Source organism: Ovis aries, chromosome 5 (genome assembly GCF_016772045.2).
Source record: "Ovis aries strain OAR_USU_Benz2616 breed Rambouillet chromosome 5, ARS-UI_Ramb_v3.0, whole genome shotgun sequence".
NCBI lineage: Eukaryota > Metazoa > Chordata > Mammalia > Artiodactyla > Bovidae > Ovis > Ovis aries.
In genome coordinates this window covers 11,634,861-11,706,949 of record NC_056058.1, presented here as the reverse complement: position 1 = coordinate 11,706,949, position 72,089 = coordinate 11,634,861, and the positions used below count along the sequence as shown (strand labels likewise).

Genomic DNA, 72,089 nt, shown 5'->3' with positions numbered 1-72,089 from the left:
TTTGCTAGTTTATGCCCACAAACATGGAATCATCTTGAATTAGAGCAGGGATAAGAGTTAATGTTTTATTCCTCTTTTTAAAAAAAAATTTTTAGCCATGCCATGTAGCATGTGGGAAGTTCTCCAACCAGGATTCAAACTCATACCCTCTGCATTGGAAGTGCAGAATCTTAACCATTGGACCACCAGAAAAGTCCAAGGATAGAGTTAAAATGAAGAATGGGAGTTAGGTGCCAGTGACTTTAATGAGTCAAGTCTGTTTGGTGCTAATTCAGGTGAGAAGACAGTAAAGTGCCTCAGAGGAGATGGAATTTTTTTTTTTTTTTGATATGGGATTTTTGATAAGTGATGGGTAATGTGGTTTGGTAATGATAAGGTGAAGGATGGGCTTCTCAGGTGGCTCAGTAGTAAAGAATCCTGCCGAGCAGGAGATGCCAGTTCAATTCCTAGGTCAGGAAGATCCCCTGGAGAAGGAAATGGCAACGCACTCCAGCGTTCTTGCCTGGGGAATCCCAGGGATGGAGGAGCCTGGTAGGCTGCCGTCTATGGGGTCGCACAGAGTCGGACATGACTGAAGCGACTTAGCAGCAGCAGCAGCCAGTATTCTTGCCTAGAAATCCCATGGACGGGGAAGTCTGGTGGGCAACAGTCCATGGGGTCACGAAGAGTGGGACACAACTTAGGTAGTGACTAAACAACGTGAAGGATGTATGTTGGCGATGGGAGAGACCAAGGGCAGCCCTCATATTGCTTTGAGGTGATGCATGTCATGCAGAACAAAGACCCAGGATCAAAGAGGGCTTGAGTCTGAAAGGAGCACGTACAGAATGAACAATGATCAAACTGTCCTCAGTGCAAAGGAGAAACAGAAAACTTGTTAATTCTTTTGTTAATATTTCTTTATTCCAGAGCCCTGCCTGGAGTGGATCATAGAAGCAGTAAGAGGAGCTTCCAGGTTCTCCTGGTTGCTATCTGACTATCTGAGCATACTTTCGACTCACAGACTTACAAAATGGCAGCCCCACATCTGTCCACTATATTTGGTAAGTCCCTAGGGTAGATTCAATTCACCAGGATTAAGTGGGCTCAGCACCTTAGAGTCGGCTCAAAATAAAGGAGTTGAGGAGTCACAGGGGACTGGAAGAAGGGCTGCAATGAAAGGAGGTAGGTATGGAGCTCTTTGAACCCTTGGAGCCCCAGAATTGTTCATGTCAGATTCAGTGCCCTTTGGGATTTTAGAGGAAGGACATATATGCCTGGTGGGGAGAGGGAAGAAAATTTAAGTGTGGTACTTCTTTATTTCATCGATTTGTTTTATGAAGCTGGGAAAGATAACAACTCAACCTTTGTGAATTTCAGTTTCCTTGTTAAGAAAATTGAGAAGTTAAACCCATTTCTCATGTGTATCAAAGCACCCTATTCTCTTTTTTTAATCAAAGTATAGTTGATTTACAGTGTTGTATTAATTGTATTCAGTTCAGTTCAGTTCAGTCGCTCAGTCCAACTTTTTGCGACCCCATGAATCGCAGCACGCCAGGCCTCCCTGTCCATCACCAACTCCCGGAGTTCACTCAAACTCATGTCCATCGAGTCGGTGATGCCATCCAACCATCTTATCCTCTGTCGTCCCCTTCTCCTCCTGCCCCCAATCCCTCCCAGCATCAGAGTCTTTCCCAATGAGTCAACTCTTTGCATGAGGTGGCCAAAGTACTGGAGTTTCAGCTTTAGCATCAGTCCTTCCAAAGAACACCCAGGGCTGATCTCCTTCAGAATGGACTAGTTGGATCTCCCTGCAGTCCAAGGGACTCTCAAGAGTCTTCTCCAACACCACAGTTCAAAAGCACCAATTCTTCATCGCTTAGCTTTCTTCACAGTCCAACTCTCACATCCATACATCACCACAGGAAAAACCATAGCCTTGACTAGACAAACCTTTGTTGGCAAAGTAATGTCTCTGCTTTTCAATATGCTATCTAGGTTGGTCATAACTTTTCTTCCAAGGAGTAAGCGTCTTTTAATTTCATGGCTGTAGTCACCATCTGCAGTGATTTTGGAGCCCCCCAAAATAAAGTCTGACACTGTTTCCACTGTTTCCCCATCTATTTGCCATGAAATGATGGGATCGGATGCCATGATCTTAGTTTTCTGAATGTTGAGCTTTAAGCCAACTTTTTCACTTTCCTCTTTCACTTTCATCAAGAAGCTTTTTAGTTCCTCTTCGTTTTCTGCCATAAGGGTGGTGTCATCTGCATATCTGAGGTTATTGATATTTTGCCATATGCTTTTTCATTATGCTGTGCTTAAAGTAGGACCTTGTTTGTTGTTTAGTTACTTTATATATAGTGGTTTGTATCTTTTAATCCTAGACTCCTAATTTATCCCTCCCCAACTCCCTTTCCCCTTTGGTAATCATAAGTTTGTTTTCTATATCTAGAAGTCTGCTTTTGTTTCATAAATAAGGTTGTGTCATATTTTAGATTCCACATGTAAATTACATCATATGATATTTGTCTTTTTGTTTCTGACTTACTTTACTTAATATGATCTCTAGGCTCATCCATGTTGCTGCAAATGGCATTATTTCATTCTTTTTCATGGCTGAGTAGTATTCCATTGTATATACTACCACATCTTTATCCATTCGTCTGTCAATGGATATTTAGGTTGCTTCCATGTCTTGGCTGTTGTGAGTAGAAAGCATCTATTTTCTGACTCTGGTGGAGCTAGTGTGTGTGTCTGTGTGTGTGTGTGTGTGTGACTCAAGTGATGTCAGACAACTTCTACACTTGAAAACACTGTGATAATATATATGCCTGCATGCTCATGTTATCCTCTCCTCTCATTCTGCCTGTTCTAGACCCTTGCTTTGCCCATGAAAGGATCACAGAGATGGGAAACTTCCCCTCTTGGTTACAGGTGAGTCAAGAGTTATTTTCTTTCTCCTAAAATGCATTCCTGTCCCTTGGGGTGAATGCATCTCTTTCAGTACTCTGGAGCCTCACAACTCAACCTGCATTTTGGAACTTCTGATAGTGGTTCAAGAACTTCTAAAAAAATTATTCTATCCCACTACTTACACAGTTTTTTTTTCAGGCATCTCTTCTGCTTAGTGCTGTTAGTAAAAGAAGTAAAAAGTAAAGGAAAATAAAAATAAGAAAAAAAAAGAAAAAGCTAGAAAATTTTTAAATAAAAATAAAAATATAATAGTGTCTTAGTCTCAAAAAAATGATTCTTTGAAATGTGGCGCTGGAAAAGATTCTTGAGAGTCCCTTGGACTGCAAGAAGATCAAACCAGTCAATCCTAAAGGAAATCAGTCCTGAACATTCATTGAAAGTGAAAGTCACTCAGTCGTGTCTGACTCTTTATGACCCCATGGACCGTACAGCCTATGGAGTTCTCCAGGCCAGAATACTAGAGTGTGTAGCCTTTCCCTTCTCCAGGGGATCTTCCCAACCCAGGGATGGAACTCAGGTCTCCTGCATTGCAGGCGGATTCTTTACCAGCTGAGCCACAAGGGAAGCCCCATTCGTTGAAGGAACTGATGCTAAAACTGAAGCTCCCATACTTTGGCTGCCTTATATGAAGAGCCGAGTCACTGGAAAAGACTCTGATGCTGAGGAAGATTGAAGGCAGAAGAGGGCGACAGAGGATGAGAAGGTTAGATAGCATCATCAGCTCAATGGAGATGAACCTGAGAAAATTCCAGGAGGTAGTGAAGGACAGGGAAGCCTGGTACCATAGCGCATGGGTATTGCAAAGAGTTGGTCACAGCTTAGCAATTGAAAAACAAGAGCATCAAAAATAATAATAATTTTGAAAAATAATTTTTTTTCATTTAGGAAATATTTCTTTCATTCTTGCAATGTGTTCAGGTCTCTATTTGACACTGAAGATAGAAGAGAATAAGATTGTGGAAGTTCTCAGGCTAGAAGTAGAGAGATACATTTCATCATAAATTCCTGAGATTCCTTAAGGAGTGAGCATGAATAGAGAAGGGAAGATTCCGAGAACTGAGTCCTGAGGTTTTGTTTTGTTTTAGCCATGCTGTGCCACATGTGGGACCCTAGTTCTTCAACTAGGTATTGAACCCATGCCCCCTGAATTGGGAGTGGGGATTCTTAAACATTAGACCGCAAAGGAAGTCCTTGAATCCTGGATTAAATGAAGAGTCCTCAGAATCTAGACTTATTAAATTAAAGTAAAGACCATGAAGTTAACAGGTCTTTCATCTCCAGTGCTGTTACCCATGATCCTCTTCCCCGGAACACTGTGGGATTGGTGACTGGTTGACACAAGATGTGTTGTTATTTTAGAACTCAATCACCTTTGAGGATGTGGCCATAAACTTCACCCAGAAGGAGTGGGCATTGCTGAATTCATCTCAGAGAATGCTGTACAAAGATGTGATGCTGGAGAACTATAGAAACTTGGCTTCACTGGGTAAGGCTGACACAATCCCTTGATTTATTTTATTGAGTTTGAGCATGGGTTTCTTGGGTGATTAAGACTTGTGATACAGATACAGGCTTTTAAAAAATTAATTCATTCATGTATTTATGACTGTGCTGGGTCTTTGCTGTGCGTGGGCTTTTCTCTAGTTGGGGCAAACAGGGGCAACTCTTCATTCCCCTAGTGCAGAGCACAGTTCTGGGTGCAAGGGCTCAGTAGTTACGGCACTTGGGCTTAGCTGCTCCAAGGTATACGGGATCTTCCTGGACCAGGGTTGAACCTGTGTTCCCTGCATTGGCAGATGAATTCCAACCACTAGACCACCAGGGAAGTCCCTGTAGGTTTTTATTTTTAAGAAAAACAGCCATATTGAGGTATAATTCACATACCATAATTCATTCACTTAAAATGTACAAAACTAAGCTATTTAAAGTGTTGTGTTTTTTTTTAGAGTTGTGCAACCATCACCACTGTCTAATTCCAGAACATTTTCATTAACCTGCCTACAGGGCATTTCATTCCTTTATGCCTTCAGTCCCTGACAACTCACCTACTTTCGTTTTCTATAGATTTCCCTATTCAGCATTTCATGTTAATGGAATCATACCATGCGTTGTATTTTGTGACTTTTTTTCACTTAGCATAATGTTCTCAGGGTTCATCCATGTTGTAGTATATGTCAGTACTTGTAGCCTATTCATTGCTGAATAATATTCTCTTGCAAAGATTTACCATGTTTTGTTTATCCATCAGTTGATGGACATTTGGATTTTTAACACTTGTTATTATGAATAATGGGCTTCCCAGGTGGCTCAATGGTAAAGAATCCTCCCATTAGTGCAGGAGACACGAGAGACATGGGTTCAATCCCTGAGTCCAGAAGATTCTCTGGAGAAGGGAAGAGCAAACCACTCCAGTATTCTTACCTGAAGAATTCCATGGACAGAGGAGCCTGATGGGCTACAGTCTCAGTCAGACACAACTTAACAACAAAACAACAACCATATTATGAATAATGCTATTACAGACATTCATATACAAGTTTTTGTGTGGATAGATTTTGTCATTTATCTTGGGTATATGCCCAAGAGTAAAATTGCTGAGTTATTTGGTAACTTCATACTTTACATTTTTAGACGCTGCCAAACTGTTTTCCAAACTGGCTGTGTCATCTTACATTCCCTCCAGTAATATATGTTGATTACAAATTCTCCATATTTTCTTACCAACATTTACTTCCTGTTTTTTTTATTATAGTCATCCTAGTAGTTGTGAAATGGAATTTCATTGTGCTTTAGATTTGTATTTCCCCAATGATTAGTAATGTTGAGCCCACATCCTCTGCATTGGAAGGTGGATTCTTAACCACTGGACCACCAGGGAAATCCCAGCTTTCCCAATTCTTTGCTTGATCTCCTGACACCAGATTATGGTGAAGAAAAATACAGCATTTGTTGCAGGGTGCCAAGCAAGAGAGTGGGAGAAAAGCCTCAGATCCACTCCAAATTGGTCTTTGAATTAGGGTTTTTTTTTTTTTTAAGAGAAATAAAAAGAGACTGGGATTAATTAATCATTATCTTGTGACATTTCTCTGACTTTTCTTAATCATAGTTTTGGGAGTCAGGATGTCTCTGGTTTAAGATTCTGTGGCCAGGTGGCCCATGAGTTCAGGATCAGTTAGTTCATCTTGCTCTGGAGGAAAAAAACCTGAGTTTGTACACTAATGATGATATCCATAATAGCAGTTTTAGTACATTAATGATGCTACCAAAAATAGCAGTTTGAGTCCTCTGACTGGTTACTGTTCAGTTAGCATAGGATTGAGGTCAGAGGGGATAAAAGAACAGGAATAAAGTTTTGGATAGCATGATTAATCATAAACTTGGTAAGGGAACTCAGTTTTAGGGAAGTTCGGTTTCATTGCTGCCTTTTATTATTTTCTTGTTGGTGCTTTAGTGACTTTACTAGATGAACTCCACAGATTCTGTATTCTCTGCAGTGTGCAGCCACAGTTTTCTCATAGTTTTTTTTTTTTTTTAAGTACTTAATTTTTAAAAGCCTGGCTTTGGGGAAGTCACTAACTAGTCATTATATTTAGTAGTCCACCAATGATTGGTAAAAAGATTTTCTTAAGTGCCTTGCCTGTATCTTTTATTTTCATTTGTTTTGTTTTTAAAATATGTATTAATTTACTGGCTATGGTGGGTCTTTGTTGCTATATGTGTGCTTTCTCTAGTTGTGGTGAGCGGGGCCAATTTTTCTTGTATGTGGATTTCTCAGTATGGTGGCTTCTCTTGTTGTAGAGCACAGGCTCTTGAGCACTCTGGTTTCGTTAGTTGGAGCACGTGGACTCAGTAGTTGCTTGCGGCTCACTGGCTCAGAGCACTCAGGCTTAGTTATTCTGCGGCATGTGGTATCTTCCCAAATCAGGGATTGAACCAGTGTCCCCTGCATTGCAAGGTGGATTCTTAACCACTGGACCACCAGGGAAGTCCCTTGCCTTTATCTCTTCCACCTCTTGCCAAGGGGACCTATGGGAGAAGTCACAGCTGTAAGCTGCAGGCACCTTATAAGACAGGCTTAGCTTTTGCTTCCTGCTTAGACTTGGTCACGGTCTTAAAGTCCACCAAAGGACTTGGGACTTAATCTTTCCTAGATATTTCCTGAGCCTGTGCATAGCCTTGCTCATACACACGGCCTTTTAGATCATCAGGAACTTGTTGGGAGCTTTTCAAATTTCCCTGTGGTTGTCTAGTTCTTAACTCTTCTTGAAAACTCCCAGCCCATCTTCCATTCTCCCCAAGTGAAATCAGAGCCTTAAGTATCTGGGGATGTAACTAGCAGGTTGCAAGTATTTGAATAATGCCTTGGGGTTAAGGACTTTTTTTTAGTCTGTTCATCTCGGCTCTGAGTAAATCAAATAACCACACAACCCTGAGTATGGAGATTTTCTAAGGAGCTGCAAGTTTAGAAAACAAAAATATTGATTGTGTTCTATGGTTCTTTTAACAGAGCTCCCAAAGAGGTCAGACCACCTCTCTGTTGATTGCAGAGCTTCTGGCATTGGCCACTATGCCACTGAGTTAGGGCGAGTGAAGGGATGAAATAATTCTTTTTAAAGTTTTATTTATTTATTTGGCTGCATTGGGTCTTAGTTGCAGCACGAGGGATCTTTTGTTGCATCTCACAGACTCTGTAGTTGCAGTGTACAGGCTTAGGTACTCTGCAGCATGTGGAATCTTAGTTCCCTGACTAGGGATCAAACCGCACCTCCTGTATTGCAAGGTAAATTCTTAACCACTGGACCCCAGGGAAGTTCCCAGTGGGGCTTCTTAAAATAGCCTTAAATTGTCACATATCCTGTTCTCTTACCAAGGCTCAATAATTTCTCTAGACAATTTTCCATTTGTGGAAAGCTGATCTCCCAAATGCTTTACTTTTGCTTTCTCTGTTAGAAGTTTATCATCATTTTGCTGTCTGTAATGTCACAATTGTCAATCTTCAGAACCTCAAAGACCAAGTTCTTGCCACAGATTGATGACAGTTTTTGTCATATACTTCATGGCCCTCTCATATGTATCATCCCCAATTACAGGACATCAACTCTGCAAACCTCCTCTCATCACCCATCTGGAGCAGGAAGATGAAATGAAGATAGTAGAGCGAAGAATTCATCAAGATACCTGTTCATGTGAGCACCAGGCATATATGAATGTCTTGCCTACAAGATCTGTTTGGGGTGAAGGAAAGGTTGCATTATGAAATGTCAATCAGGAGACTTTAAAAAAAAAAAAAACCCTTTTATTTAGGGAGAAAGCAGAGACCCTTTGGTGTGAGCTTCCTTATGTAGTTTCAGCTTTCCCTAATCTTTCACTTTTTGCCTTTCATCTCATACTTTCCTGTGCTCTGAAAGATCTGTCTTGATTTTTAATATTTACATTTTGAGTCATTGTCTGATTCTTCCCATTTTGCATAGGTAATAATGGCTTGTCAACAACATGACTTTCAATCAAGACAGAATGATTCCCTAGTAAATTACGTGAAATCCTAAACCATGTAAATGTCCTCAGTTTCACCATAAATGGATTTTTCTTTCATATTGTCTTCCTAAGTCTAGGATCAATATTTGAAGAGAAATCCACATGGGGCTTACTATTTTGGTCATCATCCCACAATTTTATTTAATTAATTTTTGTTGGTATAGTAGTTAATTTACAGTGCTATGTTAGTTTCTGCTGTACAGCAAAGTCAGTCAGTTACAGATATATCTATTTGCATACAGGTCATCAGAGAGTACTGAATAGAGCTCCCTGCGCTATACATTCCACCATTTTATATAGGAACATGAGGTTACGTTTCCCATTTGTTTCAGATTGGGGTTGGGTATCACCTGTTTTTGTTAATATGTGGTCACCATGTCTTTTCCAAAACCCTTCCCTACTTTGTTCAGATGAGATAATTCTCCTTAAAACCGAACGACCACAGCAAGAACAAGATATTTTGGAGAAATATACACTCAGTGGCAAGAAGGTAAGATTCACATGGGATAATTTCTTGTCCTCACCTTAGAAGTCCAGAATTCTATAAGATAAAAAAGAACTAGAGCAAGCTTCCCCAATCCCTGGGCCATGGACTGCTACCAGTCTGCACAGCAGGAGGTAAGTGATGGATGACCTCATTGCTCATGTTGCCTCCTGAACTCTGCCCCCTGTCAGATCAGTGGCAGCATAATAAATATAATGCACTTGAAACATCCCAAAACCATCCCCACCCTCATCCATAGAAAAATTGTCTTCCACAAAAACCAGTTTCTGGTGCCAAAAAGGTTGGGGACTGCTAGACTACAGGGTAATCCAAGTGATATCACACTTATTTCACCAATAGAAAGCAGAAGCTACTGTTAAGTTTTCATTGGAAGGAAACTTATAACTTCACTCCAAAAATGGTTTCAGAGAATCCTTAATATAAATATAATGGAATTAGATATTAAATGTTTAAGATATCATTCACCCTAAGGCAATTTTATCTTAAATCTGTTGGAGAAACTTTAGTGGGATCTATCTGGTATAGCAATCTGCCTATTCAAGCTAATAAATTCAGTCAGAAACTGTGCATATTCACTGAGAAAATATGAAACTCTCATGCTAATAAAGTGCTTGTTAGACATGTCAGAATTTATGCCGGGGGAGAGTCTCAGTCATGAACATGATAAATCTCATGATCATAATTCGTATTTTAATCATTAGGAACAAACTCTTGGAGGCAATACCATTCAATGCAGAGAAATTGTTGAAACCTTGAGTGTGAAATCTAGCATTATTCAGAATAAGAGAATTTACCCAGGCAAGAAACTCCATCAATACCCTGACTCTGCAGAAGCCCTTGGTGAATCTTCACATCTTAAGTCACATGAGAGAATTCTTCCTCAGAAGAAATCATACAACTGTGAAACAGATGAAAATTCCTTCATCAGGAGCTCTAACTTAGCGAGCCACAAGAGAAAACATACAGGAGAGGGATCCTATGAATGCAGTAACTGCGGGAAAGTCTTAAATTCAATCTCACATCTTAAGAAGCATGAGAAAACTCACATTAGAGAGAAACCTTTTGAGTGTAGTCAGTGTGGTAAAGTATTACAGAGCCATGGGTCCATTAAGTTGCACATGAGAACCCACACTGGAGAAAAACCATTCAAGTGTGATCAGTGCGGGAAATCTTTCAGCTCAAGCTCTTACCTTGCGCGTCATAAGAGAATTCATACTGGAGAGAAGCCCTATGAGTGCCATGACTGTGGAAAAACCTTCCGAGATAGCTCACTTCTCAGACAGCATGCAAGGACTCATTCAGGAGAAAAACCCTACCAATGTAATCAATGCAACAAAACCTTCAGTAGAAACGCTAGGCTTACTATACACCAGATAACACATACTGGAGAGAAACCCTATAAGTGCAATGATTGTGGAAGAACCTTTAGTGTTCTCCTATACTTTAAAAAACATAAGAGAATCCACACTGGAGAGATAGTCACTGAATGTAGCGTCTGTGGTAAAGCCCTAAAGAGTGAGGCATCTCTTAAGACACACATGAGAATACATACTGGAGAGAAACCTTACAAGTGTAATCAATGTGGGAAAGCTTTCAGGCTAAGCTCCAACCTTGCCACACATAAGAAAATTCATACTGGAGAGAAACCCTGTAAGTGCAATGACTGTGGGAAAGCCTTCAGGGATCGCTCATGCCTTAAAGATCATGCGAGCATTCACACTGGAGAAAAACCCTTTACATGTAATCAGTGTGGAAGAGCCTTCAGAGTGAAATCTTTCCTCATGTTACATAAGAAAATTCACATGAAAATGAAGTATGAATGTACGGAATGTGGGAAAACCTTCCGTGGTCTCTTATCTCATGGAAGGCATATGAAAATCCATACCAGGGGCAAGAAACCTTTTAACTGCAGTGAATGTGGAAAAGCTTTTAGCAGGCATGTTTCCCTTACAGTACACATGAGAACTCACACAGGGGAGAAACCCTATGAGTGTAATCAATGTGGAAAATCCTTCAGTGTAAAGTGTAATCTCACTGTGCACAAAAGAATACATACTGGAGAAAAACCCTATACTTGCAAGATCTGTGGGCTCAGTTTCAGTAAACTCTTATCCTTTCAGCGTCATGAGAGAACTCATGCTCAGTGAATCCCTTTTGATGACATCCATGTAAAGCAGCTTTCAGGGAACTCTCAATCTTTAAGACATACAACAAAATGCTAAGTGGAAAGAACTGGTTTTGAATAATGTGAGAAAGCCTCTGAATAATGCATATATGGGAGAAGCCTAAGTTATGTAATGACTGTGAGGAATTTTTTATTCATTCATTATCCCTTAGAAGAATGTAGTAATGCTGAAAGAAAATGTTTTAATATCTTCAAGACTTGTTACTTGAGAAAAATAAAAGCCTAATGTTTTAAGCCACCATGTTTTCTGTGTATTTGTTCTTTTATTTTCTCTCTCTCTCTCTCTCTCTCTGTGTGTGTGTGTGTGTGTGTGTGTGTGTGTGTGTGGTAGTGATGGTAGTGGTGGTGGTGATGTGTGCTAGGTTACTTCAGTCATGTCCAACTCTTTGCAACCCTATGGACTCTATGGTAGTGGTGGTGGTAGGGAGTTTTGTTTTGTTTTGTTTTGTTTTTCTTTCTCCCAGTTGGCTGTAATCGCTAACCAATATAGTCCACAGATGGTCAGTTTTTAAAAATAACTTTTACATATGGTTCGGTTCAGTTCAGTCGCTCAGTCGTGTCTGACTCTTTGCGACCCCATGAATTGCAGCACGCCAGGCCTCCCTGTCCATCACCAACTCCCGGAGGTCACTCAAACTCATGTCCATCGAGTCGGTGATGCCATCCAGCCATCTCATCCTCTGTCATCCCCTTCCTGCCCCCAATCCCTCCCAGCATCAGAGTCTTTTCCAATGAGTCAACTCTTCACATGAGGTGGCCAAAGTACTGGAGTTTCAGCTTTAGCATCATCCCTTCCAAAGAACACCCAGGGCTGATCTCCTTTAGAATGGACTGGTTGGATCTCCTTGCAGTCCAAGGGACTCTCAAGAGTCTTCTCCAACACCACAGTTCAAAAGCATCAATTCTTCAGTCCTCAGCTTTCTTCACAGTCCAACTCTCACATCCATACATGACCACTGGAAAAACCATAGCCTTGACTACGGACCTTTGTTGGCAAAGTAATGTCTCTGCTTTTGAATATGCTATCTAGGTTGGTCATAACTTTTCTTCCAAGGAGTAAGCGTCTTTTAATTTCATGGCTGCAGTCACCATCTGCAGTATAACAAAATTGAAAAACTATTTATATGGGGATATAGGTTTGATAGATATTTGCATTCATGCTTAGTCACTCAGTTATGTCCAACTCTTTGCAAAGCCATGGACTGTAGTCCACCAGGCTCCTCTTTCCGTGAGATTCTCCAGGCAAGAATACTAGAATAGTAGCCATTCTCTTCTCTAGGGGATCTTCCCAACCCAGGGATCGAACCTAGGTCTCCAAGATTGCAGGTGGATTATTTACCATATGAATCACTGAGGAAACCCCTTAATAGATGTTTGCCTATTAGATAAAGGTCTTAAGTTGTGCTTACAAATCACCTGTGTACCTCTACATTTCTTGTCTCCTATCACGTCCTGCACAAGGTCTGTAGTGAGTCTTCCCTTGAAGACTGCAGGTGGTTCAATTCTCCTTGGAATTATGAACTTTTCACAACACATTTTGTTTATACATTTAACATATATGAGAATGAACAAATGCATGAATCTTTACAAGGTAAAACACATCTGGGATAGGGAAGCCTGGCATCCTGGTGTGCTGCAGTCCATGGCGTCACAGAGTCAGACACAGCTTAGTGACTGAACAACAGCAGAATACCTCAGTATTAACTATTGTAAGCTCTGATCAAGATACAGAATATTATGGGCACTACTAATCATTCTGATTCCTGCCATCAGAATGTAGGTACTCTATGGAATCATGTATTTTTAATTCTTTTTTAAAATTGAAGTACAGTTGATTTACAGTGTTGTTTCGGGTGTTCAGCAAAGTGACTCAGTATTACATATATGTATGTTGTTGTTCAGTTGCTTAGTCACATCTGACTCTTTGCATGTCTGACTGTAGCCCACCAGGCTCCTCTGTCCATGGGCTTTCCCAAGCAAGAATACTGGAGTGGGTTGGCATTTCCTTCTCCAGGGAATCTTCCCAACCAAGGGACTGAACCCGAGTCTCCTGCATTGGCAGGTGGATTCTTTAATACTGATCCAACAAGGAAGCCTATATATATATATGTATATATATATACACATACATATATATATATACACACACACACACACATATATATACACATACATACATATATTTATATACATATACATATTCTTTTTCATATTCCTTTCCATTATGGTTTATTCAGTTCAATCACTCAGTCATGTCTGACTCTTTGCGACCCCATGAACTGCAGCACGCCAGGCCTCCCTGTCCATTGCCAACTCCTGGAGTCCACCCAAACCCATGTCCATTGAGTCAGTGATACCATCCAACCATCTCATCCTCTGTCATCCCCTTCTCCTGCCCTCAATCTTTCTCAACATCAAGGTCTTTTCCAGTGAGTTTATTACAGCATAATGAATATTAAATATAGTTCCCTGTACTATACAGTAAGACCTTATTGTTTATTTTATATAACCTCAGATGTGCAGATGACACCACCCTTATGGCAGAAAGTGAAGAGGAACGAAAAAGCCTCTTGATGAAAGTGAAAGAGGAGAGTGAAAAAGTTGGCTTAAACCTCAACATTCAGAAAACAAAGATCATGGCATCTGGTCCCATCACTTCATGGGCAATAGATGGGGAAACAGTGGAAACAGTGTCAGACTTTATTTTTGGGGGGCTCCAAAATCACTGCAGATGGTGACTGCAGCCATGAAATTAAAAGACGCTTACTCCTTGGAAGAAAAGTTATGACCAACCTAGATAGCATATTCAAAAGCAGAGACATTACTTTGCCGACTAAGGTCTGTAGTCAAGGCTATGGTTTTTCCTGTGGTCATGTATGGAGAGTTGGACTGTAAAGAAGGCTGAGCACCGAAGAATTGATGCTTTTGAACTGTGGTGTTGGAGAAGACTCTTGAGAGTCCCTTGGACTGCAAGGAGATCCAACCAGTCCATTCTGAAGGAAATCAGCCCTGGGATTTCTTTGGAAGGAATGATGCTAAAGCTGAAACTCCAGTACTTTGGCCACCTCATGCGAAGAGTTGACTCATTGGAAAAGACTCTGATGCTGGGAGGGATTGGGGGCAGGAGGAGAAGGGGACGACCGAGAATGAGATGGCTGGATGGCATCACTGACTCGATGGACGTGAGTCTGAGTGAACTCCGGGAGTTGGTGATGGACAGGGAGGCCTGGCGTGCTGCGATTCATGGGGTTGCAAAGAGTCAGACACGACTGAGCGACTGAACTGAACTGAACTGATTCATTCCTTCCCCACCCCCTTTTCCCATTCGGTAGCCATGCGTTTGTTTTCTATGTCTGAGTCTGTGTATGTTTTCTAAGTAAGTTCATTTGTGTCTTTTTTTTTTTTTTTTTTTGGCTGCACTGTGCAGCTTGCAGGAGTTCTTTGACCATAGATCAAAACCAGGCCCTGAAAACAGAACAAGAAACCAGGCCCTGGCAGTGAAGATAGAGTCCTAATCACTGGATGGCCAGGGAATCCCCTAGAAACATGTATTTTAAAAACAACTTTGTTGAGATATAATTCATGTACCAAAAATTTCACTTATTCAAAGTGTACAATTAATTGACTTAAGTTACATGTACTCTTGTGCCTGATATCACATGTTGTCATTTGTGCCTGGCTTCTGCTCAGCATTACATTTTTGAGATACATTTTTGCTGTTGTAGCTAGCCAGAGTTTATTTTCACTGTTGCATAGTTTTCCATAGAATGAATTTGTACACTGTATCGTTCAACTGTTTTGGACATTTTATCTGTTTATAGCTGGGATATTTTACAAATAGTTGTCTTTTGATTCACAACTACATTTTTGTGGGTATGTATTAAGTATTAGGTATGGCAAGGAGTTGGACGCAACTGAGCGAACTGAACTGAACTGATGGTAATATTTATTTCACAACTACCGTGCAGTTTACCAAAATAGCTGCACCAAATTTCATTCCTGCTCTCTTGCCAATATTTCACATTGTCTCTTTTGTTTGGACCATTTTGATGAGTATGTAGGGCCATATTTTGGTTTTTCTTAATTTTAAAAACTTTTATATTGAACTACTTTTACACTTAGAGAAGGACTTCCCAGATGATGCAATGGTAAAGAATCCACCTGCCAATGCAGGAGATGCAAGAGACTTGGGTTCAACCCCTGGGTCAGGAAGATCCCCTGGAGAAGGAAATGGCAACCCACTCTAGCATTATTGCCTGGAGAATCCTGTGGACAGAGGAGCCTGGTGGGCTCCTGTCTGTGGGGTCGCACAGAGTCGGACCCGACTGAAGCGACTTAGCAGCAGCAGAAGCCAGTATTTTTGCCTGGAGAATTCCATGGACAGAGGAGCCTCATGGGCTACAGTATGGGGTCACAAAGAGTCAGACACAACTGAGCAACTAACACATATATCCCTCAGTTCAGTTCAGTCACTCAGTCATGTCCGACTCTGCAACTCCATGGACTGCAGCCAGCCAGGCTTTCCTGTCCATCACCAACTCCTGGAGATTGCTCAAATTCATGTCCATTGAATTGGTGATGCCATCCAACCATCTCATCCTCTGTCATCCTCTTCTCCTCCTGCCTTCAATATTTCCCAGCAGGAGGGTCTTTTCCAATGAGCAGTTCTTCTCATCAGGTGGCCACAGTATTGGAACTTCAGCTGTAGGATCAGTCCTTCCAATGAATATTCAGGACTGATTTTCTTCAGGATTCATTGGTGTGATCTCCTTGCTATGCAAGGGACCCTCAAGAGTCTTCTCCAGTACCACAGTTCAAAAGCATCAATTCTTTGGTGCTCAGCTTTCTTTATAGTCCAGCTCTCACATCCATACATGACTACTGGAAAAACCGTAGCTTTGACTAGATGGACCTTTGTTGGCAAATTAACGTCTCTGCTTTTATTAATGCTGTCTAGGTTGGTCATAGCTCTTCTTCCAAGTAGCAAGTGTCTTTTAATTTCTTGGCTGCAGTCACCATCTGCAGTGATTTTGGAGCCCCACAAAATAAAGTCTATCACTGTTTCCATCATTTCCCCATCTGTTTGCCATGAAGTGATGGGATCAGATGCCATGATCTTAGTTTTTTGAATGTTGAGTTTTAAGTCAACTCATTCACACTCCTCTTTGACCTTCATCAGGAGGCTTTTTAGTTCCTCTTTGCTTTCTGCCATAAGGGTGGTGTCATCTTCGTATCGGAGGTTATTGATATTTCTCCCAGCAATCTTGATTCCAACTCGTGCTTCATCCAGTTCAGCATTTCACATGATGTACTCTGCATATAAGTTAAAATAAATAGGGTGACAATATACAGCCTTGATGTACTCCTTTCCCAACTTGGAACCAGTCCATTGTTCCAGATAATGTTCTAACTGTTGCTTCTTGACCTGCATACAGATTTCTCAGCAGGCAGGTTAGCTGGTCTGGTATTCCCATCACTTGAAGTATTTTCCACAGTTTGTTGTGATCCACACAGTCAAAGTCTTTAGTGTAGTCAATGAAGCAGAAGTAGTTTTTCTAGAATTCTCTTGCTTTTTCTATGATCCAGCAGATGTTGGCAATTTGATCTCTGGTTCCTCTACTTTTTCTACATCCAGCTTGACCATCTGGAAGTTCTCAGTTCACATACTGTTGAAATCTGGCTTGGAGAATTTTGAGCCTTGCTTTGCTAGCATGTGAGATGACTGCAATTGTGTGGTAGTTTGAGCATTCTTTGGCATTGCCTTTCTTTGGGGTTGGAGTGAAAACTGACCTTTTTTTTTTAATTTTTATTTTTACTTTATTTTACTTTACAATACTGTATTGGTTTCACCATACATTGACATGAATCCACCACGGGTGTACATGCGATCCCAAACATGAACCCCCCTCCCACCTCCCTCCCCACAACATCCCTCTGGGTCATCCCCATGCACCAGCCCCAAGCATGCTGTATCCTGCATCAGACATAGACTGGTGATTCAATTCTTACATGATAGTATACATGTTTCAATGCCATTCTCCCAAATCATCCCACCCTCTCCCTCTCCCTCTGAGTCCAGTCCTGTAGCCACTGCTGAGTTTTCCAAATTTGCTGGCATATTGAGTGCAGCATTTTCACAGCATCATGTTATCCCTGACAGTTTCCCAATATTAATGCAGTCAGTTTATTGGTCACTTCCTTCACAATTAGTGCTTTTTCTTGTGATTTTTTTTTTGACCCTTCCTTGCAGCATGTGGATTCTTAGTTCCCTGAATAGGGATTGAACCCGAGCCCTCTGCATTGGAATCATGGAATGTTAACCACTGGACCACCAGGGAAGAGCCACTGTGATTTTTTTTAGGATTGTTGGCTTATGCCTATTTTTCAGGCAACCTTGAAAAGCCTGCTTAAATAACTAGTAAATTTGTTTCCTTGCTACTTTCTTTTGTCTTCATTGCTGTGTGTGGGCTTTCTCTAGTTGGAGCAAGCAGGGGCTACTCTTCATTGTGGAGTGCAGTCTCCTCACTATGGTGGCTTCTCTTATGGTGGAGCATGGACTCTAGGCGCACAGGCTTCAGTAGTTGCAGCACCTGGGCTCTAGAGTGCAGACTCAGTAGTTTTGGCTCATGGGCTTAGTTGCTCCATGGCATGTGGGATCTTCCCAGACCACGATTGAACTTATGTCCCCTGCGTTGACAGGTAGATTCTTAATCATTTGAACCAACCTTGCTACTTCTTTCATACAATGATACTAACCACATTATTGCAGAGACTTTAATTAAAAAAGCAGAAAATTTTCTTGTGACTTTGTAAAGATCCCATGACACATCTTACCTACAATGATACTAACCTCGTTCATGTAGGGACTTTAATTAAGAAAGCAGAAAATTTTCTTGTGACTTTGTAAAGATCCCATGACACATTCTCTCCATCACTGAGTCTCTGTCCCTGTGGGGACTAAGCCACTCTGGTTCTCTAGTCCTTTAGTGATTTTGGCTCAGAGAAGGCTGGGAATTAGTCTAAGGAGAAGCCCATCAGTTCCCTTCAGGTTAGACCCAAGATTCAAGAATGAGAAGCCCTGGAAGTGAGAGGAAATGTGTGGGGAAAATGACATATACCTGTCTGTCCTCTCAGGGTCAGGAAGTCAGCTATGCAGGAGTTCTCTCTTCTAAGATCTGTGCTCGTTAAGGATTTGAACTGCCTGAGGGAAGAAATGATGGTACACATTTGCCTAAGGAGGAGCTTTGAAAATTGAGCACCCCCCCCCCCATACTCCCCTGGGCCACAGAGACTGCAAACGATTCACCTGTGAACAGCACTACTCAGCTCAGGAAACAGCACACTTGAGTCTCTTTCTAGGATGATCCCTCTTGCCCTGGAGCCAGTTGCCTTACTTGGGCCATCTACCCTTTGTGGGGGCAGATCTTCTGTCTCCATCCTTCAATATCCAGAGGAAAGGTAGATGAGTACATTGATAGCTCCAAGGTAATCTGAAGTGCCCAATAAATGCAGTGGGAAATTGAAGAGGTTTTTTGTTTTGTTTTGTTTTGTTTTGTTTTAACAATTTTATTTATTTATTTTTGGCTGTGCTGGGTCAACAACACAAGAGAAGACTCTACACATGGACATCACCAGATGGTCAACACCAAAATCAGATTGATTATATTCTTTGCAGCCAAAGATGAAGAAGCTCTATACACTCAGCAAAAAAAAGACTGGGAGCTGACTGTGGCTCAGATCATGAACTCCATATTGCCAAATTCAGACTTAAATTGAAGAAAGTAGGGAAAACCACTAGACCATTCAGGTATGACCTAAATCAAATCCCTTATGATTATACAGTAGCAGTGAGAAATAGATTTAAGGGCCTAGATCTGATAGACAGAGTGCCTGATGAACTATGGAATGAGGTTCATGACACTGTACAGGAGACAGGGATCAAGACCATCCCCATGGAAAAGAAATGCAAAAAAGCAAAATGGCTCTCTGGGGAGGCCTTACAAATAGCTGTGAAAAGAAGAGAAGTGAAAAGCCAAGCAGAAAAGGAAAGATATAAGCATCTGAATGCAGAGTTCCAAAGAATATGAAGGAGAGATAAGAAAGCCTTCTTCAGCGATCAATGCAAAGAGACAGGAAAAGAACAGAATGGGAAAGACTAGAGATCTCTTCAAGAAAATTAGAGATACCAAGGAAACATTTCATGCAAAGATGGGCTTGATAAAGGACAGAAGTGGTATGGACCGAACAGAAGCAGAAGATATTAAGAAGAGGTGGCAAGAATACACAGAAGAACTGTACAGAAAAGATCTTCATGACCCAGATAATCACGATGGTGTGATCACTAATCTAGAGCCAGACATCTTGGAAAGTGAAGTCAAGTGGACCTTAGAAAGCATCACTATGAACAAAGCTAGTGGAGGTGATGGAATTCCAGTAGACCTATTTCAAATCCTGAAAGATGATGCTGTGAAAGTGCTGCACTCGATATGCCAGCAAATTTGGAAAACTCAGCAGGGCCACAGGACTGGAAAAGGTGAGTTTTCATTCCAACCCCCAAAAAAGGCAATGCCAAAGAATGCTCAAACTACTACACAACTGCACTCATCTCACTAGTAGAGTAATGCTCAAAAGTCCCAAGCCAGGCTTCAGCAACACATGAACCATGATTTTCCAGATGTTCAAGCTGGTTTTAGATAAGGCAGAGGAACCAGAGATCACATTGCCAACATCTGCTGGATCATGGAAAAAGCAAGAGAGTTCCAGAAAAACATCTATTTCTGCTTTATTGACTATGCCAAAGCCTTTGACTGTGTGGATCACAATCAACTGTGGAAAATTCTGAAAGAGATGGGAATATCAGACCACCTGACCTGCCTCTTAAGAAATCTGTATGCAGGTCAGGAAGCAACAGTTAGAACTGGACATGGAACAACAGACTGCTTCCAAATAGGAGAAGGAGTACATCAAGGCTGTATATTGTCACCCTGCTTATTTAACTTCTATGCAGAGTACATCATGAGAAACGCTGGGCTGGAAGAAGCACAAGCTGGAATCAAGATTGCGGGAAGAAATATCAATAACCTCAGATGTGCAGATGACACCACCCTTATGGCAGAAAGTGAAGAGGAACGAAAAAGCCTCTTGATGAAAGTGAAAGAGGACAGTGAAAAAGTTGGCTTAAAGCTCAACATTCAGAAAATGAAGATCATGGCATCTGGTCCCATCACTTCATGGCAAATAGATGGGAAAACAGTGGAAACAGTGTCAGACTTTATTTTTCGGGGCTCCAAAATCACTGCAAATGGTGATTGCAGCCATGAAATTAAAAGACGCTTACTCCTTGGAAGGAAAGTTAGAACCAACCTAGACAGCATATTCAAAAGCAGAGACATTATTTTGCCAACAAAGGTCTGTCTAGTCAAGGCTATTGTTTTTCCAGTAGTCATGTATGGATGTGAGAGTTGGACTGTGAAGAAAGCGGAGTGCTGAAGAATTGATACTTCTGAACTGTGGTGTTGGAAAGGACTCTTGAGAGTCCTTGGACTGCAAGGAGATCCAACCAGTCCATTCTAAAGGAGATCAGTCCTGGGTGTTCTTTGGAAGGACTGATGCTAAAGCTGAAACTCCAATACTTTGGCCACCTCATGCGAAGAGTTGACTCATTGGAAAAGACTCTGATGCTGGGAGGGATTGGGGGCAGGAGGAGAAGGGGACGATGAGATGACTTGATGGCATCACCTACTCGATGGATGTAAGTCTGAGTGAACTCTGGGAGATGGTGATGGACAGGGAGGCCTGGCGTGCTGCAATTCATGGGGTCGCAAAGAGTAGGACACAAATCAGCAACTGAACTGTGCTGGGTATTTGTTGCTGTGAGAGCTTTGCTCTAGTTCTTACAAGAGAGGGGGCTGTTCTCTAGTTTCAATGTTCTGGCTTCTCATTGTGGTGGCTTCTCTTGTTGCTGAGCATAGGCTCTATGGTGAGAAGGCTTCAATCGTCGTGACATGTAGGCACCAACAGTTGCAGCTCCTGGTCTCTAGAGTTGTGCCACGTGGGCTTAGTTGCTCTGCAGTGTGTGGGGTCTTCCCTGATCAGGGGTCAAACCCCTGTCTCCTACATCGACAAGTGGCTTCTTCACCACTGAACCACGAGGGGAGCCCGAGTTTATTTTTTTAACCAGTCTATCTGGAGGACATCCAAGAGGTAAGATAAGTAGTTCAAAGGAATTATAAGTAAGATGACAAGTTTTTGACATTGGTATATTTAACCTCCCACTTTCATCCAGTTTACCTTAAGCTTTCATCATTTCTGGCGCTGATCTCCTAAATCGCAGGGACCCACCTGAGCATGAATGATCCCCTTCAGAAATCTGGCACGTGTTCTATAATTCTCTACCATTTTTTTTTGGTAGTGAGTGGGCCTGGAGTGGGGTGAGTTCGGCTTTTTGATTTTCCCATTCCTTGTTCCAGATTTCATTCTTAGAGAATTCAAGTCTTGTCCTGATCTCCTACTGGTGAGAACTCTGGGCAAGGAGGTTGAGACCCACTGGTCTACTTTTCTATCCATTCTTTGAAAACCTCCAAGTGAAACATTACAAAATATTTTAAACCGTGAAAATAGCACAGTGAGCAGTAAAATAAACAGCCATGCCACCACCTTCCAGAATTAATGCAAACCTTTTGCCTTATTGGCTTCAGACACCTTTTAAAAATTGTGTCGAAGGCAGACATCATTACAGATCATGCTAGATTCTCAGAAGAAAACTGCCCAGACAGAAGCCGGAAGCTACGAGCTTTCAGAGCGAGCAGGGTCTCAGTGCAGTTTCAGGAAAACATACGTGTGTTAGAGCATGCGGATATATGAACCTGCCTTTTCAACTATAAATTGTAGGGAATCTAAATATAGATGAAATGAATCAGAGAGAAAAACAAATATCAGACATTAATGCATATATATGGAATCTGGAAAAATACCACCAATGAACCTTGTGCAGGGCAAGGATAGAGCCACAGATGAAGAGAAGGGACTTGTGGACACAGCAGAGGAAGGAGAGGGTGGGACACATTGAAAGAGTAGCATTGAAACTGTGTGTGAGTGTGTGTGTGTGTCAGTCTCTCAGTCATGTCTGACTCTTTGTGACCCCACAGACTGTAGCCTGCCAGGCTCTGCTGTCCATGCAATTATACAGGCAAGAATACTGGAGTGAATAAAAATTGGGGCAAAGAGCTAAACAGACATTTCTCCAAAGAAGACATACAGATGGCTAACAAACACATGAAGAGATGCTTACCATCACTCATTATCAGAGAAATGCAAATCAAAACCACAATGAGGCACCATCTCACGCCAGTCAGAATGGCTGCTATCAAAAAGTCTACAAACAATAAATGCTGGAGAGGGTGCGGAGAAAAGGGAACCCTATTACACTGTTGGTGGGAATGCCAACTAGTATAGCCACTATGGAGAACAGTGTGGAGATTCCTTAAAGATCTGGAAATAGAACCGCCTTATGACCTAGCAATCCCACTGCTGGGCATACACACCAGAATTGAAAGAGACACATGTACGCCAATGTTCATCACAGCACTGTTTACAATAGCCAGGACATGGAAGCAACCTAGGCGTCCATCAGCAGACGAATGGATAAGAAAGCTGTGGTGCATGTACACAATGGAATATTACTCAGCTATTAAAAAAGAACATATTTGAAGCAGTTCTAATGAGGTGGATGAAACTGTAGTCTATTTTACAGAGTGAAGTAAGTCAGAAAGAAAAACATCAATACAGTGTATTAAAGCATATATATGGAATTTATAAAGATGGTAACAATGACCCTGTATGTGAGACAGCAAAAGAGACACAGGTGTATAGAACAGACTTTTGGACTCTATGGGAGAAGGCGAGGATGGGATGATTTGAGAGAATAGCACTGAAACATATATATTACCATGTGTGAAATAGAACGCCAGTCCAGGTTCAATGCATGAGGTAGGATGTTCAAGGTCAGTGCACTAGGATGACCCTGAGGGATGGGATGGGGAGGGAGGTGGGAGAGGTTTCAGGATGGGGGACACATGTACACCCATGGCTAACTCATGTCAATGTATGGCAACAACCAATATTGTAATTAGCTTCCAATTAAAATAAATTAAAAAAAAAAAAAGAATACTGGAGTGGGTTGCCATTTCCTCCTCCAGGAGATCTTCCCGACCCAGGGATTGAACCCAGGTCTCCCCCATTGCAGGCAGAGTCACCAGGGAAGTCCTGAAGCATTCATTACCATATGTAAAATAAGTAGCCAGAAGAACGCTGCTGTATAACACAGGGAGCTCAGCTCAGTGCTATGTGATGACTTAGAGGGATGGGATGGGGGTTTGTGTCTATGAGGCTCAAGAGAGAGGGGATATATGTATATGTATGGCTGACTGGGGTTTCCCCGGTGGCTCAGCAGTAAAGAATCTGCCTTCAATGCAGAAGACACAGAAGACACTGGTTTGATCCCTGGGTTGTGAAGATTCCTTGGAGGTGGGCCTGGCAACCCACTCCAGTATTCTTGCCTGGTGAATCCCATGGATAGAGGAGCCTGGTGGGCTACAGTCCATGGGGTCACAAAGAGTCAGACACTACTGAAGCGGCTGAGCACACATCCATGGCTGATTCACTTTGCTATACAGCAGAATCTAACACAATATTGTAAAGCAATTATTCTCCATTAAAAAAATCATTAAAAATATAGGTCAAATATTTCTGATGAAAATCTGGCACCCAAATTGAGATGTGCTCTAACCATAAAACATACACCAGATTTTGAACTCTTTCTATGAAAAAATAATATAAAATAGCTCACTAATAATTTTTATATTGGTTTCATGTTGAGACAACATTTTGTGTATGTTGGGTTAAATAAGATTATATTAAAATAGAAAATTTTAAAGATAAGTCATACACATACACAGGAAGTCCTCTTTCTTATTATTTTCCTCCTGCCCTTCCCAGAGAATACTTGGTGGGCATTCACCATGCTTAGTTTAACACTGTTGTTACTTATGGATGTGTCTCCATAAATACTCTAGGAAACAGAATTAGACGTACCCAAATACCCATTGATGTGAGAATGTATGTTAAAATCAATGGGCCGGGGTTAAAATCAATGGGCCAGGACTCCCCTAGTGGCCCAATGGGTAAGACTCCACCCTTCCAATACATGGGGCTCAGGTTTGATTCCTGATCAGGGAACTAAATCCCACATGCTTCATGCAAGTTTGCATGCTGCAGCTAAAAATATCCTCCGTGCTGCAACTAAGACCCAGTGCAGCCAAATGAAAATTTTAAACACTGTAAAAAAAATGAAGGAAATATGAAACAATACTTGAATTTGAATTAGATCATGTTTTCTGGTAGGTTTGGTGGTGATGGTGGTGTGGTTTAGTCGTTATGTCATGTCCAACTCTTGAAACCCCAAGAACTGTAGTCCACCAGACTCCTCTGTCCATGGGATTTCCCAGGCAAGAATACTGAAGTGGGTTGCCATTTCCTTCTCCAGGGAAACTTCCCTGGAAGTTTCAACCCAGGGATGGAACCCATGTCTCCTGTATGGCAGGCATTCTTTACTGCTGAGCCACCAAGGAAGCCCCCTGGTAGGTTTAAGCCCTTCATCGTCACTCTTTGTACTTTTCCAGATGCTTGAAATCTGACATTATAAAACATCATAAAAGTAAACAATTGTTCATGTTAAGGGGTATTTATATATTTTCATAACTGTGACCATACTCTAGCTGTGTATAAATTGCTTTTCTCCTTTAATATTTTTTAAGGTTAGCTTTATACATGTAGAACTAAGTTAAATGTTTTTATTTTGAACATTAAAAAGTTAATATGATGAACTTTCAAAAAATAAAGTACGATGAAGTAACATTAAAATAGAATTGCAATAACATGGCATGTCATAGCCATGCCATCACTTATTTAAATGATTTCCTCCCTTTATTTCATTATACTAAGAGGATTCCCAGTGGGAATTTGTGCACATCCTTCCTTTCTCAGCCTTGAGACATTATTCTTGGGATGTCCTCCTTCCTCTGTCTCTCCTTTTTCACTCTGTCTCACTCTCAAGTTCCCTTCTAGGCATTAGGCCAAGGGAGAAAAGCAAAGTGAACACAAGAATCGAGATGTATTCAGCTTTTGTTATAAGAACTCAGTTTCTTGAGAGATCAACCTATTTGTTTAGAGGAAGTTTCTCTAATACTTACTGGAAGCAGTTCAGCCAATAATTGAAAAAAGAATTAAAATATCATCCTTTAGTAATTCATGGTGAGTTAATGGATCCAGGCGAAAAGTGTTATAAGAAGACAAACAGACATGTGCTTCCTCATGAAAATATTTAAGGATGTTTGCCAAAAATTGAACCTAAATTTAATCAAGATTATAGACTAGAGGTAGGCACATTTCTTTCAAGAGAGAGCCAAATAGTAAGTTTTAGGTTTTGTGGGCCATATGGTCTTTGACATGAGTATTGTCAACTCAGATGTAACAAGGAAGCTGCCAAGGACAGTAAATAAACGAATGACTGTGTTCCAATAAGCCTTTATTTACTGTTACTCGATGGACGTGAGTTTGAGTGAACTCTGGGAGATGGTGATGGACAGGGAGGCCTGGCGTGCTGCGATTCATGGGGTCGCAAAGAGTCGGACACGACTGAGCGACTGAACTGAACTGAGCTGAAAATAAATAAAATGAGACTTCCTGGGTAGCTCAACAGGTATAAAGAATCCGCCTGCAATGCAGGAGACCCTGGTTCCGTTCCTGAGTCTGGAAGCTCCTCTGGAGAAGGGATAGGCTACCCACTTCAGTATCCTTGGTCTTCCCTGGTGGCTCAGCTGGTAAAGAATCCACCAGCAGTGCAGGAGACCTGGGTTCAATCCTTGGGTTGAGAAGATCCCCTGGAAAAGGGAACAGCTACCCACTCCACTATTCTGGCCTGGAGAATTCCATGGACTATATAGTCCACAGGGTCACAAAGAGTCGGACACCACTGAGTGACTTTCACTTTCAAACAGCAAGCAGAATTTCATCCACAGACTGTATTTTCCCAAACTGAGTTCTAGAGTACATACAGTCTTTTAAAAAATATTTATTTGGCTGTGCTGGGTCTTTGTTGGGGCATGTGGGATCTTTGATTTTGTTGTGGCATGCAGGATCTTTTGTTCTTTAGTGTAGCTTGTGAACTCTTAGGTGCAGCAGGATCTAGTTCCCTGACCAGGAATCGAACCTGGGCCCCCTGTAGTGAGAGCACAGAGTGTTAGCCACTGGACCATCATGGAGATCCCTAGAATGCAGTCCTAATTTTATACTGGAATGATTTGCTTAGAGGCATCTTAAGGGAGAAAACAACATTCCATGACTGTTCTTCCAAGTAAGTACCCCTACTTGACAAACAATAGGTGGACTATAAAAACTTAGGACATTTTTGCAGAAATGTAAAATGAGAAAAGGGGAGAGGAGGAAGCAGGAAAAAAGACCTGTAATTGATTTGGTTTCAAAACAGACACACGGGGCTTCCCTGGTAGTCCAGTATTTAAGAATCCACTTGCCAATACCGGGGACACGGGTTCAATCCCTGCTCTGGGAAGATCCCACATCTGGGAAGTTCCCTCAGAGCAACTAAGACTGTGTGCCGCAACTACTAAAGCCCGAGCACCCTAGAGCCTGTGCCCCGCGACAAGAGAAGCCACTCAGTAAGAAGCCTGCACACCACAATGAAGAGTAGCCACAGCTTGACACAACTAGGGAAAGCTCTCGAGCAGCAATAAGATCCCAGTGCAGCCACAAATAAATAAATCTTACAGGAAAAAACCCCACAGACACAAAATTAAGGAAGTTTCTCTGAAGTTTTGTTTTCTTGTCTCCATCTTTTTATCAGCTCCACTGACAGCATGAAACCTGGAAACCTCTCCAGTACCTCTGAATTCCTCCCTCTGGAACTATCAGGGGATCCAGAATTGCAGCCCCTCCTTTTCTGCCTGTTCCTGTCCGTGTACTTGGTCACTGTGCTGGGTAACCTTCTCATCATCCTGGCCATCACCTCCACACCCCCATGTACTTCTTCCTCTCCAACCTGTCCTTTGTAGACATCTGTTTCACCTCCACAACCGTACCTGAGATGCTGGTGAACATCCAGACCCAGAGCAAATCCATCAGTTACACAGTTACAAATCTGCTTTGTCCAGATGTTTGCTGGACTGGAAAATGGAGTGCTGGTGATGATGGCCTATGATCGATTTGTGACCATCTGTCACCCACTGAGGTACAAGGCCATCATGAACCCCAAGCTCTGTGGGCTGCTGGCTTTGGTCTCTTTCTCTATTAGTGTTCTCGACACCCTGCTCCACACTCCGATGGCCCTGCAGCTGTCCTTTTGCACAGACCTGAAAATTCCCCACTTTTTCTGTGAACTAGCTCATATGCTCAAACTCTCCTGTTCAACATCCTCGTCAATAACATACTTGGGTATTTAGTGGGATCAGCCTGTTGGGTGTTATTCGTCTCTCTGGGATAACTGTCTCTAATTGTCGCTTATACTCAAATTGTCTCTTCTGGTGGAAAATATAAGGCATTTTCTATTAATTGTGAGTCACAATTAATAGTTGTTTCCTTGTTTTACAAGACAGGCTTTGGGGTATACCTTAGTTGTGTAGCTACTCATTCCTCCAGGAAGAATGCAGTATATCTGTGGTGTACACTATGGTCACTCCTATGATGAACCCCTTTGTCTGTAGGAACAAGGACATGATGGGGGCTTTGAAGAAATTCATCTCTAGAATATCATTGTTCCATTGATGTTCAGTTGCTTTGTACTTATATTCCTAGAATATAGCACTTCCCTGGTGGCTTAGATGGTACAGAATCTGCCTGCAGTGAAGGAGATCCAGGTTCAATCCCTGGGTCAGGAAGATTCCCTGGAGAAGAAAATGGCAACCCACTTCAGTATTCTTGCCTGGAGAATCCCATGGACAGAGGAGCCAGGTGGACTACAATCCATGGGGCTGTAAAGAGTTCCAGGGGTGCAAAGAGTTGGACACAACTGACTGACTTTCACTTCCTAAAATATAAAAGGGAGAGATAAATAATAAGTCCAGAAAGTCTGACCAACTTCTTGAAATACTTAATACCAAAGAGATCAAATGGTTAAGGATGAGAATTTTTTTTAATTAAAAAACTAGGGTTTCCCTTTTTTAAATTTCATTTTACTTTATTTTAAAGTATTTATTTATTTGGCCACTCCAGGTCTTAGTTGCAGCGTGTGGGATCTAGTTCCTTGACCAGGGATAGAACCCAGGTCCCCTGCATTGGGAGTGCAGAGTCTTAGCCACTGGACCAGGAAAGTTCTCATTTTTATATTTTTTGGGGGTAAGAATTTTGGAATCAGACCACCTTAATTTGAATCCTACTTCTACTAAACAATAGCTCTGTGACTTTTGATAGTTTACTTGAACTTTCTAAGCTCAGCTTCCTCATCTACAAAATTGGCATAATGATATTATCATATTTACTTTTGGAAGATTTTAATTACTTCAACTTTGTCAGTGAGAATGCCGGCCTTCATCAATAACAAGGTAAAAGTCTTGACTCCAATAGGGTCAAATGAAAAAAACAATTATCATCTTTTCTAACAGTGACTTCAAAGGTCTGGTAGGTCTAGGCACAAAAGCACAGGACTCCATTTCATTCTTCTTGCCTTCCTCTTAAGACTGGTCCCCTGATGCTCACCAATGGCTATAGCTGGGCAAAGGCATTTCAGACACAACATGTGTGCGTGCTCAGTTGCTCCATCTTTGTGACCCTGTGGACTGTAGCCCACCAGGCTCTTCTTTGCATGGGATTCCCAGGCAAGAATGCTGGAGTGGGTTGTCATTCCCTTCTCCAGGGGATCTTCCTGACCCAGGGATCAAACCCACATCTCCTGCATCCATTGCATCTCCTACATTGCAGGCAGATTCTTTACTGCTGAGCCACCAGGGAAGCACTTTCAGATACAATCAGTTCAGTTCAGTTCAGTTGCTCAGTCATGTCCAACTCTTTGCAACACCATGGACTGCAACACTCCAGGCCTCCCTGTTCATTACCAACTCCTGGAGTTTACTCAAACTCATGTCCATTAAGTCATTGATGCCATCCAACCATCTCTTGCTCTGTCGTCCCCTTCTCCTCCCACTTTCAATCTTTCCCAGTGTCAGGGTCTTTTCAAATGAGTCAGCTCTTCGAATCAGGTGGCCAAAGTACTGGTTTCAACTTCAGCATCAGTTCTTCCAGTGAATATTCAGGAATGATTTCCTTTAGAATGGACTGGTTGGATCTCCTTGCTGTCCAAGGCACTCTCGAGTCTTCTCCAACACCGCAGTTCAAAAGCATCAATTCTTCAGTGCTCAGCTTTCTTTATAGCCCAACTCTCACATCCGTATATGACTACTGGAAAAAACATAGCTTTGACTAGACAGACCGTTGTTGGCAAAGTAATGGCTCTGCTTTTTAATAAGCTGTCTAGGTTGGTCATAACATTTCTTCCAAGGAGAAATTGTCTTTTAATTTCATGGCTGCAGTCACCATCTGCAGTGATTTTGGACCCCCCCAAAATTAAATCTGTCACTGTTTCCACTGTTTCCCCATCTATTTCCCATGAAGTGATGGGGCCAGATGCCATGATCTTAGTTTTCTGAATATTGAGTTTTAAGCCTACCTTTTCACTCTCCTCTTTCACTTTCATCAAGAGGCTCTTTAGTTCTTCTTTGCTTTCTGCCATAAGGGTCGTGTCATCCGCATATCTGAGGTTATCGATATTTTTCCCGGCAATCTTGATTCCAGCTTGTGCTTCCTCCTGCCCAGCGTTTGTCATGATGTACTCTGCATATAAGTTAAATAAGCAGGGTGACAATACAGTCTCTACACACTCCTTACCTGATTTAGAACCAGTCTACAGTTCCATGTCCAGTTCTAACTGTTGCTTCTTGGCCTGCATACAGATTTAATATTGTCAGACACAGTAACTAGAAATAAAACTCTCTCCCTCTCCTTTGGTCTTTTTGCAGTGCAAAAAGAATCTTGCCCAGGAGATGCTCCAAAGACATTGTTTTTATTATCAGCCTGAATTGGGACATGTTTTGCATTAGTTTCCTATTTTCACTGTAATGGACTTCCCTGGTGGCTTAGTTGATAAAGAATCTGCCTACAATGCAGAAGATCTGGGTTCAGTCCCTGGGTTGGGAAGATCCCCTGGAGAAGGAAATGGCAACCCACTCCAGGATTCTTGCCTGAAGAATTCTGTGGACAGAGGAGCCTGATGGGCTCCAGTCCATGGGGTCGCAGAGTCAGACATAACTGAGCAACTTTCACTTACTCACTGTCATTGTAACACATATCACAAGTTTAGTATCTTAAAACAACACAAATGTTTTCTTTTGCAGTCTTGGAAGGCAAAAGCCTGAAATCAGCTATACTGGGCAAAAGTCAAAGTGTTGGGCTCCTTCTGAAAGTTCTGAGAAAAGAATGAAATGCAGAATTTGCAGGGTTTTTTTTTTTGTTTGTTTGTTTGTTTTTTGCCATTCGTCACGGCTTGCAGGATCTTAGTTCCTTGACCAGGGATTGAACCCTGGTTATACCAGTGAAAATGCCAGGAATTCCCTAATCCTGGAATGCCAGGGAATTTCTCAGAGTTATTATTTAATACATAAAGAATTTCTGTTCAGGGTGATGAAAATGACCAGGAAATGGATAATGTTAGTGGTCACACAACATTATGGATGTTCTTAATGCCATGGAATTGTACGTTTTAAATGGCTGAAATAATATTTTTTTCTTTTTTAAAAGGAGAACCACTTTATTTTGAGTAGTAAACAAAATTCCATTTGTAACATAATAAACAAATATTCCATCAGTTTCTTCAGAGTTAGTCCAAAGAACAAAGCCCCTGACTTAATTAGAATTTACATTTAACTTTAAATATTTTAAAATCCATCCAGGTCAACTTTGGAATTTTAATCTTGCCTGATGTATGAAACAGGGCAAAACGTGATTGACGGTCAAATTCCTACTTTTTTTCCGTTAGCGACTTTTGAAATGATAAATTTTATATCTATTTGATGATTAAAATTTTGGAAGATAACATGCAAAGATATTTTTATGACCTTAGAGAAGTTAAGTATTTGAAAGAATAGCACAATCCAAAAGGGAAAGACTGAGAAATTCAAGCACTTTAAAAATAAGCTACTAAAACAAGTGATTCAAAAAATGAAAATTTATAATTGTTCTTTCAGTATAGTGAAGAAAAAAGCAAGGCAAGTAAACTTCCAGTGAAATATCTCCACATGTGACATTGCTCACTGCATCAATATCAATGTGCTTTTATTACTCAGAACAGAAATAAACAACTTTTAATATAGTCCAGCTTTCTTAAAAACCAATCCTTATCCTCTGCAACCACCATTCTACTTTCTGTCTTTACGAAGTTGCCTATTCTAGATACCTCATAACTTAAATCATATAATATTTGTCCTTTTTGGCTTGGTTTATTTCACATAGTATAAGGCTTTTAAGATTGTAATGCATAATGCTGTAATGTGTCAGAATTTCATTCCTTCTTATATGGCTGGAATGAATGAATGAATGAGTTTCACATCTACAATTATAAACCATAACCAATTATAACTGATAGTATTGATTACGTGGATATGTCATTGGTTGTATCTAAAAAAAGAATACTGTTGTCCAATTAGAGAAGAATGGTGTGTCCACATTTGCACTGAATGTGAAATATATATGAGCAGAAAAAGGTGGAACAGTGACTGGTGAATACCTGGCCTCATAGCATCAGGGACTCCACCACCCTAAATTCTTCCATTATATCTTCTTGGTCTTTAAGGATTTGCACTGGCCTGGCATCAGCATGATGATAAAATTGTTTGACTAATGAGGAGCTTTGGGTATTGGTTCTCCAAAGGTACAGAGACTAAAAATTGTCAGTGACAGCCTCACTCAACAGCACTTCCTCAATAATATCAGCACACATGTGCCTCCTCCTGGAAATGACCCTCCTCCCCGCCCTGCTCAGGAGTCTAGTGCTTCACTCAGTCCGTCTCCTTAAACTTCAGCTTCCCTTACTCAACATCTAGGAGACGTATCATTGCATCTCAACAAGAGTCCGTCATTACCTAGTAAAGTCATTCAGGTAAACCTTCATTCCTGCTTGGCAATCAAGAGAGGTGTTTTACCACAAGTTTAACCAGGGGAAATTGTGAGAAGAGGACATACATAAAATTATTAGAACCAAGGCATCCATTTGCCTCTTGCCTGTCTTCTATTTTCTCGACATGTTCCTTGTATCTTTCCTGTAATCTTCAAACAGCTCTTACTCTGCCAGTCTCCTACTGCCTCTCCATTCTCAAAGACTGCCTTGTCAGCAGGAATGTGCTTATTTACAAACATGGTGATTGTTTTCCATGTTTTCCACGTTGCTGCCGTTTAACTTCCTTTCTGTAGCGATTCAGGGAGGAGGCTTGGGCAGTTTGACCGTATCTTGTACTTCTGGATTTTTGACACAGCTTTGTATTATCTCTGTTGCCAGGCTGTGAGGTCCCTGGGGAAGGAGGTGATGATTCAGATAGACTCATCAGCCCTGATAACCTGCTTCTCCTAATAAAGTTACCAGATGTTACTATAAAAATAATCAGAACAACATAGTGTAATTTTATCTTTTAAGATAATTTATAATTTATTTATTTTTGGCTATGCTGAGTCTTCATTGCTGAGAGGGCTTTTCTCTAGTTGCTGAGGACAGGGGCTATTCTCTAGTTGCAGTGTTCAGACTTCTCATTGCAGTGACTTCTCTTGTTGCAGAGCACAAGCGCTAGGGCATATGGGCTTCAGTAGTTGTTGTACGTGAGCTCAGCCATTGCAGCTCCCCAGGTCTAGAGCACAAGCTCAATAGTTGTAGTGCATGGGCTTAGTTGCCTCGGTGCATGTGGGATTTTCCTGCATCAGGGATCAAATCATATCTCTTAAATTGGCAAATGGATTCTGGACCACTGAGTCACCAGGGAAGCCTGATGGTGTAATTTTAAAAATGGCTATTCCTCAACTCCTTCCATAATTAACAAATGTTGACGCACTGCTTTTAGTAATTTCAGGTCTTTATTCAAAGTAACAAAATAATGTGTGTCCCTCTGTTCCATGACTTCCTTTCTCAAATTGGTGTTTGCCTCTGGTGATACACCTGCAGCTGGACTAGGGGCCACATCTTTCCCATCAGATTTATCAACAATATGGAACCAAGAAACCACACAGATGTTTCAGAATTCTTTCTCATGAGACTGACAGAGGACCCAGAATTGAAGATCACCTTCTTCAAACTGTTCCTGTTCATGTACCTGGTCACTGTCCTGGGAAACCTGCTCATCGTCCTGGCTGTCATCTCTGACTCCCACCTTCACACCCCCATGTACTACTTCCTCTCCCATCTGTCCTTTACAGACATCTGTTTAAGCACAACCATGATCCCAAAGATCCTAGTGAACATCCAAGCACAGAGTCAGAGCATCACTTTTACAGGCTGCATCACCCAGATCTGCTTTGCCCTGACTTTTGTTTGTTGGGAAAGTTTTCTCCTTTTAGTAATGGCCTATGACCGCTATGTGGCTATTTGTCACCCAATGAGATACACAGTCATCATGAACCCTCACCTCTGTGTTCAGCTGATTCTACTCTCCTTGTTCGTCAGCATTGCGGATGCCCTGCTCCACAGTCTGATGGTGTTACGACTGTCCTTCTGCACCGACCTGGAAATCCCCCTCTTCTTCTGTGAAGTTGTTCAGGTCATCAAACTTGCATGTTCTGACACCCTCATCAATAACATCCTGATATATTTTGTGGCTAGCTTATTTGCTGGTGTTCCTCTTTTTGGAATCGTTTTCTCTTATATTCAAATTGTTTCCTCCATTTTGAAAATGCCATCATCAGGCAGAAAGTATAAAGCTTTTTCTACCTGTGGCTCTCACCTCTCAGTTGTTACCTTGTTCTATGGGACAGCTTTTGGGGTGTATATTAGTTCTGCAGTTACTAATTCTTCTAGGAAGACTGCAGTGGCTTCGTTGATGTACACTGTGGTCACTCCCGTGATGAACCCCTTCATCTACAGCCTGAGGAACAGAGACATGAAGGGAGCTTTGAGGAAACTCATTGGTAGGGTACCTTCTTTTCTGTAATGTGTCATTGGGTTTGGGATGGGTTCACTACAATGAATCAAAGTAAAAGGAATGCTAATGAGATAGAGAGCCTGCCTTTTTCACCACCAGGTTCTTAAATGAATAGATAATATGATAGCTAAGTGCATTTTAACTTAGGGTTAATACCTGACTTGCTTTTTTTTTTTTTTTAAGCACCGATTTTTTAAAGTTTATTTTGTATTGCACTATAGCCTATTAACAATGTTGTGAGAGTTTACAGTGAAGGGACTCAGCCATACATATACATGTATCCATTCTCCCCCATACTTCCTTCCCATCCAGGCTGCCACTCAACATTAAGGAGAGTTCCATGTGCTATACAGTAGGTCCTTGTTGGTTACCCATTTTAAATATGGCAGAGTGTACATGTCTATCCCAAACTCCCTAACTATCCCTTCTTCCCATCCTTTCCTCAGCAACCATAAGTTTGTTCTCTAATTGTAGGACTGTGACTTTTGACAAATGATTTCTATTCTCTAAGATAATTTTCTCCAGTTAGGGTACATGGAAGCTGAATCTGAGGCAGATATTCTTGGTATGGTCATTTCATGGGGAATGTTCTCAGCACAAAGAAAGTGGGGAAAAATATTAATTTATCTTTATTATAGAAAGTGGGAAAGGACTTAAATCTGGTCATGCAGAGATGTATCCTGCCTGATTCTATGGACAGCACCATATGAACTGAACCTTAGATGTAAGCCTACTGTGAGACATAGTGGCTGATCTTTTATACCCCAGTTCAGGAGTTCCTGAGACTGTACTGATATATTGGACATGTATGATCCAATATTTACATCCAGAATATTCAGCTTCATCAGTTGTAAAAAATTGCTATGGTTAGATTATCTCAGTAGTTTGAAATGACGGTGAGGTTTTTGAACTTGATCTGTGGGGAAGCCTTTCTTTAAATAAGGGAAAGAAATACTGACTCTAACATGCCCAAACTATAAAGATAGTTATCTCTCATGACAAAGATTTCACAGGCAGAAAATGTGCAGGAGCAGAAAAGTAGAGATCATTCATTCCTCCATGACGTGGCTTCATGCTAGAGTTGATTCCCCTCATGGGCCCAGATGCCTACATCAGATGCAGGCATCATATCTAGACATGGTTCCCAGAGGAAAAAACCCAACTGTCCTTCCCCGAGCCTGTTGTTGACCGAGGCTTTATTTATAATATACACTTACATGGGATCATCCACAAGATTGTGTATGCGTGCTAAGTTGCTTCAGTCATGTCCGACTCTTGGCGACCCTATGGACTGTAGCCACCGAGCTCCTCTGTCCATGGGATTCTCCAGGGAAGGATACTGGAGTGGATTGCCATGCTCTCTTCCAGGAGATCTTCCCAACCAGAGATCAAACTCAAATCTCCTGTTCTCCTGCATTGCAGGCAGATTCTTTGCTGCTGAGCCACTGGGGAAACCCCCACAAGATATTACCTTCTATCTTATCACTGAGACTATGATCATAAGTCACCTCCTTGACTAATTCCTGATATGGGGAAAGTAATTCCATTGTATGTATATAATACATTTTGTTTATCTATTCATCCTTTGATGGACAGTTGAATGGACACTGCTCCTACCCCTTGGTTATTGTAAATCGTGCTACTATGAATAAAGGTATGTAAATATATCAGATGTTTTATTAAATTTGTTTTTAGAATTGTTATTATTATCATTATTTTTGGCTGCACTACTTGGCTTGTAGGATCTTTGTTCCCTGACTAGGGATCAAATCCAGGCCCCCCACAGTTGAAGCTCAGAGTCCTAATCACTGGACCATCAGGGAATTCCCTAGAATTGTTATTTTTTAACTAGACACTTTCCTGTCTCTCTTTGAAAATGCTATCTATACTCACGATTTAATCTTTCAAAAATTTAGTTTTAAAATGATCATACAGCAAAATGCCCTTTTTGTGTGCGGCTCTCTGTATTTTAAGACATACATTGATTCTTACAACCACCGCCACAGTCAATATACAGAGCAGTTACATCATCTGCCAACAAACTGCCCTGGACTAGACTGTAGGCACATGGTCCTCTGTGTTTGTGAACCACTGTGAGCCACTGATCTGCTTTATAGCCTTACTTTTTTGTGCTTTTCATGATATCATATAAATGAAATCATACATCCCCTCAACCTGTGCATGAATACTTTGAGTAGTTCACTCAAAATAGCCCAAGACAAAATCAACTCACATGTACTTCCGTGGATATGCATAAGTAAACTGCAGTTAAATCATTATAGTAGAAACACCAGTAAAGAATAACTGAGACAGGCAGCAACTTGAATGATTCTCGGTGGCATTATGCTGCGTGAAAGAAGCCCCATGCAAAAATCAAACGTTTATTTAAAAAATCTTATCCTGGAACAAATTGATGATCTGATTCTTGGTTTGGTAGGTTAAACATTTTAGGATCGTATTCTTCCTGATATTTAAATTTTGAATTGTAGATTCATTTTACTTGCTAGGTTTTTTCCTCCCTCTCCTTCCATTTTTGTATTCATACATTATCACCTAACAGATTTACAGTTGCCCTTGGCAATTACCAGTCCTCTAGCCTTGAATTCAGACTGTTAACTAGTCCCTGATACTCAGTGATTTTGAGGACATCACCAAATTCACCTACCAAACCACTGACTAACCTGATTCAGTTCTGCCCTGGGGGCTTCTTTTGAAACTTTCTATTGTTCTAAGTCCAAAGTTGTCGTCCTAGAAAGAGTCCCCAACTCTTGTGTTCACTCCCAATTCTCTCCACAAATGCCTTTGGCCTTTTAAACTCTATATTTCTAAGTCTTTTGTATTTTCTATTATTTTATGTGTTCAAAGCAAATGAGGTTAAGATAGTAAGGGATGACAATACAAGGCTATCCTGTCTCATGTTGGTTTTAAAATATCAAGAAACTTGTATCTTCGCTAGTTCATACAGTAGCAGTAAACAGTGAAAGGAGTTAATTGACAAACAGGTGAAAATCTTTTTTTTTTAATTTTTTATGTTGTTTTCGGGTGTAGCACATTAACGATATTGTGATAGTTTCAAGTGAACAGTGAAGCGACTCAGCCATATGTATACATGCATCCATTCTCCCTCAAACATCCCCTCTCTCCAGGCTGCAGCATAACACTGAGCAGAGTTCCCTGAGCTATACAGTAGGTCCTTGTTGGTTATCCATTTTAAATATAGCACTGCTGCTGCTGCTGCTGCTGCTGCTGCTGCTGCTGCTAAGTCACTTCAGTCATGTCCGACTCTATGCAACCCCATAGATGGCAGCCCACCAGGCTCCCCCGTCCCTGGGATTCTCCAGGCAAGAACACTGGAGTGGGTTGCCATTTCCTTCTCCAATTCATGAAGGTGAAAAGAGAAAGTGAAGTCGCTCAGTCATGTCTGACTCTTCACGACCCCATGGACTGCAGCCTACCAGGCTCCTCCATCCATGGGATTTTCCAGGCAAGAGTACTGAAGTGGGGTGCCATTGCCTTCTCCAGTTAAATAATGGATAAAATATAATTAAATGTACTGAGATTATCAGTCCTGGGTGTTCATTGGAAGGACTGATGCTGAGGCTGAAACTCCCATACTTTGGCCACCTCATGCGAAGAGTTGACTCATTGGAAAAGACCCTGATGATGGGAGGGGTTGGGGGCAGGAGGAGAAGGGCACGACAGAGGATGAGATGGATGGATGGCACCACCGACTCAATGGACATGAGTTTGAGTGAACTCTGGAAGTTGGTGATGGACAGGGAGGCCTGGTGTGCTGCAATTCATGGGGTCGCAAAGAGTCAGACACGACTGAGTGACTGAACTGAACTGAACTGAGATTATGCTTGACCACTGTTGTCTTGGGATGACATTGTAACCCCTTACAGCTTTATGAAAAGTTAAGTGATGAACATGAGCCAGTACGGATGCAGAAAAGTCCACTTGGCCTCATGGGGTCAGAAAAGCAACCATCTTGAATTTCTCCCATGTACAGTTTTGATCTTAAGGATTTGCATTGTCCTGGGATCACAGTGACAATGAATTGCCTGGTTAATGAGGAGCTTTGGAAATTGAATCTCCAGGGTTCAAGACTGTGATCTGCCTATGACTACCTCAATCAACTATACCTTTTCTAGGAAAGTAGTAGCACACCTGAGACTCTTCCCATAAATGATCCCTCCTGCCCAGGAGCTGGTGACTCACTCAGACCTTCTGTTCTTCCTAAGGACAGCTGTTCTGTATGGTACATCAGAGATGTCAAGCATCTGTCCACTGTGATACCAACAAGGTAGCCTAAATTCCTTTAGTGAATATTTGGTGTTTTGGTACAGGTTCATACAGGGGAAGCTGTGAAAACAGCATATACATCAGATGATTAGAGCCCGGTCTCTCTGCCTAAATAACATATGACATCTTTACCTTTTTTATATTTGCACCGATATTTGTAAGCATATTTGATTTACTAATATGAAACTCTCTATATGACCTTATACTTCTTTCTGATTAGAAATCTTCCTGTTCAGATACAGGGTGACTTTTAAAGAATTGTCCAACATTTCTTTGTGCGTCTGTCATTGTAGGGGAGGGGAAAAAATTTGGTAAGTTTCATCCTATCTTTCCATTTTTGGTTCTTGACATACCTATGTATTATTTCTTTTCCCTGGTCCTGAGGTCACTGGGGATCCAGACAAAATTTTCAATGGCCTCCCTCATCTGTTTCTCTTTATAAAATTACTAATTTTTTTTTTACAGATCTTAGTTGTAGCATATGGGATCTAGTTCCCTGACCAGGGATCAAACCCAGGCTCTCTACATTGGGAACACAGCGTCTTAGCTACTGGACCATCAGGGAAGTCCCCTAATGTTTCAAATAATCAGAACAGTACAGATAATTTATAAAAGAACCATGTCTTTATCCTTTCTAGAATTAACTGCTCATGCTCTGATATACCAACTTTGGGTGTTTTTTTTAAGAATAGAAAAATATGCATGCAAAAGGCATTGCTTTTCCCCTCCCTTCATTAATCTCCTTCCCTTCCCAAGATGGTGTGGATCTTTGTGATACTCCTGATGCTCATCTAGGGATCACAGGTTTCCATGTCTTTTTTAACCACATCTTTTTCATCAGGTCATCAACAACATGGAATCCAGAAATCACACATGTTTCAGAATTCCTTCTCATGAGACTGACAGAAGACCCAGAACTGAAGACCATTTTCTTCAGCCTGTTCCTGTCCGTGTACCTGGTCACTGTCCTGGGAAACCTGCTCATCATCCTGGCTGTCATCTCCGACCTCCACCTCCACACCCCCATGTGCTTCTTCCTCGTCAGTCTGTCCTTTACTGATATCTGTTTAAGCACAACCATGATCCCAAAGATCCTAGCGAATGTCCAAACCCAGAATCAGAGCATCACTTACACAGGCTGTCTCACCCAGATCTGCTTTGCCCTGATTTATGTTAGTTGTGAAAATTTTCTCCTTGGAGCAATGGCCTACGACCGCTATGTGGCCATTTGTCACCCCTTAGATACACTGTCATCACGAACCCCCACCTCTGCACTGTGCTGATTCTCATCTCATTACCCATCAGCATTGCGGACGCCCTGCTCCACAGTCTGATGGTGTTGGCGACTGTCCTTCTGCACAGGCTTGGAAATCTCCCTTTTCTTCTGTGAAGCTGTTCAGCTCATCAAGCTTGCCTGCTCTGACATCCTTATTAATAATATTGTCCTGTATTTTGCAGTAAGCATATTAGGTGGCATTCCTTTTTCTGGAATCATTTTCTCTTATACTCAAATCGTTTCCTCTATTTTGAGAATGCCATCATCAAGCAGAAAGTATAAAGCTTTTTCTACCTGTGGGTCTCACCTCTCAGTTGTTTCCTTGCTCTGTGGAACAGGTTTTGGACTGTATATTTGTTCTGCCATTTCTGAGTTCTCTGGGAAAACTGCAGTGACTTCATTGATGTACACTGTGGTCACTCCCATAATGAACCCCTTCGTCTATAGCCTGAGGAGCAGGGACATGAAAGGAGCTTTGAGGAACCTCATTGGTAGTGTCCTTTCTTTACTGTGATGTGTCCCTGAATTTGAGATAAGGCTACTAGAATAAGGCCAAATTAGAGGATTACTGATGAGCTAGAATGCCTGACTCTTTCATCACCACGTTCTTAAATGAATATATAACATGCTGGCTAAGTGCATTTTAATTTCGGGTTTAAACCCAACTTATTCTTTGTCTAGCTCTGTGATGTTTGACACAAAATTTCAGTTCTCTAAGATAAGGTTTTTGGTTAGGGCCAAGAGAAGCTGAGTCTGAGGCAGAGGTTTGTGCTATAGTCGTTTCGCTGGGGAATGTTCTCAGCATAAAGGATATCAGAGAAGGTGAAGGAAAGGATTTAATCAAGTTTGTGGTCATGCAAAGATAGCTTCTGTCTGATTCCCTAGATAGCACCATGTGAACTGCACTCTAGAATTAAGGCTATTGTAACACATGCTGGCTGATCTTTCACACCCCAGTTCGGGAGTTCCTGGGGTTGTTCACTGATAAATGGGACATGCGTAAGCTGATATTTGCATCCACAGTATTCAGCTTCATCATCTGTAAAGTTGGCATGATTAGCTTATCTCAGTCATTTGAAAAGATTGTGAGCTATTTGAACTTGATTAGTGAGGAAAACTTTATAAAGGCAGGCTACAGTCCATAGGGTCACACAGCGTCGGACATGACTGAAGTGACTTAGCACACAGCACATATATCCTTGCTCTAATATGTTCAAACAGTAAAGATAGTTATCCTCATTATAAGAATTTCAGAGGCAGAAAATATGCAGGCACAAGAGAGTAGAGATTCATTCACTCCTCCATGGAGAGGCTTCATGCTACAGCTGATTCCCCTCATGGATTCATACAGCTGCATCAGATGGAGGCATCAAACCTCGAGGTGATTCCCAGAATCCAAGACAACTGTCCTTCTCTGGGTCTGTTGTTGACTGAGGGTCTATTGTTAGTCACTATTTCCATGGTGTCATATTACCTTCAGATGGAAAAGTTGGTACTGAAGTTCTATAAATGAAATAATATGCCTACTGTATTCTCATTTTACTTTTTAAAATTGTGGTAAAATGTAAAACATAAGAATTGCAATTGTAATGTGTTTAAAGTGTGCCATTGGGTGTCCTATTAACATTCACACTGCTGTGCAGTCGTCAGCACATTCTGTTTCCACCTATTTCACTTTTTGGCTGTGCTGGGTCTTTGTTGCTGTGTGGGCTTTCGCTAGTTGCAGTGAGTGGAAGCTACTTTTCCTTGTGATGCTCATGCTTCTCATTGCAGTGGCTTTTCTCTCTCTCTGTCTCTCCCCCCACCACCCCCCACTGGCATGTTTTTTATTTATTTGTTTTTTAATTGAATGATAATTGCTCTACAGAATTTTGTTGCTTTCTCTCAAACATCAACAAGAATCAGCCATAGGTACACCCATGTCCCCCGCTCCTGAACCTCCCATCCCACTCTTCTAGATTGTCACAGAGGCCCTGTCTATGTTCCCTGAGTCATACAGCCAATTCGCACTAGCTATCTATATTACATATGCTGTTGTAAGTTACCATGTTCCTCTCTCCATACATCTCACCCTCTCCCTCCTGCCCATCCCCGTGTCCATGGGTCTGTTCTCTTTGTCTGTTTCTCCACTGTTGACAGTGGCTTCTCTTGTTGCAGAGCACAGGCTCCAGGCACGTGGGCTTCAGTAGTTGTGGCATGCAGGGTTAGTTGTTCCACAGCATGTGGGATCTTCCCAGACCAGGAATGGAACCTGTGTCCCCTGCATTGGTAGGCAGATTCCTGACCACTGCACAACCAAAGAACTCCTCCACCTATTTTTCATCACCTTTGACTCTCCCCATGCCTCAGTCCCTGGCAATCTCTGTTCCCTTTTCTGTCTCTATAAATGTTTCTAATCTAGAAAATTCTCACAATATATGTCATATAATTCATACAGTATATGTCCTTTTTTCTTTTTCAATTTTTGAGTGTGAAAAACTAAAAATACAGCAAAAATTGAAAGAATGATACAATGAAAAACCATTTATGGACTGCTTGCATTCAACAGTTACTATTTTGCAATATTTGTTTTATCAGTCTACATATACTAATTTTCTTCTTTCTTGTAGTGTTAAAATACACACTGTATAAAATTATACCATCCTAATTATTTTTAAGTTCACAATTAAAAGTGTTCAGTATAGGAAATTTTTCATCTTGTAAATCTGAAATTCAGTTTCCTTTAAACAGTAACTCTCCTTTACCTCATCTTCCTAACCCCTGTAACCACTGTTTTACTTTCCTTTTCTATGAATTTCAGTATTTCAGATACTTGTTGTAAGTGAAATTTGTCTTTTTCTGATTGGCTTGTTTCACTTAGTTTAATGTTCTCAAGCTCCATGCATGTTGTAGCATGCGGCAGGCTTTCCTCCCTTGCTAAGAATGAATAATATTCCATCATATGTATGTACACATTTTGTTTATCAATTCATCCTCTGGTGGACACTTGGGAAGCTCCCACCTCTTGGCTATTATATATAGTCCTCTTAGGAATAAAGATGTGTATACATATATATATTTCATTTTAATTTCTAATGCACAGGTTCCTTTTTGTCTTTAAGAGTACTATCTGTGTGTGTGTATGTTTGTGTGTGTGTGTGTGTGTGTGTGTGTATGTGCTCAGTCATGTCTGACTCTTTGTGACCCCAAGGACTGTAACCCACCAGGCTCCTCTACCCAAGGGACTTTCCAGGCAAGAAGGCTGGAGTGAGTTTATATATTCAGTTGGCTATATCCAACTGAATACAGAGTTTCAGAGTTTCCTACTCCAAGGGATCTTCCTGACCCAACGATCCAACCTGTGTCTCTTGCATCTCCTGCATTCTTTACCACTGCTCCATTATCTATACTTATATTTTAATCTTTCCAAATTTATTGTTAAAATATCATACAATTTAATACACTTCTGTGTACTGTTCTTTACTTTGTTTTTAATTAATAAGTTAATTTTTATTTAGAAATTTTTCTTTGTGGAAAGCTTTTCACTGTTAGTTGAAGAGATTTTTTTAAAATATTTATTTACTTATTTGGCTGTGTCGGATGTTAGTTGCATCACATGGAATCTTTTGTTGTGGCACACAGAGTTTCCAGTTGTGGTACATGGACTTACGAGCTCTGAGGCATTTGGAATTGTAGCTTTCCAACCAGGGTTCAGCCTTTGTCCCCTGCATTACAAGGTAGATTCATAACTACCTAACCACCTGACCACTGGACCACCAGGGAAATGCCTACTTTTAATTTTTATTTTAAAAAATTATTCATTTATTTGGCTGGGCCAGGTCTTAGTTGGGGCATGTGGGATCTAGTTCCCTGACCAGGGATCGAACCTGGGCCCCCTGCATTGGGAGTAAGGAGTCTGAGCTACCGGACCACCAGGGAAGTCCTTGGCTGTTTATATTTCAACTCATGTATCAATTCTTAGAACCACCACTACACTCAGAATACAAGGCAGTTACACCATTCATTGATAAGCTACCTTGTGTGCACTGTAATCACACATTCCTTTGTTTGTGAATCACTATGAGCCACTGATCTGTTCTGCATCCTTACAGCTTTGTATTTCTCATAATACCACAGAAATGAAAGCATATATCACCACACTGTTCATAAATACAATGGCTCTTTTCATAACTGGCCTAAACAAAAACATGTGTACTTCTCTGGACAATGCATAAATAATGTGCCGTATTATAATTGAAAGCAGCAATAAAAAGAGCTAGGTATTGATACTCTCAACAACTTGTATAATTCTCAAAGGTATGCTGAGTGAAAGAAGTCCCCTGTAAAAAGCAAACATTTATTTAAAAATTCTTATCCTGTATAGCCCTTATGGAAAACAGTATGGAGATTCCTTTAAAAACTTGGAGTGAATCGACTATATGACTCAGCAATCCCACTACTGGGCATATACCCTGAGAAAACCTCAATTCTAAAAGGTACATGTACCCCAGTACTCACTGTAGCAATATCTACAATAGCCAGGACAGGGAACCAACCTAGATGTCCATCAGCTGATGACTGGATAAAGAAGTTGTGGTATATTTATACAGTGGAATATTACTCAGCCATAAAAGAGAATGAATTTGAGTCAGTTGTAGAAAAGTGGATGAACCTAGAGCCTGTCAAATAGAGTGAAGTAAGTCAGAGAAAGAAAAACAAATACTGTATATGAACACATATATATGGAACCTAGAAAAAATGGTACTGATGAACCTAGTAGAGAACGAGCCTGTAGACACAGCGGGGGAAGGTGAGGGCGGGATGAATTTAGAAAGTAGCATTGACATATATACACTCCCATGTGCAAAATAGTTAGGAGGAAGTTGCTAAACAACACTAGGAGCCCAACCTGGTGCTCTGTGATGACCTAGAAAGGTGGGATGAGGGGAGGGGAGGGAGGGTCAGAGGGAAGGGATATATATAATTATGACTGATTTGCATTGTTGTATGGCAGAAAGGAACACAAAACTGTAAAGCAATTTTTCACCAATTAAAAAAAATAAAAATTTTAAAATCTTACCCTAGAGTGGATTGATGATCTCATTCTTGGTTTGATATGTTGAGCTTTTTGGCATCGAGCTCTTCCAGGCTATTTTGAAGTCTGAATTGTGGATTCATTTTAGTTGCTATGTTTTTTCCTTTCCTCCATTTCTCGTGTTTTATCATGCAACAGCTTCACAGCTACCCTTACCAAAAACTAGCCTTGAGTTCACTCTAATAACTAACTCCTGCTGCCCACTGATTTTGAGAGTATAAAAAATCCAGCCACCATACCATCAGGTAGCTTGATTTAGTTTTGCCTTTGAGGCTTCTTTTGAAACTTTCTACTGTGTTAAGTCTAGAGTTAAGGTCCCAGGCAGTGGGGTCCCAGGCAGTGTCCAAGACTTCAAGTTCACGCTAATTTTTCAATAACAAACCTCCATGAGCCCTTGGCTTTTAACTTTTTATACCTCTATGACTTTTATGCTTTTCTATTATTTTATGTGTTTGAAGCAAAATACACTAAGATGGTAAGGAGTGACTTTACGATGCCATCTTGTCTCCTGTTGGTTTTACTATATCATGACAATTGTAGGTTAACAAAATTCATACAGTAGCAGTGAAAAATGGAGGGAAGAAATGGACAGGCACATGAAAACAAAACATTGATCTCCTTAAAGATGAAAAATATTTTAATTAATCTTAATGTGGAATACCATCTCCAATTATTGGGTAAAATCTAAATAAATATACTGAGATTAAATCTGCACACTAGTGTTTTGTCATGACATTGGAACCTCTTGCAATTCCATGAAAAAATTAAGAGATGGGCATGAGCCTGCACAGACACAGAAAAATGAATGGTGTCCACTTGACCTCATAGAGTCAGAAAATCAGCCATCTTAAATTTCTCTCATGTAGTCTTCACCTTAAGATTTTGCACTGTCCTGGGATCACAGTGACAATGAACTGGCTGGTTAATGAGGAACTTTGGAAATTGAATCTCCAGGGTTCAAGACAGTAATATGCTTGTGACCACCTCAGTCAGCAGTCTCTCTCAGGAAGGAAGAAGCGCAACTGAGACCTCTCATAAAGGATTCCTCCTGCCCAGGACATGGTGACTCACTCAGATCTTTTGTTCTTCCTAAGGACAGCTCCTCTCTATGGTACCTCAGAGGTGTCAAGCCTCTTTCTATTGTGATCCCAGCCAGGTATTGAATGTCTGGAAATGAGGGCAAATATTTTGGTACAGGTTTATCCAGGAAAGGCTGTGAAGACAGTACCTACATCAGATGGTTAGAAACCAGTCTCTGCCTAACTTATGGCATTGTCACTTTTTTTTTTTTTGCATTTTGTACCAATATTTGTAAACATCTGTTTTACTAATACCATATTCTTTGCTGTGACCTTGAGCTTTTCTTCCTGAGTAGAAATCTGCTTGTTCTACAATGGGGTGACTTTTTTTCAGACTTTTGTTAACTGAAGTGTAATTTTATTTTTTAAATTAATTTTTATTGGAGTATCGTTGTTTTACCATGTTGTATCTGCTGTTCAGCAAAGCAAATCAGTTATAGATATACCCATGAAAAAGTGATCCCCTCTTTTTTATATTTCCTTTCCATTTAGGTTACCACGGAGCATTAGGTAGAGTTCTTTGTGCTATATAGCAGGTTCTTATTAGTTATCTATTTTATATGTAATGGTGTATATACGTCAATCCTTATCTCCCAATTAATCCCATTCCCTTTTCCCCCTTGGTATCTATAGGTTTATTCCCTACATCAAATAATGTAACTTTTTTTTCTGACATCTCTGTGTTCCTGTGGTGGTGTGAGTGGGCAGAAGGTTTGGTAATTTCACCTTATCCTTCCTGTTTCTTGATATACCTTTATATTGTTTCTGATGCATGGTACTGAAGTTGCTGGTTACATAGGATCTTCACTGCCTCCTTAGCCTACTGTTTCTCTTTACACAGTCACCAAATGTTTTTAGTAAGCAGAAGAGCACAGATAGTATAACTTAAAAATACAACCAAGTCTTAAAACTTTCTAGAATTGTTTGTGCTTTGAAATATCCACATCATTTTTTAAAAAGGAACCCAGGAATAAAAATGCATAAAGAAGCATCCCTTTTTTGTTCCCTCAGTTTGTCTTCTTCCATTCCCCAAGTGGCATTTACCTCTTTCGATACCCTTGATTCTTCTTCAAGGACTACATATTTCATTGTCTCTTTACATCTTTTTAAGAGAATATTTATTTGGCTGCACTGAGCCTTAGTTGCAGCACTCAGAATCTTCTAGTTGTGGAATCTAGTTCCTGGCAAGGGAATGAACCCAAGCCCCTTGCATTGGGAGTGTGGGGTCTCAGCCACTGGATCACCAGGGAAGTTTCCTGGTTATCACATCTTTTTAATCAGATTCATCAACAGCATGGAACCCAGAAACCACACAGATGTTTCAGAATTCCATCTTATGAGACTGACAGAGGACCTAGAATTGAAGACCATCTTCTTCAACCTGTTCCTGTCCATGTACCTGGTCACTATTCTGGGAAACCTGCTCATCATCCTGGCTGTCATCTCTGACTCCCACCTCCACAGCCCCATGTACTACTTCCTCTCCCATCTGTCCTTTACAGACATCTGTTTAAGCACAACCATGATCCCAAAGATCCTAGTGAACATCCAAGCACAGAGTCAGAGCATCACTTTTACAGGCTGCATCACCCAGATCTGCTTTGCCCTGACTTTTGTTTTGTGGGAAAATTTTCTCCTTTTAGTAATGGCCTATGACCGCTATGTGGCTATTTGTCATCCACTGAGATACACAGTCATCATGAACGCTCGCCTCTGTGTTCAGCTGATTCTACTCTCCTTGTTCACCAGCACTGCAGACGCCCTGCTCCACGGTCTGATGGTGTTGCGACTGTCCTTCTGCACAGACCTGGAAATCCCCCTCTTCTTCTGTGAAGTTGTTCAGGTCATCAAACTTGCATGTTCTGACACCCTCATCAATAACATCCTGATATATTCAGCAGCTGGTGTATTTGGTGGCATTCCTCTTTTTGGAATCGTTTTCTCTTATATTCAAATTGTTTTTTCCATTCTGAGAATGCCATCATCAAGCAGAAAGTATAAAGCTTTTTCCACTTGTGGGTCTCACCTCTCAGTTGTGTCCTTGTTCTATGGGACAGCGTTTGGGGTGTATATTAGTTCTGCAGTTACTGAATCCTCTAGGAAGATTGCAGTGGCTTCCATGATGTACACTGTGGTCACTCCCGTGATGAACCCCTTCATCTACAGCCTGAGGAACAAAGACATGAAGGGAGCCTTGAGGAAGCTCTTTGGAAGAATATCTTCACTGTGATTGTATCACCTGATTTTGGCTAGGTAGTCTAGAATGAATCAAAATTAAAATAATACGAATGAACTACTCTGCCTGATACTTTCATCACCAAGTTATTTTTTTAAATTTTATTGAAGTATAGTTGATTTGCAATGTTGTGTTACCAAGTTCTTAAGTGAATAGATAACATGATGGCCAACTACATTTCAAGTTAGGATTGAAACCCAACTTGTTGTTTTTCTAGCTCTGTGGTTTCTTTCTTTCTATCTTTCTTTTTCAATTTAATTATTTGGCTGGGCAACGTCTTAGTTGTGACATGCAAGGTCTTTAGCTGCAACATGTGAACTCTTAGTTGCAGAATGTGGGATCCAGTTCCCTGACCAGGGGTCAAACTTGGGTCCCTTGCCTTGGGAGCATGGAGTAACCACTGGACCACCAGGGAAGTCTCTAGATCTGTGATGGTTGCCACAAATTACCTTTCTCTAAGGTTTTTTGTTATAGCAAACAGAAGCTGAATCTGAGGCAGATCTTCTCAGTATGATAATTTTGGGTGGAATGTTCTCAGCACAAGAGAAGTGGGAAAAGTTGGACAGGTCAAGGTTTAAAGAAGTCTGTGGTCATACAGAGGTAGAAATGTGGATTGAACCATGTGAACTGCACCCCCAGAGTTAAGCCTGCTATGAGACATGGTGGCCGATCTTCCTTACCACAGTTCAGGAATTCTTAAAACTGGTCACTCACTGGTAAATCAGACATATGTGGGGCAACATTAACATCCACAACACTCAGCTTCATCATCTATAAAAATTTGTGATTCGATTATCACCGTGGTTTGAAATGATTGCATGATATTTGAAATTGGTTAATGAGGAATCCTTTCTAATAAGATAAAGATATCCTTCCTCTAACATGCTCAAACAATGAAGATAGTTATCCTCATTACAAGGATTTCAGAGGTACAAAATGTGTGGGAGTGGGAGAGCAGAGAATCATTCATTCCTCCATGAAGTAGCTTCAACCCAGGACTGACTCCCCTCATGGACTCGGATGGCTGAATCAGATGCAGGCATCATATCTAGATATGAATCCCAGAGGCCAGTACAGTCAACTTCCCTGGGTCTGTTGTTAATTGAGGGTCTGTTAACAATAGATGTTTCCATTGCATTATCCATAAGATATTACCTTCAGTCCTATCACTGAGAATAGGATCATATGCCAATGACTTAATCCAGTTCCAGATAAAGAACAAATGATTACTGTGAAAGCCTTATACTTATCGTGTGTGTGCTCAGTCACTCAGTGGTGTCCAACTCTATAACCCGCCAGACTCCTCTGTCCATGGAATTTTCCAGGCAAGAACACTGGTGCCAGTTGTCATCTCTTACTCCAGGCGATCTTCCCAACCCAGGGATTGAACCTTGAGTCTCCTGTGTCTCCTCCATTGGCAGGCGGATTCTTTACTACTGAGCCACCTGAGTGCAATTATTGCTGCAAAATTAATCTCCATAAGGACGATAAACATTTAGACCAATGCCCTAGTAAAACTTAATAGTATTATCATGTTCCACAAATTTCCTCTAACCTTGAGTCTTATTGTGTTATTGATCCCATGTATTTCTCCACTTGCTTTAACAATTTGATTTGTTTTCTTTTATTGTTATATTTATCAGCCTTTTTCTTCTGGTCTGAGTAATGTAATAAAATACATAATAAAAATAGATAATTATTAGTCAGGCAAGGCAAATGTTGGTAATTTTCCTCCGGCATCTTATTTGCTTTGAAACCTTCTTTCTCATTGGCTTATTTACAAGAATGTACCTGAATTTTCACTTCTCTCCTTAATCATCTTATATCATTGTGTTTCTTACACATTTCTGGTGAAGTCCACACAGAAACATTGTGAAATAAAATCAATTGTATCATGAACGTCTTAGCAATTGGGTATGATCTTAGACCTGTAGTGAAAAACTTACTCTTTTTTTTTTTGGCTGTGCTGGGTCTTCATTGAGCTGTGCAGGCTGTTCATTGCGGCGTATGGGCTTTTCCCTAGTTGTGGTGCACGGGGGCTTCTCTAGTTGCAGTGGGCAGGTTTAGTTGCCCAAGACATGTGGAATCTGTTTTCCCAACCAGGGATTGCACCTGAGTCTCCTGCATTGGGAGGTAGATTCTTTTTTTTTCTTTCAATTTTTACTTTATTTTACTTTACAATACTGTATTGGTTTTGCCATACATTGACATGAATCCACCACGGGTGTACATGCAATCCCAAACATGAACTCCCCTCCCACCTCCCTCCCCACAACATCCCTCTGGGTCATCCCCATGCACCAGCCCCAAGCATGCTGTATCCTGCATCGGACATAGACTGGTGATTCGATTCTTACATGATAGTATACATGTTTCAACCGGACCACCAGTGAAGTCCCTCATGGAAAACTTTTTAATGTGTCTTTGTGAAGAAAGCTCTTCTATGGAGAACTACTTTCATTTGACAGAGAAGTGCTGAGAGTAAGACAAGGAAAAAGGGAAGTGGACAAGATTAGCTGGATCCATTTCCCCAGAAGCACAAAAATGTATGGTCATCAGTCAGAATCACCTCTGTGGTGAGTTGGTGAAAACAGCGGAGCTGTCAAGGGAGAATCAGGGGTGTGGATGAAGAGCTTTCTAGTAACTGAGAAGTGAGAGGTGGTTTTATTTTAAGCACCAAATCTAGGGAACAGCTCCATGGCTGGCACTCCTGTTCACTCTAGTGCACAGGTTCCTCCACTGTTGTCATTAGAACAGCTGCAGAGATTAATTACCTGAGACCTTTGTTCATACTGAGGTACCCCTGACCTCCAGCAAGAACCACTGATTCTGAACTTCAGAGATCGGGGTATGTGCATGCCTGCTAGGTCACTTCAGTCGTGTCCAACTCTTTGTGATCCTATGGACTGTAGCCCACCAGGCTCCTCTATCCATGGGATTCTTCAGGCAAGAATACTGGAGTGGGTTGCCATTCCCTTCTCCAGGGGATCTTCTCCACCCAGGGATTGAACACGCATCTCCTGTGTCTTCTGCAGTGCAAGCAGACTCTTTACCAGCCACCAGGGAAGCCCCAGGGGGCATGTGCTGTTCTGCAAAAGTAGTAACAATAAAATGCATGTAACTGACCTAAGGGAGAAGGCGATGGCACCCCACTCCAGTACTCTTGCCTGGAAAATCCCATGGACGGAGGAGCCTGGTGGGCTGCAGTCCATGGGGTCGCTAAGAGTCAGACACGACTAAGCGACTTCACTTTCACTTTTCACTTTCCTGCATTGGAGAAGGAAATGGCAACCCACTCCAGTGTTCTTGCCTGGAGAATCCCAGGGACAGGGGAGCCTGGTGGGTTACCATCTGTGGGGTTGCACAGAGTTGGACACGACTGAAGCGACTTAGCAGCAGCAGCAGCAGCAGCAGCAGCAACTGACCTGAAATTTAAATAAATAGTTTTTCTCGTATTGCACTTTGGAGATTTCATTGTGCTTTGGGGTATGATAGTAACTGATTAATTTCCAATATTCTGTATATCTACATTATGTTTGATGACTACAAAATAGATATCCTTTATGATACTGATGGAAATTTTGTTTGCTTTTCTTGTTATATTTATCAGTCTTTTTCTTCTGATCTGAGTAACATAATAAAATAAATAACTATTGGTTTTTGTAGCTAGGCTTCTGCCATTATGAGTAAATCTTGAGGGTTTTTTTTTTAATATTTCTTGGTAGAATTAGAAAGGAGATCCATATCATCATCAACACTTTTCATTTATAGTAACAACTTACTGGGTGTAAAAATTATTTCATCAAGTGGCATACCTCTTATTAATACATGGTTGAGAGTCTTTTGATCTTCCTTTCTGTTAAATATCTAATTGTGATATATCTATTGAGTTGTCTATCCTTTTCTCACTCATTCATATGAGTTATTTACATAATCAAAACATTAGTGCTAGTCATACATGTTGCAGATTTCTTCAAGTATATGACTTCTATTTGGATATCCTCCTCAGTTTTGCTTCAGATGAATACAAGTCCTTCATTTTAATTATGTAGTTGTAGTTTGTCAATACTTTCCATAATGGCCTGTACCCAATACGTCTTGTTTATGAAATCCAAAGGTCTTGCATTTATGTATTTTAAATATGTAACAGTTCATTTAGTTCCAACTTTTAACCTCCCTATTATGATATTTAAATTTCAAATCTTCTCTATTCTCTTCATTTATGAAACTCACATTTCTATGAACATCTTGATTAGACCTCAAGTGACTTAGATTACTAATCTGATAAAAAGAAAATTGTTTGAATAGATTAGTGAAGAAGTGAAGTGAAGTCGCCCAGTCATGTCCAACTCTTTGCAACCCCACGGACTGTAACCTACCAGGCTCCTCAGTCCATGGAATTTTCCAGGCAAGAGTACTGGGGTGGGTTACCATTTCCTTCTCCAGGGGATCTTCCCAACCCAGGGATTCGAACCTGAGTCTCCCGCATCGCAGGCAGATTCTTTACCAGCTGAGCCACCAGAGAAGCCAGATTAGTACCATGTTCATTTTTTGTTCGTTTTTTGCTTTATATCTGATTTTGTTGTTGTTGTTGTTTATATATCTTATTGTAATATAGTTGATTTACAATATTGTGTTAGTTTCAGGTGTATAGCAGAGTGACTCAAGTTATACATATGCATTTATTCATTATTAGATTTTTTTTTCTCATACAGGTTGCCACAGAATTTTGAGTAGACATCCCTGTGCTATACAGTAGGTCATTGATGGTTGTCTATCTTATATATAGTAATAGTGTGTGTATGTTCATCCTGATCTGATTTGTCCTTCACCCCCATGTTTTCCCTTTGGTAACCATAAGTTTGTTTTCTATATTGAAAGTCTGTTGGTAAGACTATTGTAAGTCTGTTTTGCAAATAAGTTAATTTGTATCTTTTAAAAATTATATTCCATATATGAGTGATATCATATTTGTCTTTGACTTACTTCACTTAGTATGATAATCTAAAGATTATCACATCCAAGTTGCTACAAATTGCATTTTATTCTTTTTTATGGCTGACAAATAAACGAGATCCAACCAGATCCAAACGAGATCTCCTTCTCCATTCTGAAGGAGATCAGCCCTGGGATTTCTTTGGAAGGAATGATGCTGAAGCTGAAACTCCAGTACTTTGGCCACCTCATGCAAAGAGCTGATTCATTGGAAAAGACTCTGATGCTGGGAGGGATTGGGGGCAGGAGGAGAAGAGGACGACAGAGGATGAGATGGCTGGATGGCATCACTGACTTGATGGAGGTAAGTCTGAGTGAACTCGGAGGATTGGTGATGAACAAGGGAGGCCTAGTGTGCTGCGATTCATGGGGTCGCAAAGAGTCAGACACGACTGAGCGACTGAACTGAACTGAATAGTCCTTTGTATGTATGTACCAAGTCTTCTTTTTAAAAACAAATGTTTGGAGTATAGTTGATTTTAGTGTTACATTAGTTTCAGGTATACAGAAAAGTGTATCAATTATATGTATACATATGTTCATCCTTTTTTAATGATTATTTTCCCATATAGACTGTTACAGGGTATTGAGTAGAGTTCCTTGGGGTATAAAGCAGGTTCTTGTTGGTTATCTATGAACCACATCTTCATCCACTCCTCAGTCAATGGACTTCCATGTCCTGGCTATTATAAATAGTGCTGCAGTGAACACTGTGGTGCATGTATCTTTCCAGATTACAGTTTCCTCCAGATATATATGCCCAGCAGTGGGACTGATGAATCATACAATAGTTCTATTTTTAGTTTTTTAAGGAACTTCTATACACAGTGTTTGTACCAATAGGCATTCTTACCAACAGTGTAAGAGGGTTCTATTTTCTCCATACCCTATCCAGCAGCTATTGCTTGTAGATTTTTTTTTTTTGATGATGACCATTTTTTGGCTAATAGCTTTTTAAATTTTTTTAAATTCAACTTTTATTGGAGTACAGGTGCTTTACAATGTTGTGTTAGTTTCTACAGTACATCAAAGTGAATCAGCTATACATATACATATATCCCTTCTTTTTTGGCTTTCCTTTCCATTTAGATCACCACAGAGCACAAATAGAGTTCCCTGAGCTATACAGTGGGTTCTCATTGGGTATCTATTTTATACATAGTGCCAATAGTGTATATATGTCAATCCCATCCCCTTTCCCACCCCACTGTGCCCATATGTTTGTTCTCTACATCTGTGTCTCTATTTCTGTCTTGCAAATAAGATCATCTATACCATTTTTCTAGATTCCACACATATGCATTAATATACAATACTTTTTTTTCTTTCTGAGTTACTTCACTCTGTATGATAGTCTGTAGGTCCATCCATATCTCTACAAATGACTCAATTTCATTTATTTTTATGGTTGAGTAATATTCCAGTGTATCCATCTACCACATCTTCTCTAGTCACTCATCTGCCAATGGACAATTAGATGGCTTCCATGTTCTGGCTATTGTAAATAGTGCTGCAATGAACATTGGGATGCATATGCCTTTTTTAAATATTTTTTAATTTTATTTATATTTTTAATTTAAGGATAATTGATTTACAGAATTTTGTGGTTTTCTGTCAAACAGTTTTCACTGGGTATAAGCCCAGTAGTAGGATTTCAGGGTCTTATGGTAGTTCTATTTTTAGTTTTTTAAGGAACTTCCATACTGAACTTCATAGTGGCTGTATTAATTTACATTCCCACCACAGTGCATGTAGGTTTCCTTTTATCCACACCCTATCCAGCATGTATTGTTTGTAGATTATTTGATGATGGCCATTGAGGTGATACTTCATTGTGGTTTTGATTTACGTTTCCTCAATAACCTCAGATATGCAGATGACACCACCCTTATGTCAGAAAGTGAATAAGAACTAAAAAGCCTCTTGATGAAAGTGAAAGAGGAGAGTGAAAAAGTAAAGCTCAACATTCAGAAAACGAAGATCATAGTATCCGATCCCATCACTTCATGGGAAATAGATGGGGAAACAGTGGAAACAGTGTCAGATTTCATTTTCAGGGGCTCCAAAATCACTGCAGATGGTGATTGCAGCCATAAAATTAAAAGACGCTTACTCCTTGGAAGAAAAGTTATGACCAATCTAGATAGCATATTCAAAAGCAGAGACATTACTTTGCCGACTAAAGTCCGTCTAGTCAAGGCTATGGTTTTTCCTGTGGTCATGTATGGATGTGAGAGTTGGACTGTGAAGAAAGCTGAGCACCGAAGAATTGATGCTTTTGAACTGTGGTGTTGGAGAAGACTCTTGAGAGTCCCTTGGACTGCAAGGAGATCCAACCAGTCCATTCTGAAGGAGATCAGCCCTGGGATTTCTTTGGAAGGAATGATGCTAAAGCTGAAACTCCAGTACTTTGGCCACCTCATGTGAAGAGTTGACTCATTGGAAAAGATTCTGATGCTGGGAGGAATTGGGGGTAGGAGGAGAAGGGAACGACAGAGGATGAGATGGCTGGATGGCATCACTGACTCAATGGACGTGAGTCTGAGTGAACTCCGGGAGTTGGTGATGGACAGGGAGGCCTGGTGTGCTGCGATTCATGGGGTCGCAAAGAGTCGGACATGACTGAGCGACTGAACTGAACTGAACTGAACTGAATGATTAGTATTGTTAAGCATCTTTTCATGTGCTATTTGGCCATTTGCTTGTCTTCCTTGGAGAAATGTCTGTTTAGATCTTCTGCCCATTTTTTGAGTGGATTTTTTTTTTATATTGAGCTGCATGAAATGTTTGTGTATTTTAGAGGTTACTCTCTTGCCAATTGCTTTATTTGCAAATATTTTCTTCCATCCTGAGGGCTGCCTTTTTGTTTCATTTTGACACCTTTCTGTATTCTTTTCTTAGATGTCCAATTGAGAAATTTCTATCCTCATTTTTATCCATTTGTCATTTGTGAAACTTATAACCCCTCTTTTATTTTGTGACTTAATGTTTTACATACTATTAGATGGACAAAAATATACCCTGTTGAATGTTGCTACTAATAGAAATAGAAGCCCTTGGTGGCTCAGTGGTAAAGAATCTGCCTGCAATGCAGGAGACACTGATTTGATCCCTGGGTCAGAAAGATCCCCTGAAGAAGGCAATGGCAACCCACTCCATTATTCTTGCCTGGAAAATCCCATGAACAGAGAAGCCTGATGGGCTACAGTCCATGGCGTCACTAAAGAGTCTGACATGACTAAGAGACCAAACAACAGCAACAGAAATAAATGAACTGTTGCATGTCTCAGGAGTGTATAGAGCTCTCTATGTAAGGTCTGGTGGTCCAGGGAGGAAGGGCAATGGTGGATGTGTGTGTTATAAAATGTCTTCAACTTTTCAAAACTTATGCAAGGGCAGAAGTGTAGTATGCAATTTGGCCCCACTCAGAGAGATACCACCTTTGCCTGAGCACCTGGCAGGTAATCATTAAATGCTGGAAATTTCCTTAGTGATAGCAGTGATGTTATTCATCCTGGTTATTCATACTGGGTAATGTGAACAATACCTAATAGTTTATTCTAATGAGATCACTGAAGATGGAGTATAGCCATGCTAACCATTGCATAAATAGAGCTTTGGGCAAAATGACATCACAACCTGGAAGCTGGAAATTGAGTTCAACCATATGGGCAACAATTTAACTAAGCGTGTTTATGTTATGAAGCCTCTATAAAAATTCTAGACACTGAAACTCAGGTCAGCTACCTAGTTAACAATATTCTTTTTGTATATTATCATGCCCTTTCGCCAGGAAGAGATAATGGGTCTGGACTCTACAGAGAAAGGATAACAAGAACCTTCACCTATGGGACTTCTAGGTCCAACCTTGTATATATCTTCCTTGTCTGATTCTAATTTGTATCCTTTGCGGTAATAAAACTAATATCATAAGTATAGATTTCTCCTGAGTTTTGTGAGTCATTCTAACACATTACTGAACCCAAGGGATTCCCCCTAATTTGACTGTTCTAGAGAATTATTGAGTGTGAGGAAGTCCCTGATTTGTATAAATAAGGGTGGTACTGGGAATCCTTGAACTTTTAGCTGGTATTTGAAGTGAAGGCAATCTCATGAGGAATGTTCCCTTAAGCTTTGTGGCTTGGCAAACTCTTTGCAGCAAGGCAGGGGGTGAGAAAAAATCAAGCCAAGATGAAGCCCCTCAAAGGTCTCTGAAAACCACCAGAGAGCTCTGGAGCTAGAAAGATCCCTTAGAGTCGGCTGGAGTTGGGACAAAATCATACAGTCATTGGATGTGGGCTGCCTGGTGGCTCTCTGTAGCTGAGGCAGATTGCTTTAGGAGTTGATTGCAGAGAGCTGAGTAACACCCAACATTGGAGAAATATGTCCCTCATTCCAACAGTAGATATTTTTTTTATTGTGGCAAAATAACATAACATAAAATAATATAAAATTTACTGTCTTAATGATTTCCAAGTAAACTTCACATGGTTTTGCAACCATAACTGCCATCCGTCTGCAGAACTTTTCATCTTCCCCATCTGAAACTCTGTCCCCACTAAACACTAATTCCCCATTTCTCCTCCCAAAGCCTCTGGTAACCAATGTTCTAATCTCTGTCTGCATGTGTCTGACTCCTTTAGGTGCCTTATATAAGTGGAATCTTTCAATTTTTGTTCTTTGTGTCTGGATACATAATATGATTGGGGATATGGTGGTTGGAATGGGAAGGGAAGAATTATCAGAAAAGTTGGTAATTGACTTTGGCAGACATTCTTCCATCTGCTCCTTGGAAAGCATACATGTGAGGTTTCCTAGGGAAGTCCCAGTTGATAACTCAGTATTAATCATATCTCATTTTAATTTCAAAATACCCTAGTTTGAACAAGGAATTAGTCATCCTATATGCTCAAAAATCTGGCCACGACCATTACGAAACAAAAATGCACTAAATATTTTGGTCCTTAAGGTAGAGTCTAGATCCTCAAATCAAGGTGTAGGCAAAAAAATCATAGGAAAAGTATAGAAACAATAGAAAGCAAGAGCTATGATTATTTTGCATTGCTAGAAACAAGACTCCCTATGAACAGAGGTCCTGGATAATGTATAGAGAGAGTGAGAAGGGTATACTCATGTGCTTCATAAAGTCCAGGAGAGCTATGACTTGTGTGGGAAGTCCAAAATAACTTATTATTTCCATTAAAGCTATTCTAAGGGCTTCCCTGGTGGCTCAGAGGTTAAAGCATCTGCCTCCAATGCGGGAGACCCGGGTTTGATCCCTGGGTTGGGAAGATCCCCTGGAGAAGGAAATGGCAATCCACTCCAGTATTCTTGCCTAGAAAATCCCATAGATGGAGAAGCCTAGTAGGTTACAGTCCATGGGGTCGCAAAGAGTCAGACACAACTGAGCGACTTCACCTTCACCTTCACTTGACCTTCAAAGCTATTCTAAGAGGAAAAATGGGGCTTCCCTGGTGGCTCAGTGGTAAAGAATCCACCTACCAATGCAGGAGATGCCAGTTTGATCCCTGGGTCAGGAAGAAACCCTGGAGAAGGAAATGGCAACCCATTCCAGCATTCTTGCCTGGGAAATCGGATGGACAGAGGAACCTGGCAGGCTCCAGTTCATGGGGTCACAAAGAGTCAGACATGACTGAGCGACTAAATAACAACAGTTTCAACAACATCAGGAAAAAATGTGTAAACAGAAAGCAGAGTGCCAAATAGTTACAAATCAGTATGGGACTGCAGATTCAGAATTTCTTATTGCACATATTTGAATTTACTGCCTTTCCCAGTATTATGAACCAAAAAAACAAAAAAAAAAAACAATGTTGACACAGGTATTAAAATTAGACTATTCTGATGATAATCCCCCACAGGGCACTCTTGATGTCCTTGTTCCTTAGACTGTAGATGAAGGGGTTCAGCATAGGGGTGACCACAGTGTACATCACCGAGACCACTGCACTCTTCCTGTGGGACGATGAGACAGAGGAGCTGAGATATACCCCAAGGGCTGCTCCATAAAATAAGCAAACAACTGACAGATGAGAACCACAGGTAGAGAAGGCTTTGTACTTCCCATCTGATGAGGAGACTCGGAGAATGGAGGATATAATTCGAATATAAGAGTAAAGGATCCCCGAGAGTGGAACTCCAGCCAAGATGGTACCAATGAAATAGATTAATATGTTACTAGTGGAGATGTCTGAACAGGCAAGGTTGAGAAGTTGAGAAAGCTCACAAAAGAAATGAGGGATTTCCACATCTGCACAGAAGGTAAGCTGTGACATCATCAAGTAGTGAAGTTGAGAATTCAAAAGGCTGATGGAAAATGACACCAGGACCAACAAGCCACAGAGGTGGGGATTCATGATGACCAGGTAATGCAGAGGGTGACAAATGGCCACCAATCGATCATAAGCCATCACTGTCAGAAGGAGACTCTCCAAGCATGCAAAAAGAGGAAAGACAGTCACTTGAGCTAGGCATCCTGCATAAGGGATGGATTTGCTCTGTGTGTGGAGGTTCACTAGCATGTTGGGGACAGTGGTGGTGCTTATACCAATGTCAGCCAAGGACAGATTGGAGAGGAAGAAGTACATGGGGGTGTGGAGGTGAGAATCGGAGCTGACAGCCAGGACGAGGAGCAGGTTCCTGAGCACAGTGACCAGGTACGTGGACAGGAAGAGTCCAAAGAGGAGGGGCTGCAGGTCTGGATCATCTGAGAGCCTCAGGAGGAAGAATTGTGAGACGCGTGTATGATTGTGTGGTTCCATGAAGAAGGGGCACCCTTTTAAAGAGAAGAGGATGTTGAATAAACAACACAAATATAGAGGCACAGACATAAGTGTCCGGAGTTTGGATTTGAACAATTCAAAATTCGGAAATAAAGTATGCATGCTTGAGGACCATACAGCACAATTCATCGAGCAGTATTTCTCAGTGTGAACACATCTCTACTAATGCTGAAGGCATTCATTGTTTTCTTCATACATGTATTTTAGAGGCATGAGGCCAAAGAGTGTTAGAGAAGAAAGGACATTTTGTGATCACAAATCCATGAACACGGTAATATATCTGTCCCCTACCTTTGAGAGAAAGATATAGAATAAAAAGTATTCTTCTCTTTTTAAAGATTATTATAAAAAAATAAAGATTTTTATAACTAAAGTACAAGAAATAGCAGTCAAAAAAAAAAGAAATAGCAGTCAAAATTACTATATCTTATTCAAATGCAGTATAAGAATTTCCCTTGATTTGCACTGTAGTCCCAGAAAGCTAAAAAGCACTGTCTCTGGATTCTAAATTAAAATCAAGTGTTCATGATCAGATAGCATTTGTATAGGCTAATTAATTTCAAGGGTTTTTCATCTTTATTTATACTTATTTATTTCAGCTTTATGATATTCATCTTCCATGGAAGTAACTGCTTATTCAAATATGTGGGTTGTCTGGTCAATGTCTCTTTAAATATAACTCAAATATAAATAGTTGACCTTGATAGACTCCACATTTTGAAAAGTATATTTTTGTTAATAGTGTGAAATCATATGGCATCCACGATCCTGAAGACAGCATTAAGGTATGATGCAGCAATTATTAAATAATAATTAAATTTTAATAAATACTTTGAAGTTTTTCTCATTTTTGTAGAGTTTTTCTCAGTGCTATATACTCTCAGAGAAAGGTTTGAGGTTGAGTTTGCGTTTTACTGTTTTTGTTTGTAAGGCTAGGAAAACTTCTTAATTGTGTCTTTACTCCTAACATTTGTAAAGTGTTGACTTCCCATCAAATCCAGTCCTCTTAAGAATAGTTGAAAGTTTTAAGAACAAAGCCCAGTCTCAAACCCTAAATTGGTCTTCTTATGCCAGATTAAGAGCTGTTCAAGCAGTTCTTTTTTATTGAGGAATCAAGTTTCAATCAACATTGAACTCCCTGAAGGCAACTCAAGTCTTCATTTCTCCTGACAGGTCAAAGTATGAGTATAATTGGGAAAAATCAAAATGGGAAAAAAAATAGTAATATCACAAACAGTTGGGAAGTTTGTGCATCTGTAAAATGGGTACATTAATTGAACTGAACTTACAGGTTTGCTGTAACCAATTAAAGTACTCACAGTTACAAGCAACTGGTCACCATAGTCTAGCCTAGTTAACACATAAAATTAGCTTTCACATGCCCTTTTAACTTCCCAACTTCTGTCTGTTATACTTTGGAGGCTTGTTTGAATACCCAGATAAGTTGAATTTAAAAATTGAAAAACCAAAACCTATGTATGTATCTTAATTTAATTGAACTTACAGTCATTGTAATGTTGATATAGCTATCACAAAAAGGAATCTGTGCCCTATTTGTCTAGTCAAAAAAAAAACAAAAACAAAAAACTAGAGGGAAAATTTTGCTCCCCCTGCATGATCTTATTCTCTTGCACTTCAATGTTTCCCAAGTTAAACACATCATGAGTTGGGTAAGCATATTTTCTTTCAGTGTTTCCATAACATTTGTATTGTTTATGTATTCATAAGAAGTGTTCTTGAAAACTTTACTAGATACTACCTATCATAGATGAGTTCCTATTTACCACTCTATGAAATTCTGCTATTTCAACACATAATATGATTTATGATATTACCTGAGAGACAAATTTTATTTTCCTTTTCAATTTTTTATTATGACACAGCTAAGAAAATTCTTGGGCCCCTATCTATATTACACAAATAAAAATCCCCAAAGACATATGCATCTAAGACTATTGTTTGAGTTTTTAAAATTGAAGCATGTGCAATTTTCCTATTCCTATCTTGTTTTTCTTGTGTGATAAAAAAAATCACACAAAAGCAAGTGCATGCTCTGATTGTCAAGGTATAAAATTAGAAAGATCTCTGGAATCTCACTGGCAATAGGCTTTTCATGATAAAATCACAGAAAAATTTCCATCTTGTATAGGGAATGACATTTCTGTAACTCAAATGTTTTAGATGGGCTGGAAAATGCATTCCTATTCACAGAAAACCCTATCATCCATAATATTCATACAATAAAAGCCCCTGAAAACCACTTCGTTCATTTGTTAATTCACAGATAAACTCACCAAATCCCCAAAAGAAGAAACCCATGGTTCTACTTCCATTTGATCACCTGGGACTACAGCAGGTTTCAGAAGAAAACAAGCAATCCACTCTGGTGGGACAGAGTCCTGGGACTGGAATTGGGAGGCCCTTGTCTAAGGCCCAAACCTTTCATACACTAAATATGGAGTGTGTGTAAATCTCCCTATCTCTCTGCAAAGGCATTCCTCACATTGAAGTCAGGCCAATAACACCCATTTGTTGGACATGCAGGGTGTCAAGGAAGGGGAAATGACCCTTCTGGAGTTCTTGTGGCTGGATTAATAATAAAATCAACACAGGGCGCATTAACAGGAGAAAAGGGAATCAAATATTAATATTAATTTGTGAAGATCACGTAAAAATGGAACCTAAGAAGTGGCCAAAACAGGCAGCTTTTATCCTCTTTAGATAAAGAAACAAGACATTTGTAAGAAATTGACAGGACAAAGAAACTTAAGCTTTGAGTTGCTTCATTAGCGAAGAATCTAAACAGTTTGAGCTTGAGGTCGTGTATTGAAGAAATAATGAGTTTTGTTTAAACAGATTTCTGGGCCCTAAATTCCCTATGTCTGACAATAAGGATGTCCTTCTTCCCCTAGATAAAGCTTCCCAGGTGGGTCAGTGGTAAAGAATCCATCTGCCAAGGCAGAAGATGCAAGAGACACAGGTTTGATCCCTGAGTTGGGAAGATCCCCTGGTGAAAGAAAAGGCAACTCACTCCAGTATTCTTGCCTGGGAAATCTCTGATGGACTACAGTCCATGGAGTTACAGAGTCAGACGCGACTGAACTCACACCTCCCTCTAGATACAGGGAGTGCCCCTTTCATATGAGAGATTTTCCTCCTCAGGGAGACAGAGGAGGATCAGAATTTCCTTCTTGCATTGGCTGCTTCAGAAGTAACTTCATTTCAAACTGATCAATACATCATTGCACTATGCTTTGTGGCAACCCATCCTGATCTCCGTTAGAGATATCTGAAGAGGTCAGCACTTAATAAATATTCTGTCATAGGTTTTGAATCAGAAGTTGAATCATTACTGGAGTAGTTGGATATTGATGAAACACAATCCTAATAAAATTTAATGATCTTATATTCTATTTTATATAGGAGAGGTAGAAGCCTATTGAAAAATTTACATGGCTCAAAACAGCCTGGAGTTAAAACTTCCCTCCAAGTCCTCCCCACCATTCTATGCAAAGCAAAGAACTCTCTCACCCGAAGAAAAAAATGGTCATTAAGGTTGATTACCCCCAGCTCCCAGCTGGTTCAGCCTCTGGCAGATCTCCAAAATTCCGTGCCCCAGCCGTTTAAGAGATAACTACTCTGAAAAACCTTGGTAAAGAACAGACTCCCTTAAGACAGTAACTTTCCACATACATGCCTATATATATTTACTCTTTTCTTGGATAAGTGCAACAGCTCACTAATCTGACTGCTGCCACTTCTTGCCTCATTAAAGGAGATCTGTTCCTGTAGAGTGCCGGTCTCATTCTCTTTCAGAATCTCGCCTTCTCTAACTCCCTTACCCTACATTTTTGGTGCCAAAACCTGGGAGGTTGAGGTTCCTTCTCATTCTCCAGCCAGCTCTTTACAGCGTGGAAGCCTGCCGAGCTCACTTTCCCGCCTGGGCTTTCAAGACCTCCTCGGGAGGAGACGCCCTGTGCCTTCGTGAGCAGTACAAGTCCTGCGTAAGGGCTTTATTGGTTTTCCACGTAACCCAAGGAATATTGGTCTCTCTCTCTCTCTTCCTCTTTTCTCTGCACTTTCTTTTCCACGAGACCGACCAACTCCAGGACAGAGGCCTTTTGCCATTTGACCACTCTACGTGCAACACTCCACTCGAGCCGGCCCCTAGATTAAGGTAAGATCTGGACGGTGTTCTAGAGGCGTCCTGTAACCCAGTCCTCTCCAGGTCCCGGGGACCCAGAGTGGCCTAGGGCCACTCTGTAGATGACGGTGGGGGAACGCTCCGTCCCCCACTCGACACAGAGCCCTCTTCTCGTAACTGCTATTGCGACTACAGGTGACAACTTGAGCTCCCAATAAGAGCCTCCGCTCGCCTTTCAATTATCCGGTCTGGCCAATCTGTCCCCAAAGATTCCCCTCTGGCCCGTGTTCTCAAAAGTCTCAAACCACTCTCACTCACTGAACTCAAAGCTAACGGCGTAAAACAACTCTGTATACAGATCTGCCCTCAATACCAATTAGACAACCAAAACCTCTGGTCTGAGTTTGGGACTTTCGATTTCAACATTTTATCAGATCTCACTAACTTCCTCAAACAGAATGGCAAATGATCAAAGGTCCCCTATATTCAAGCCTTCTGAGACCTTAAAAGCTGTCCTTCTCTCTACAAAGACTGTTCTACCTATGAAATCCTCCTCTGCTCTCTCTCCCCCTCCATTACAAAAGAAACCAAATCTAAAGCCCCTAAAAGGTCCCCTAAACCCTCAGCCCCCAATTTTGACACAGCAGATGAGCCTCCTCCCTACCGCCCCGGAGAAAAAGCTTCTGGAGATGAGACCCCATCCTCTAGCCCTTCCTCCTCCAAAACAGAAGGCGATGACTCCAGAACCCCCAAAGAGATTTCCAGCCCCCTCCATCAGCCAGAACCTGAAGCAAACACATTTCCTCTCAGAGAGGCAGTGGGACTGGAGGGCCCTACATGGGTTCATGTGCCTTTCTCAATTTCTGATATACGCCAAATCGAAGAAAAATTGGGATCCTTTTCAAAAAATCATACTAGATACAGAAACAATTCCTCCACCCTACACGAACATATCATTTAACCTAAAATGATCTTTATTACATCCTAAATGCCACTTTAGTTTAGTCAGTTCAATTCAGTCGCTCAGTTGTGTCCAACTGCGACCCCATGAATCACAGCACACCAGGCCTCCCTGTCCATCACCAACTCCCGGAGTTCACTCAGACTCACGTCCATCGAGTCCGTGATGCCATCCAGCCATCTCATCCTTGGTCGTCCCCTTCTTTTCCTGCCCCCAATCCCTCCCAGCATCAGAGTCTTTTCCAATGAGTCAACTCTTCGCATGAGGTGGCCAAAGTACTGGAGTTTCAGCTTTAACATCATTCCCTCCAAAGAAATCCCAGGGTTGATCTCCTTCAGAATGGACTGGTTGGATCTCCTTGCAGTCCAAATGCCACTTTAAGCCCTGATGGAAAGAAACGGATATGACAGCCAGCCTGGGCTCATGCTGATCAGCTCCATAACCAAGATAAGACTAATCTGGTGGTTGATGATATAGTCCCTTTAACTGAGCCACGGTGGACATATCAAACAGGCGATGCTGACATCCGGTACCTGCATCATATGATCATCTGTTTATTAGGAAAAAATACTAAAAAGCTCTCACATTCATATTAACTATGATAATATTAGAGAAATGACTCAAGAAAAAGATTAAAATCCTGCCCTTTTTCTTTCACAGCTTACTGAGGCAGTCCAAAAACACACTAATCTAGATATTTCCACCCCTGCCAACTTCTGTACCTACATGTCCAGTTCATAAGCCAGTCAGCCCCTGATATTCACTGAAAACTACGCCAGCTAGAAAAGGGCCCTGAGACCCCCCAAAGAGACCTTCTAGAAATAGCCTTCAAGATGTTCAGTTATAGAGACAAAGAGGTTAACAGAAAAAAAAAGACCGTGAGAGAAAAGCTAAATACGCCTTTTTGGCGGCAGCCCGGCTGAAGCCATCCCAGACTGGAACTTAAGACTCCCTCCCAGACCCTGCTTCTGATGCAACCAGTCAGGACACTGGACAAAAACATGCCCAACCTGTAGTCAGTGGGGACACTGAGAGGTAGACTGAGAGGTCCACACCTCCCAGACCTGGAGAGTGAAATGTCCACAGGGACGCCCCGGCACCCCTGGAGACATCCCCACTTCTCCCCAAAATGCCAGCCCAACCCTATGAGAGCTGTTCCAATGACAGGGCCCGGGTTCCAGCCCCCCAGTCTGTGTCCCAGACATGAGCTTGGAACTTAGGGTAGACGGGGTAGTGGCCAAAAAAAGACCTACCTTATAGTAGACACTGGAGCTGCTTTCTCTCTCTTAACTTCCTACTCTGGCCCAACTCAAGACTCAGAACTCACAATCAAGGGGGTCTCTGGAGTTCCCTTAAGGCCAAAAATCAGCCCTCCATTACTGTCAATTTAAAAAATCAACCCTCATACACTCATTCCTCATAATGTCTCAGTTCCCTATGACACTCCTAAAGAGAGATTTGTTATCCAAATTGGAAGTCTTTATTAACATAACCCCCCCCCCCGAAACAATCTCTACATTCTGCATGCAGATGACATCTGCTGCTGCTGCTGCTAAGTCACTTCAGTCATGTCCGACCCCATAGATGGCAGCCCACCAGGCTCCCCGATCCCTGGGATTCTCCAGGCAAGAACACTGGAGTGGGTTGCCATTTCCTTCTCTAATGCATGAAAGTGAAAAGTGAAAGTGAAGTCGTGTCTGACTCTTAGTGGCCCCAGGGACTGCAACCCACCAGGCTCCTCTGTCCATGAGATTTTCCAGGCAAGAGTACTGGAGTGGGGTGCCATTGCCTTCTCCGGCAGATGACATCTAGATCATTCCTATCCCTCACCCCTGACCTTCCCTTGGATCTACCCATCTTAGACCCCCAAGTCTGGGACACTGATCACCCATCCATAGCCAAACATCATCCCCCAGTCCACATTACCCTAAAAGACCCCTTGGCTATAATCCCCCAACAACAGTACTATCTCACCCCAGAGGCCCACAAGAGACTTAAGTCTATCAAAGACTGCCTTCCTCAAGCCTCTATCTTAATTCCTACCCATTCACCACACAACACGCCTATTCTGGCGGTAAAGAAGAGACCAAACTCTTGGAGACTGGTCCAGGATCTGCAAAAAATCAATGATGCCATCATGCTGACATTCCCAGCAGTCCCTAACCCTTACACCCTTCTGTCTGCCATACCCCCCGACTGAAACCCACTTCACGGTATTAGATCTCAAAGACGCCTTTTCCACCATCCCCCTCCACCCTCTCTCCCAACCCGTTTTTGCCTTCACCTGGCAAGACCCCAAGACTCATGTTTCCCAACAATTAACATGAACAGTTCTCCCCCAAGGGTTCAGAGACAGCCCCCACTTTTTTGGACAGGCTTTATAAAAGGACCTACAGACACTCGACCTAGCCCCAAGTCATCTCCTCCAATATGTAGATGACCTCCTCCTTTGTAGCCCAACCCAAAAACTCTGCCTCCAACATTCTGCCAAACTCCCCGGGGCCCTGGGATCCTGCAATTATCGGGTGTCCCAATCCAAGGCCGAAGTAGTACAGACAAACGTCACCTACCTGGGGCTCTCCATATCCCACCAACAAAGAACGATTCCCCCAGATAGAATCCAGGCCTTAATTAACTGTCCACTTCCAAAAACAAAAAGGGAACTCCTGTATCCTTGGCCTCCTAAACTTTTTCCATATCTGGATCCCTAACTTCCCCCTCATTACAAAGCTGCTCTATGAGACAACTAAAGGATGTCTGGATGAGCCCCTCTTAAACCCTTCCTTGCTGGCCAATCCTATTCGCCAGCTCACCCAGAGCCTCCTCCAAGTGCCAACTCTCCACCTGCCAGATCACACCGGACCATTCTTTCTCTTTGCCCATTCCAAACAAGAACAGGCCCTGAGACTTCTATGTCAGCGGGCCAGAGACATCTGGGCTCCCACAGCTTATCTACCAGAAGAGCTTGACATGGTGACCAATTTGTTTATTTTTAGCTGTGCTAGGTCTTTGTTGCTGTGGACAGGCTTTCTTCAGCTGCAATAGGCAGGGGCTACTGTCTAGTTGCAGAAGACAATTTCTCACTGTGGCTTCTCTTGTTCCAGAGCACGGGCTCTAGGGTATGCGGGCTTCAGTGGCTGCAGCGCACGGGCTCAGTAGTTGTGTCATGGGCACGAGGGGTCCTCCCAGACCAGGGATCAAACCTGTGTCCCCTGCATTGGCAAGCAGGCTCTTGTCCACTACATCACCAGGAAAGTCTTCCTTCTTTCTTTCATTCTCTCTCTCTTTCTCTTCCTCTCTCTCTTTTTAATTTTTGTGAGTGACTATTTTTTAAAAAAAAATAATTGAATGTTGTAGATTCTATTAAATGGAAACTGATGAGTCCCTTAGAAAGTGACACAAAGACATACAAGCACTGTTTCATCTTTTGCCTAGTCCAGCAAGACATTGCTGGAAGGAATGAAAAAACAATCAGGAAAATGCCCAGTGCGTGGAAGTTTTATTGCCCACACTCTGCTTCTGAGAACTAAGGAAGGGTCTGTCAGTATCCAACTGAGATTTTTGTTCTTGTAGCCTATTCTGGGTAAGGAAGGAAAGGCTCTGAGGAACCTAAAATAGGTAAGTCTCAGTTGTTTCCCTATAGGCAGTCAGAATCCACCAACATAAAAAAAAAAAAAAAGTAATATGTTGTCTCTGGCTTCCCTGGTGGCTCACTGGTAAAGAATCTGCCTGCAACACTGGAGACATTTGATCCCTGAGCCAGGAAGATCCGCTGGAGGATGAAATGGCAACCCATTCCAGTATTCTTGCCTGGAGAATTCCATGGACAGTGGAGCCTGGTGGCTACAGTCCATAGGGTTGGAAAAGTCAGATAAGACTGAGCAACTAAACAACAACAAAATGTTCTCTCAGGATCTAGGGAAAGCTAAACCTCAGATCACCGGTTATTTTAGTTAAGTAACTGGTACTTAGCCTTAAGGAGAATATTAATAATAAAACTACCTAAAATGTACTTTGCTTTAACTGTAATGCCTCCATCACACATCCAGGCATGTGTTAGAATACATATTCTTTCATTCTTTGTCAACACAGTTGTATCAACTGGATATCAATTTAGATGGCAACATTGAGGATCAGAGATGTTAAAGACTTGCTCAGTGTTGTTCAGATAATAAATAGACAAGATTCAAACTTAGATTGTGGTTCTCTGAGGTCCATGCTCTAAGCTTGTTTACTGTCTCCCCACACTTCAGAGAGTTTAGTACAGGATCAGAAGTCTCTTCCAAGCTTTCTAAAGTACACATTTCTTGTTTCCTGCCTCAGAATACAAACCAACACCCTGATGCCATACTCTCTTAGAGAGCAAGAAGGTATAAATTACAAGAATAAAAGAGCAAGTGGACAGGGAAGCAAAACCCAAGAACAGGGACAAGAGAGAGAACTGCCTTGAATTTCGTGAGCTCATCCTTCCTGGAATCCCCACTTCCACCTTCCTTCTGGTAGTTATTAAGCAGGTACCACCACTGTGCTTTCACTGTGTCTACCATGAACCGCTAAAGCTTAGTGATCAGGACATCTCTGCCTGGGATGAAAAGGAAGAGAGTTTGCTTTTTGTTCTTTTTGTTTATAGTGGCTAAGAAAAGCATCTTAAAGATGTCTCAAATCCTAAAACCTTTCAAAAAGTTGATTTCTCATCAAATCCAACCCTCTTAAGAACAACTGATAAATTTAGGACCAAAGTCAGGTATCAAACTCTAAGCTGGCCTTCTTATACCAGCTTAGGAGTTTTTCAAGTCTGTATTTCTTTAGAGAGAGTTTGCATTTCTCCTATGTTTAGTCCTGAATGCAGGCTGTATTAGCAGAGGGGGATATTTTCTAGGTGCCTTATGTATAGCGCTTCATTGTCCTCATTCACATCTGACTTTACCCCCATTTCCACTCCATGGCCTGATAAAAATTTTATACAAATATTGTGTTCCTATCCTCAACTGTAAAGTGATGCTCATGCACGTTGTGGGAGAGGAAATGCAGATAAAAGGAAACAAGCAATAGAAAAATTTAGCTTGGCTCCTGGCAGTTGGAATCCAAAGTAAAGGTTTGTGATACTATGGTTCCTGATATCATTTTCATCACTATCATCTCCATGATCATCTGGAGTGCTTAAGCACGGTTTAGAGGGACCTATTTCTTTGTCAGGTAGAAAAGATGAGAACGGAAGGACAGTAAGTGTGGGATGAAATAGAATTTTAAATAAACAATATTGTAGAGCAATTGTCCTTCAGTTAAAAAAATAGAAATTAAAAAAAAAGAATTTAAAATAAGAGTTCCATGGTCCCTAACACTCACAACAAATCACAACAAATAGACCTTATCTATGTATTCTGGTTCCCTCCCACTGGCTATCTCAACCGTCCCACTGCCTTGACGGTGATCAAACATGGCTCCTCCATCCTTCCTGCATTCAGTGTCTCCCACTGCACTTGGCACTCTCTGGGCTGTGCTATGTCTCTGCTGGACCGGGACTGAAGATTACAGATTGGCTGCCCCTCTCCTACCTGCTGTTGGATGGGGGCTGAGGCTGTGTCCTCAGGACTGGCAGCAAGGCAGACTCAGGAATGGAACTCCTGGGGCAGACCACAACTCTGGGACGCTGAGATACACAGGTATGAGACTCACTGGAATAGAGCTGGCTATTTGAAGGGTTGGGAAGCACAGGCTAATTATTTACAGTGGTGCAGCCTCGAGGTCTCCATGCACATAGCAGATAATTAGACAAATTGGTCCATGGTCTCTCTCAAACTCTAAGGATTTGCTAATTTAATGGAGGATGAAAATTTCAAAAGTAAGTATTAGTAAGGATCTAGATCCTTCCTCTTTTCACAAGGAGACTGACCTCTCTTCTTATCTCTGATGTCCAAGTTGTTTATCAAAAATTTTATAATTTCCCTTTTAAATACATATAATTTTTCAGATTCTTTTTCATTATAGATTTTTATAAGACATTGAATATAGCTCCTATGCTATACAATAGGCTCTTGTTTATTTCACATACAATAGTGTGTATATGTTAATCCCAAACTTCCAATGTATCTCTCCCCTTCCTTACCCGTTTAGTAACCATCACTTTGTTTTCTGTGTCTGTGAGTGTGTTTTGGTTTAGTAAGTAAATTCATTTGCATCATTTTTTTAGATCCTGCACATAAGTGATGTCATATGATACTTGTCTTTCTCTAACTAGCATACTTCACTTAGCATGATAATCTCTAGGTTCGTCCATGTTACTGTGAATGGCATTATCGCATCCTTTTCTTTGACTGAGTAATATTCCATTGTACATATGTACACGTGTTCTTTATCCATTCATCTATTGATCAGTATTCAGGTTGTTTCCATGTTTTTGCTAATGTAAATAGTGCTGCAATCAATATTGGAGTGGATTTATCTTTGGAACCATGATTTTCTCTGAATATAGGCCCAGAAGTAGAATAGTTGAATCACACATTAGCTCTATTTTTAGATTTTCTAAAAGAAAATTTTGGAGTATAATTGATTTATAATACTGTGTTCATTTCTGCTGTACAGCAAAGTGAATCAGTTGTACATATGCATATATCCACTTTTGGAAAGATTTTTATCTATTTCCAAATCAGGAATAGAGAAGCAAGTGGACACGGGGCGGGCGGGCGAGGGGAGGAGGGAGGGACAAACTGGAAGGTTGGAACTGACATATATACACTATCATGTGTAAAATAGATAGTAAGTGGGAACCTGCTATAAAGCACAGGAAGCTCAGCTC

The 72,089-nt window shown here is 41.1% G+C and overlaps 3 protein-coding genes and 3 pseudogenes across 3 annotated transcripts; 5 read left to right on the top strand and 1 right to left on the bottom strand.

Annotated features, from left to right (window-relative positions):
• Positions 1-9,078: 9,078 nt before the first annotated feature.
• Positions 9,079-11,142, top strand: LOC101106683 (zinc finger protein OZF-like). Its single transcript, XM_060416102.1, has 3 exons — positions 9,079-9,108; positions 9,697-10,425; positions 10,510-11,142. The coding sequence occupies exons 1-3, from the start codon at positions 9,079-9,081 to the stop codon at positions 11,140-11,142; spliced, it is 1,392 nt and encodes a 463-aa protein (XP_060272085.1).
• A 15,970-nt stretch (positions 11,143-27,112) lies between these two features.
• Positions 27,113-28,016, top strand: LOC105610480 (olfactory receptor 7G3-like; annotated as a pseudogene).
• Positions 28,017-30,987: 2,971 nt separating this feature from the next.
• Positions 30,988-34,429, top strand: LOC101106427 (olfactory receptor 7G1-like; annotated as a pseudogene).
• A 5,143-nt stretch (positions 34,430-39,572) lies between these two features.
• Positions 39,573-40,515, top strand: LOC101106168 (olfactory receptor 7G2-like; annotated as a pseudogene).
• A 4,717-nt stretch (positions 40,516-45,232) lies between these two features.
• Positions 45,233-48,384, top strand: LOC101105912 (olfactory receptor 7G1-like). The gene has a single exon (XM_042251014.2). The coding sequence runs from the start codon at positions 47,347-47,349 to the stop codon at positions 48,382-48,384; it is 1,038 nt and encodes a 345-aa protein (XP_042106948.2). The 5' UTR covers positions 45,233-47,346.
• Positions 48,385-59,237: 10,853 nt separating this feature from the next.
• LOC101105656 (olfactory receptor 7E24-like) lies at positions 59,238-60,182 on the bottom strand. Its single transcript, XM_012177839.4, has one exon. The coding sequence runs from the start codon at positions 60,165-60,167 to the stop codon at positions 59,238-59,240; it is 930 nt and encodes a 309-aa protein (XP_012033229.4). The 5' UTR covers positions 60,168-60,182.
• Between the last annotated feature and the right edge of the window lie 11,907 nt (positions 60,183-72,089).

Excerpts from the sequence above, each read along its gene's own strand:
- LOC101106683 (XM_060416102.1), top strand. The coding sequence starts at position 9,079 with ATGGACTGCTACCAGTCTGCACAGCAGGAG. Across the intron at positions 9,109-9,696 it reads ACCAGTCTGCACAGCAGGAG|GAACAAACTCTTGGAGGCAA; the intron begins GTAAGTGATGGA and ends TTTAATCATTAG. Across the intron at positions 10,426-10,509 it reads ATTGTGGAAGAACCTTTAGT|AGTGAGGCATCTCTTAAGAC; the intron begins GTTCTCCTATAC and ends AAAGCCCTAAAG.
- LOC101105912 (XM_042251014.2), top strand. The coding sequence starts at position 47,347 with ATGAACCCAAGCCCCTTGCATTGGGAGTGTGGGGTCTCAGCCACTGGA.
- LOC101105656 (XM_012177839.4), bottom strand. The coding sequence starts at position 60,167 with ATGGAACCACACAATCATACACGCGTCTCACAATTCTTCCTCCTGAGG.